This window comes from Phocoena phocoena, chromosome 5, assembly GCF_963924675.1.
Source record: "Phocoena phocoena chromosome 5, mPhoPho1.1, whole genome shotgun sequence".
Lineage (NCBI taxonomy): Eukaryota > Metazoa > Chordata > Mammalia > Artiodactyla > Phocoenidae > Phocoena > Phocoena phocoena.
In genome coordinates, this window is record NC_089223.1 from 46,996,743 (window position 1) to 47,068,331 (window position 71,589).

The 71,589-nt window shown below is 39.3% G+C and overlaps 3 protein-coding genes across 7 annotated transcripts; 1 reads left to right on the top strand and 2 right to left on the bottom strand.

The window, feature by feature from the left end:
• Positions 1-10,387: 10,387 nt before the first annotated feature.
• Positions 10,388-16,819, bottom strand: ODAPH (odontogenesis associated phosphoprotein). The gene is made up of 3 exons (XM_065877215.1): positions 16,753-16,819; positions 10,613-10,752; positions 10,388-10,471 (listed from the first exon to the last, which is right to left on the bottom strand). The coding sequence occupies exons 1-3, from the start codon at positions 16,817-16,819 to the stop codon at positions 10,388-10,390; spliced, it is 291 nt and encodes a 96-aa protein (XP_065733287.1).
• A 9,725-nt stretch (positions 16,820-26,544) lies between these two features.
• Positions 26,545-43,160, bottom strand: THAP6 (THAP domain containing 6). 2 transcript variants are annotated; one of them, XM_065878253.1, is made up of 4 exons: positions 43,081-43,160; positions 41,655-41,862; positions 38,212-38,337; positions 26,545-26,799 (listed from the first exon to the last, which is right to left on the bottom strand). In XM_065878253.1, the coding sequence occupies exons 1-4, from the start codon at positions 43,158-43,160 to the stop codon at positions 26,545-26,547; spliced, it is 669 nt and encodes a 222-aa protein (XP_065734325.1). The 2 variants fall into 2 exon arrangements, with proteins under 2 accessions (XP_065734325.1, XP_065734326.1); XM_065878254.1 differs by lacking the exon at positions 38,212-38,337.
• Positions 43,161-44,193: 1,033 nt separating this feature from the next.
• Positions 44,194-60,024, top strand: RCHY1 (ring finger and CHY zinc finger domain containing 1). Of its 4 annotated transcripts, XM_065877163.1 has the most exons (9): positions 44,194-44,416; positions 49,162-49,281; positions 49,528-49,643; positions 54,397-54,475; positions 56,133-56,177; positions 56,288-56,346; positions 56,435-56,461; positions 57,433-57,553; positions 59,368-60,024. In XM_065877163.1, exons 1-9 carry the CDS (start codon positions 44,327-44,329, stop codon positions 59,494-59,496), a joined length of 786 nt encoding a protein of 261 aa, XP_065733235.1. In that variant the 5' UTR covers positions 44,194-44,326; the 3' UTR covers positions 59,497-60,024. The 4 variants fall into 4 exon arrangements, with proteins under 4 accessions (XP_065733235.1, XP_065733236.1, XP_065733237.1 ...); XM_065877164.1 differs by lacking the exon at positions 56,435-56,461 and having other exon boundaries at positions 44,327-44,416; positions 59,368-59,496; XM_065877165.1 differs by lacking the exon at positions 49,162-49,281 and having other exon boundaries at positions 44,327-44,416; positions 59,368-59,496.
• Positions 60,025-71,589: the final 11,565 nt, after the last annotated feature.

The following is a 71,589-nucleotide window of genomic DNA, read 5'->3' on the forward strand; positions in this document are numbered from 1 at the left end:
GTGCTAAGGATTGCGTAATCTATTTGAACCGCAGGGGTGGCAAGGAAGAGCTGTAATCGACGGGCCATCAGATGGTGCCGGCCGTGGAGGGGCGCGCCCTGGTGGACATTGATAGTTAAACTCTCTGTTAAAGGTTTAGGAAGCATAGTGGGAGCAGAGGAGACCCAACGCACGTGGCGTTTGTCTCTCTGATTGGATCAGGGCTCCCCTACTGTCAGCAGGTGGCTGGTGACTCAGAGGTCAGCAAGGCAGAACCAGTGGCTGGAGGAGAGCTAGGCTGGTGGGAGCGTGGGGGCAATGAGGAGGAGCTGTGGACTTCACTGAGAATCCAGAGCAAAAGAAAAAAACCCTGAAGAGTTATGAAAGTAAATTTGCCTCACAACGATGAAATGGGAGCGGATGGGCAAATGCAGAGTGCCAGGAAGGCTGCTCAGGCTACTTCCAAGAGAGCTAATCCAACAAAAGGGCGCTGAACATCTTTGGAATGAGTTGGAAATACGGTTTTCAAGCGTGATTTACAAGCAGCAGCAAAATGTAAGTTGATGCTCACAATGAATGGAAATTGGAAAATTAGTCCACACTGTGGCTCTGGCCACTTTTCTCGATTATATTGTTATGCAGCATAGGGAGTCCGCATGGTACAGCCTGAGGCACATTTCCAACCTCGGTATCAGTCAGCTAAGATGTATGTTAAGTCAGCAGTCAGTCCACTGGAGTTCTGAATTTACAAAAGTGTAGGGCATGTTGTTTAGGGGAAACAACTTATCTATTTTGTGTCTAAAAATAAAGTCCTCAATATACCTCTCAACATGTTGATTTGAAAAAATAAATCACCAATGAAAACTGAAAAGAGGCTATAGAAAAAGAGAAATACTTTGCCAGCATGGAAACAGAAACTTAAGACACATTTTACACACAATTCTATGACTATATGAAATCTACCTCTATTCTGAGTGATGGTGGGCATCTAATTCCCCAAGTGAAGGAACATGGTGAAAGATTTTTCCAAAAAAAGGTAAAGTGTTTACTATGTGCAGAACATGTAACAAATCACCTATTTAGAACATAAGCCAAGATATCTATAAATTTTGTTGTCAGAAAATCAGTTTCTCCTTGCTTGTTGAACAGATATTTAAAGAATAACAGTTTGAAGAGGCATCTCAGATAATAGCTTTCCCAGGAAATCTGTATGTCTTGACCCAGCCTGGAGAGATTTTACAAAGAGGATTGGACTCAGATTTTGAAAAAAGTGATAGATTCTACTAATAAAAGCCTGAAAAAATTACAAAATTAAGTGAGCAATTAAATTGGAGCATTCTCTGTCTCTGGTTACCATTCTGACCTATTTTCTAACGAACTACTGAAAGGGAAAAAAGTTTATCAGCACTGAAAAGAGAAAGACTCATGTTAAAATTCTTCAAAGAAGTTTGAAAGCATGCACCAGTGGCCAGTGACTGTTTTATTTGAGAGAGATGTTTATACCTTATCTTTCTCTCCTCAATAGAAGTTCTTTTTTTGCTGGAGAAGATTTTAAAATCCTGAGACATCCTCTGACATGTGGGAATTGATTTGGAAGCAAATAGGGTTAAAATACCAGGAGCCTTAAAAGTTCATTTATTTAACAAATATTTATTGAATCCCTACTGTATGCAAGGATTGTTTTAAGTCCTGGAGATAAAGGAATGAACACAATAGATACAAATCACTGCTTTTAAAGAGCTTACTTTCTGATGTGAAAGACAAATAATAAAAGAGGTAACTATGAATACATATAGAATGATTGAATGTGATTCATGCTAGGGATAAAAATAAAGCCAGGAATGGGAAGAGGAAGTAGGTCTGTGCATGCACATTTAATTCGGGTGGCCAGGAACTGAGAGGTGGCATTTTATGAAGGTCCTGAAAGGAGTGAGAGGAGGAACCCTATGGATAACCTGGATTATCTGGGTCAAAGGAACTGTAGCCAGAGGGACCGCCAGGGCACAGGTCCTCAGAAGGGAGTGTGTTTGGTGTGAGGACCAGCAAGGAGGGCAGTGTGTCTGGAGTGGAGTGAGAAGGGAAAAGAGTAGTGTGAGATGAGGTCAGAGAGGAAGAGGCTGGGGATGAGGCGTAGGGAGGCCAAGTCATGCGGCCACTGTTAAGGACCTGGACATCTGTGTCAAGAGGTTTCAGATGTATTAGTATAGATGGCCCCTTCTACACAAATCATTGAACTGCTACTGTCCAATTCATGCTTATCATAAATTTCCAATGTCAACATTGTGGGAGATATCTTCTGTTCAGAATGTGTGTTTCTCTCTTCTTCTGGTTCTTTTCATAGCCAACTATAGGGTTATATTTGAGGCTATTAAAAATTTTCTGGTTTAAATTTGCCTTAGTTGGGAAAGACAAATACATATTGCTTCATGCTAAAAAATATGCAAAGTCTTCTGCTTACTGTTTTTTTTTTTTTTTTTAGTACTTATTTATTTGGTGGTGCTGGGTCTTAGTTGCGGCGCGCAGGTTCCTTAGTTGCGGCGCGCAGTTTCCTTAGTTGCGGCGCGCAGGTTCCTTAGTTGTGGCATGTGAACTCTTAGTCGCAGCATGTGGGATCTAATTCCCTGACCATGGATCAGAACCTGAGTCCCCTGCATTGGAAGCATGGAGTCTTATCCACTGTGCCACCAGGGAAGTCCCTTCTGCTTACTGTTATGAGGTGATATTTCAGTGAAATAGTGCCTCCCCCTCCCCGCTTTATTAAGATATAATTGACATATCACATTGTGTAAGTTTAAGGTGTACAACATGTTGATTTTGTAACACTTACCTGTTGCAAGACGGTCACCACCAAAGCATTAGCTACCACCTCCATCCCGTTACACAATTACCATTTCTTTTTTGTGATGAGAACATTTAGGATCTACTCTTTTAGCAACTTTTAAATATATAATAGAGTATTATTAGCTATAATCACCGCACTGTACATTAGATCCCTAGGACTTGTTAATCTTAGAAGTGGAAGTTTGTGCCTTTTGACCAATATCTCCCCATTTCTCCACCTCTCCCAGTCACTCTACCCTCTGTGAATTTGGCTTTTTTAGATTCCACATATAAGTGATATTATACAGTATTTGTCTTTCTATGTCTGACTTATCAGTGAAATATTACTTAATATAACCTTGCTAACTACCAGTCAATGAAATATTTGAAAGCTTGTTTGACAAATTACATCTACAGTTATAATTAGCATACCTTTACTGATTTCCTCTGCACTGCAGCATTTAAAACATTTTCAATTGATAGATAATTTACATATTGTAAAATACATAAATCTTAAACATACAGCTTGATGAATTTTTAGAAATGTGTACACCTTGTGTAACCATCACCCAGATTAAGAAATGGAATATTTTCAGCTCCCAGCAGGCTCCCTCTTGCCCTTACTCAGCCAATATCCCCTCAGAAGTCATCACTATTCTGACCTCTATCACATCACCATGGGTTGGTTTTGCTTGTTCCTGAATTTCATATAAATGGAATCTTACTGTATGTATTCTTTTGTGTTTGGCTTCTTTCACTCAACACAAAATTGTGAGATTCACTTACGTTGTTGTGTGAAGCAGCAATCTGCTGTTTTTCGTGGCTGTGTTGTATTCTAGGATATGAGATGATCATTATTTACCCTTTCTACTGTTGGTGGACATTCATGCTGTTTCCAGTTTAGAGCTGTTTTATGATGACTCAGTGCTTTTACTTGGTGATAACTCTAGGAGTTGCTCAGGTATATAGAATTTATTGCCCCAAATACACTGCTTCAGTTGTGTCTGCTCGTTTGTACCTCCCACTCCTCAATGCTTTGGTCCTTCTGCCGTTTAGAACAAGGAAGTTCCTATTGGAACCTGATATTTACTTACATTTTATTATAAAAATTAGTCAAATATGCTCTGTGCTTGAAAAAGGAAAGAAGTGGTTTTCTTTATTTTTTTCTTATGTATAAAAGTACCTGAGCATTCATACAATTCAACATCAAAAAAACAAACAACTTGATTAAAAAATGGGCAGGACTGAATAGACATTTTTCCAAAGAAGACATGCAGATGGCCAACAGGCACATGAAAAGGCTCAACATCACTAATCATCAGGGAAATGCAGATCAAAACCACAATGAGATGTCACCTCACACCTGTCAGAATGGCTATCACCAAAAAGAACACAAGTAACAAGTGTTGATGAGGGTGTGGAGAAAAGGGAACCCTCCTACACTGTTGGTGGGAATGTAAATTGGTACAGCTACTATGGAAAACAGTATGGAGGTTCCTTAAAAAACTGAAAATAAAGCTACCAGATGTTCCATCAATCCAACTCCTGGGTATATATCTGAAAAAAACAAAAACACCAATTTGAAAAGATACATGTACCCCAATGTTCATAGCAGCATTATTTACAATTGCCAAGATATGGAAGCAGCCTAAAGTGTCCATCAACAGATAAATGGAGAAAGATGTGGTGGGACTTCTCTGGTGGCCCAGTGGTTAAGAATCTGCCTGCCAATACAGGGGACACGGGTGCGAGCCCTGGTCCAGGAAGATCTCACACGCCGCACAGCAACTAAGCCCGTGCACCACAAGTACTGAGCCTGTGCTCTAGACCCCGCAAACCACAACTACTGAGCCCGCATGCCACAACTACTGAAGCCCATGTGCCCTAGAGCCTGTGCTCCGCAACAAGAGAAGCCACTGCAATGAGAGGCCCACTTACCACAATGAAGAATAGTACCCCTTCGCCGCAACTAGAGAAAAGCCCGCGCGCAGCGATGAAGACCCAACACAGCCAAAAATTAATAAATAAATAAAAAAGATGTGGTATACATATATACAATGGAATACTATTCAGCCATAAAAAAGAATGAAATTTTGCCATTTGCAGCAACATGGATGGACTTGGAGAGCATTATGCTAAGTGAAATAAGTCAGACAGGAAAGACAAATACTGTATGATATTACTTATATGTGGAATCTAAAAAATACAACAAACTAGTGACTGTAACAAAAATGAAGCTGACACACAGATATAGAGAATGAACTAGTGGTTACCAGTGGGGAGAGGGAGTGGGGGAGGGGCAATATAGGGGGAGGGGAATGAGAGGTACAAACTATTAGGTATAAAGTAAGCTACAAGGATATATTGTACAACACGGGGAATATAGCCAATGTTTTATAATAACTATAAATGGAGTATAACCTTTAAAAAGTGTGAATCACTGTATCGTACGCCTATAATTTATATAATATTGTACAGCAACTATAGTTCAATAAAAAAAGTACCTGAGCATTGTAACCCCTGTTTTCTTTAGAATCAGAGGCAGCTCTCTCTAGATTATGCAGCTCTTCCGAGAGTTTGTAATTACTGTTATCAAAATTGGATACCTGCTGTTATGGGCTGAATTTATCCCCTTCAAATTCACATGCTGAAATCCTAACCAGGGCTTCCCTGGTGGCGCAGTGGTTGAGAGTCCGCCTGCCGTTGCAGGGGACACGGGTTCGTGCCCCAGTCCGGGAAGATCCCACATGCCGCGGAGCGGCTGGGCCCGTGAGCCATGGCCGCTGAGCCTGCTCATCCGGAGCCTGTGCTCCGCAACGGGAGAGGCCACAACAGTGAGAGGCCCGCGTACCGCAAAAAAAAAAAAAAGAAATCCTAACCACCAGTACTTCAGGATGTGATATATTTGGAGATAGTACCTTTGAAAAGGTGATTCAGGCCCATTATGGTGGGCCCTAATCCAATCTGACTGATGTCCTTATTAAGACGAGAATATTTGGACACACAAGAGAGACGCCAGGGGCACACAGGCACAGAGAAAAGGCCATGTGAAGAGGCAGCAAGAGGGTGGCCATCTGCAAGCCAAGGAGAGAGTCCACAGGGGAAACTCATCCTGCTGATGTCTGGATCTTAGACTTTCAGCCTTCAGAACTGTGAGGAGATACATTTCTATTGTTTAAGCCACCCAGTCTGTGGTATTTTGTAAAAGCAGTCCAAGCAAGCTAACACACCTCTTCAAATAATTTTCCAAACACCATAGAGTAACATTTACAAAATAAGATGGCTCTTTCTTCATTTTTCATTTTTAATCAGGAACTTAGCAAACCCCAGTGTGTGAATGTGCTACAAACCAATCATTCAGTAGCAGATCCATGCAGCCTGCATAGCCTTCCTTTCTGATTTGGCTGTCCCTTGTCGACACCTGCTGCCCGCAAAGCCCCAAAAGGCACTTCATCACTGCTGAGGTGGACAGCACACCACCCTGCCCCCCAACCGTGATGAAACCACCACCTAGTATGAGAATGCTACTGTCTCCTGACTTTTCAAAAGTAGCAGCTATCTTCCAGAGAAGGAGTGAGTTCTATGCAGAGGTGGGGAGAAGGGCCCCCTTCTCAAATCTGTGTGACACTTTGTCACGTTGGCCCCAAAGCAGCTCTGCTATGTTCAGAGGCTCCTAAAGTTTCTTTTAAACACATTTTGTTCAGCTTCTGCTGCTGACTCTGACTACTCGGCTCCAGTTCAATCCAAGTGGTAGTTGTGGAAGTATGTGCCATCTTACACCTTTTATTTCTCCCATTGAGACCCAAAGTTCCAAACAAACTCTCCCTCCTTCCCCAATTAAAATCTACCCTCCACAAATATCAGGGAACATGAGTCCCAGCTCAACCAGTCTACACGCCCTGTAACTCTTATAACCAATGTGTGAATCATTACAAGGTTGGTGGTATTGTGGGCTGTAGGAATAGGATTATATTTTTTAAATTTTATTTATTTATTTGTTTTTTGGCTGCATGGGGTCTTAGTTGCAGCACGCGGGATCTTTCATTGCGGTGCACGGGGCTCTTCCTTGCGGTGTGTGGGCTTCTCTCCAGCTGTGGCGTGCGGGCTCAGTAGTTGCGGCGCACGGGCTGAGTTGCCCTGAGGCATGTGGGATCTTAGTGCCCCGACCAGGGCCTGAACCAGCGTCCCCTGCATTGCAAGATGGATTCTTAACCACTGGACCACCAGGGAAGTCCTGTAGAATTTTATTTTTAACTTATCTTTAAGGCATGGATAAATTCAAGATTAATTTTTTGTGTTTTATTCTGGGGGTGGTTTAGAACTCAAATGTTTATTTATGCTGTCAAAGGGAAGAAAATGATTAGTAATTACGTTGAAAGAAGCACTTTCAACGCAGCTTTTCCCAGGATATTTCCCCCAAGATCTAGTCTTCTTTTTAACCTTCCTTCTCTTTGTCCTCCACCCCCCAGTCTCTTCTAACTCTGTCACCTCCCCGTCTGTCCCCTGAGGTCCTGAACTGGCCACTTCCTTCTCCACAACTAAGCCCCTGTTGCTGAATCCTGTATTGTTTTTAATAATGTCTTTTTATTTTCATTTTGAAATAATTTCAAACTACAGAAGAGTTGCAAGAATGGTACAAAGAAAGGCCATATGCCTTTCACCCAAATACATCAATTGTAAAAACATCTTGCCACTTTTTGTACTTTCCCTCCCTCCCTCCCTCTCTCTCTCTCTCTCTCTCTCTCTCTTTCTCTCTCTCTCTCTCTCTCTCTCTCACACACACACACACACACAGGTGTTTTTTTCCTGAATAATTTAAGACAGTTGCAGAAATCATATTCCTTTACCTCCAAATACTACAGATTTTTATATAAGGATCTTCTCTGACATAATTATCAAAAAATTTAACACTGATATAAGACTATTACCTAAAACATGGTTCACATAAAAAATTTGCTAGTTGTCCCAATAATATCCTTTATGGCGATCCCTTTCCTCCTTACCTCCAGGACCATGTTACATTTAGTTGTCACGTCTCTTTAATCGCCTTTAAACTTTGTCTACCATGAAATCTACATTTTTTGGAGATTACAGGGTAGTTGTTTTATAAATGTTTTCAATTTGGGTTTGCCGGATGATTCTATTCAGGTTATGCCTTTTTAGCATAATTAAAACTTCAGACTTACATTTTGCCACAAAGCAAAAGATGCATTTAAGCGTGTATAAAAGATCATAAAAGATGCATAAAAAAATCACACACTCCCAACAGGCTGCCATTCCTTCAAAAGCAGACAATCCCACCTATATGCTAAGAGGAACACATGTGATAAACTAGTTCACTTTGACATATTAGTGCTTGAAAACTTTCCCCCCAAGTCAATAAACCTTCTAGGTACCACTGTATTTTAAAAGAAAAATTTACTAACCCAAAGTCACAAAGGCATACGCTTTTCATTGCAGTTTTGGGCTGCTTTTCATGTTGGCAACTCTCTGCATGTTCAAGGGCGGGAATTATGTAATTTTACCTGGAGTTATTTTGAAAAAGGCCCTCACTAGGAAACATGCCAGGAGTAGCCCACTTTCTATAATAGATGCACCGAAGCTGTTACTCCCTCTTTAGTTTGTCTTGGTTTTCCTGAGGTTTATATATCACCTAGCCAGATCTTTAGGGACTGGACTGCAGAGCAGTTAAATTTTGGGTTGCAAAAGTTCAAAGGTCTGGGGAGAGAAAGCCCAGCCAGAGCTGGGCTGGTTTTTGGCAGTGGAGAGCCGTGAACTCACTGAACAGCTGTGAGGGGCGAGCCTGTCATAATGAAGGAGAGGGTCCAGGGAGGGAGGTGAGGTTCAAACACAGCCCTGAGCTGTCTTCAAGTTTGCCCAAGGTTGGCCCTTTTCTGATTACGCCCCATGAACCAAAACGAAAGCAAGTTTATTACAAAATATAGCATTTTATACTTAGTGAGGATTTCAAATACAGGTTTTATTTAAGCCTGGCTGTTCTTAGAATGAAAATTTGCTATGAAGTGAGTAAAGGAAATATTGTTTTACTTTTTATCTTTTAATATAGTGAAGAAACAGAGCATGACGTTTTCTCTCTCTCCATTTCCCAGGCAACGTTCCCAGCGTCTTCATGTCTTTATGTCCCCTCCCTCCCTTTTTTCTCCTTTGTAGAAGCAGCAGCAGCAACTTTGCACACAGATTTTTGGGAACAACAGGTGTAAGCCACTGATTGCATATGAGAAACCGAAGTTCCTATGTTACAGGCAAGGTGAGTAGCACAAACAGGAGGCAGTATTGTACAGAATGGCTAAAGAAATAACCAGTGAATGCAGCCTGTGGGATTTGTTACTTATATTGCATCCTCAGAACACGAGGTTCCTATAGCTGAGTGAACTTGTGTCTGTGGAGTTCTAGAGTTATAGGAACATCCTGTAAACTTTTAATTGGAATTTTGAGCCTGGAATCATGTTGAAAGTTTTAGGGGAAGCACATCATTTAAACTAGTATCTATATGATGATAACGGGAGAAACAGTGAGATACTTATCAAACTAATTTTCATCGGTTGCTGAAGTACATATTACAGTTAAAAAAGAGTTTTTTGGTTAGGTAATTTAGCTTATAATACCTTTAAAGTATTACCTATAGTCAGACTCCCCATAACTTTGTTTTGTTTTAATCTTTATAATTTCTTTTGTTGTTGTTGTTGTTAGAAAGCTGAGTGGATCGTGAAAGTTCTCATCAAAAGAAAAAAGTTTTGTAACTATGTGAGGTGATGGATGTTAACTGAACTTACTGTGGTGATCATTTTGCAATATATACAAATATCGAGTCATTATGTTATATAACCTGAAACTAATATAATGTCAATTATATCTCCTTTAAAAATGAATAAATAACCACTGCCAGAGAATAAAATAAAGCTTTCAGTTTTTTTTTTTTTTTTTTTTTTTTTGTGGTACGCGGGCCTCTCACTGTTGTGGCCTCTCCCGCCGCGGAGCACAGGCTCCGGACGCGCAGGCTCAGCGGCCATGGCTCACGGGCCCAGCTGCTCCGTGGCATGTGGGATCTTTCCGGACCGGGGCACGAACCCGCGTCCCCTGCATCGGCAGGCGGACTCTCAACCACTGCGCCACCAGGGAAACCCCTCAGTTTTTTATAATTTCTTTTAAAGTTCACTTTGTAAATGCGCCTTGCTTTGTAAGTTTTCCAGTGAGTATAAAAGGGGTCATTAATGTCTCCATTTGGTTTATAACAATCTCAACTTATTTAAATGCTCTTCACTGTAATTTAGAAGATGGAGCTGATTCTTCTGGTATTGCAGTATGATAGGTATTATTGGAACAACCTATTTTAGAACTTTTCTTGCGTAAGTATCCTGTGATCATAAAAACTAAGAGGTAAGAATAATGTAGTTATTGATTGTATTTTGCAAACATGAATAACCTATAAACCAATGTTAACTGCTGACAAGGAGAACAATTTCTAGTCGGTGGAGTTTAAGATGCTTAATTTTCCAGTCCAATAGTTTTAGTTCAGTCACTGAAAACAGAAATCTTTTTCTAGTCTTTCCTGAGGCCTTGGCTTCTTTTACTTCAGCACGTTTGGGGCTTCTCTCTTTTCTCTGCTTTCCTCAGAGGAGCTTCCTCTCCAGAGTCTTCTTCTGGGGAAATAATAATAAGGAGGAAGGCGACTGTGCGGCCGAAAAAATGGATGGAACTGAAAATGGTGGTAGCATATCGGAGGGAGGAAAGGTCTGTATGGGAACCTAATGTGGATTCTGGGCCTTTGTGGTGGGAAAAAATGGAAGGGACACCTGGGTGTCCTGGTGATGGGCTGGATCCTCGTCACTGGGTTCCTTGTGGTGGGAGGAGGGGTAAGTGTAAAGATCTGGCAGTCTGTAGGCTCTGCATTATTTTGTGAGTCTCCAGGAGGGGTGAATACCTCTTCCTGTCCTGTGGGGAGAAAAGCGCAAGTCAGGAAACAGGCCTGATGACAGGAGCAGAGGGGAGAGTCTTCAGGTGGAAGCAGGGGAGAAAGAGCAGAAGAGAGAATTCTAGAGTCTCAAAGCATGTTTGAGAGAACTGCCCAGGCCAGTAAAATGAGACACGGACACTCCTTATGACCCAGAAATTCCACTCGGAATTTACCCAAGAGAAATGAGTGCTTATATCTACAAAAGACTAGTTCAAGAACGTTCCCAACAGTCTTATTAACATTAACCCAAATCTGCTAACAATGCCAGTGTCCATCAATAGGAGAATGGATTAAAAAACTGTGTATTCATACAATGAAAGAATACTCAGCAATGAAAAGGAAGAATTACTAATATGACAACATGGATATGTCCTATGATGTTATGTTGGGCAAAGAAGTTAGACACAAAAGAATACATACTGTAAGATTCCATTTTTATGAAGTTCAAGAACAAGCAAAACTAATCTATGGTAAAAAAAAAAAAAAAGTCAAAAATAGTTAGCTTAGGGTTAGCGTAGGTGTTATTTAGCGGAAAAAGTGACCAGTGAATTCTTTAGATCTCGATCTGGGTGGTTGTTACATGAATATGGAGATAGATATACACACACACACATTTCTATTTACACATACATACCTATATACACAAAAATACAAATGTACACACATAGGTATACACACACACATATCTAAAATGTGATCAATATATACCCTTAAGATTTGTGCATTTTATTGTGCATAAAGAAAGAAAATTTGATGGAAAAAAAGTAATGTAAAGAAAAGGCCTGCTTCACTTCCCCAGCAGTGAAATCATTCCCTGAAGAGGAAGGGAGGGAACATCTATTTGCTCCAGGGGAATGAGCACTGAGGACCAGGATGACATTAACTTCTGAGAAGAAATTTGGATCAACCTCCAGTGTCAAGGTCTTCCCTCTAGCTGTATCATACAATCAAACTGGCTGCGAAAAAGCAAGCTTTCCTTTAGGAAATTATTTCTTCACTCCCTTAGAGACTTACCAAAACAGACCTGGAAAGAGTTGCTGAGTGTGAATGATGGAAAAATGAATTCCTCACAGTAAGTTGAGAGCTAGATTCCCCTCACCTTTAAAACAGCTGAATTCAGGTTTCTTGGTTGTACTGGGTATGCTTATTCATAGCCCCTTCTAGAGATTCTGTTTCACCCATAATACCTGGAAAGGTCAGTACTACACTCCTTTGGCTATGGCTGATTGGACTGTTGTTAGACACTCAACTCATTCATTGGCTGGCCAGTGACCAATCAGATTCTCACTCAAAAATTTCAACAGAGACACAGCTAGTGGAAGATGTTACTGGCAGTGGTAGGGCGGGCGCTGGAGTGTCAGGTATTGGCCAGTTGAATGTTGAATAAACAGAGAAACCAATATTTCCATAGCTGTAAAATGGAGAAAGCCTCTCAAAGAGAAAAAGAGACAAGTGCCTCTGTGGTAACAGAGTGATGATGAGAGTAACCTTGACTCTTGACTTTCTCAGGGCTGGTCTTTTTGAGGGCTGGCTGTACTTAAGGTCCTTGGAAATATCTTTATAATAATCACCCCACCTCCAGCTCTATTCATTTTCTTTTAAGCAAGCTTGAATGGGTGTCTGTTTCTTGAATTAAATACTGACCCTTTCTCCCATACCCACCCAGGCTACTGAGTATTAAAATCTTATGGCTGAAACTAGATTAAGACATTTCAAACTACAGAAGATGATTAAATCCCATATTGCTCATTCTTTCCTCTACACAATCAGATCAATTCTGAACCTTTGTAACATGAAAACTTTCTGCTGAGAACCCAGTCACTAGGGGAGAAGCTAGCCTTATTCTTAAATTTAAAAAAAAATTTATACATTATTAGCTGCGTTGGGTCTTCGTTGCTATGCACGGGCTTTCTCTAGTTGCGGCGAGCAGGGGCTACTCTTCGTTGTGGTGCGCGGGATTCTCATCGCGGTGGCTTCTTTTGTTGCAGAGCACGGGCTCTAGGCATGCGGGCTTCAGTAGTTGTGGATCGCGGGCTCTAGAGCGCAGGCTCAGTAGTTGTGGCGCACGGGCTTAGTTGCTCCGCGGAATGTGGGATCTTCCCGGGCCAGGGCTCGAACCTGTGTCCCATACATTGGCAGGAGGATTCTTAACCACTGTGCCACCAGGGAAGTCTGAAGCTAGCCTTATTCTTAAGCTCCATCTTGACATTTTGCTATCATTTCAGGCTTAGCTAGGTCTTGGGCTCTGCCACTCAGTAAGCTGGGCTCCAGTTTTTAAAATCACCCACCCCTTGTGCTTTTTTCTACTTCTTAAAACTGAGGCTATTCTCCAAATCCTCCTGACAATGGTGCTCTAGGCATCTGGAACCAGATTTTTAAAAGCCCAGAGCCACGGATGATTTTTTTGAAGTAGTTTTTGTGGAATGGAGGAAACCGAGTCAGATTCCAGTGGCTTAAATAGGTGGGAAAAAAAGAGACTCAGAAGCGTGTAGAGTTCTCTTTGAAGTGAGAGAAGTAGAACCAAAGAAGTTTCTGGTGGATCATGTCTCATTTCCTCAGGGAGGCCTTCCCTCCCTTGAGGCTGGCTTAAGGCCCCTGGCAACACGCTTCCCTAGCACCCTGTGAGTCCCTTTGTATTATGTTCATCAGTCATGGGATTACTATTCAGCAGCTGTATTCCTCCTGCACTGAAGTATCTGTCTGATCATTCTGTACACCTGGTCTCCTCGCTAGCCCAGTGCCTACAGTGGACTTGAACAGACTGAGAGAAATCTCAGTTTCCGTAATTTCAAACGTTACCACATTCCTACCCCTCAGGGATAATGTGATCATTAATAAGCAAATATTTCTCATTATGTAACATACTGACATGACACCAGAGATACTGAATATCAAACACAAAGAGCTCTTTTGCAACTATAATTAGACCAAAGTAGGTCAAATATTTAAGCGCAGATTGGAAACATTTTGAGAGGCAGAACGGCACAGGATCCCTGAGCTCTGCCGTTTAATAATCGTGTGACCATCGACAGCTTCCTTGACTTCTCCCAGTCTTCTTTTCCTTATTTGTAAAATGGAGAAAATAATACTACCTATCTCACTGGCTTGTTGTAGTGTCTAAACTAAGGTATGTAAAGTGCTGAGAACATGCCTGACATATGCATTTGGTAGGTCTTAGCTGTTGTTATTGGGCCTCCATCAAGGCGAGGCCTGTTGACTCTGTTGGTCATTGATTGCTATGTCCCTAGTACCCAGAACAGTCCCTGGCTTGGCCTCATACCCAGTACATAGCTGATTAATTGAATGAGGCAGATGTTGAGTGTAGATGCTGAGTTCCTCTCTGTAGATTTTTGTGAAGCTCAGTATTTCATTCCAGTCCCAGAAAAAAATTCAAAAAAAAATTTTTTTGGCCTCGCTGCCCGGCATGCAGGATCTTAGTTCCCCCACCAGGGGTTGAACCTGTGCCCCCTGACGTGGGAGTGTAGAGTCTTACCCACTGGACCGCCGGGGAAGTCCCTCCAGTCCCAGGAAAATTGCAATAATAACTTACATTCAAAATTAGAGGATAGGGCTTCCCGGGTGGCGCAGTGGTTAAGAATCCACCTGCCAATGCAGGGGACATGGGTTCCAGCCCTGGTCTGGGAAGATCCCACGTGCCGTGGAGCAACTAAGCCCATGTGCCACAACTCCTGAGCCTGTGCTCTAGAGCCAACAAGCCACAATTACTGAAGCCCGTGCACCTAGAACCTGTGCTCCACAACAAGAGAATCCACTGCAAAGAGAAGCCTGCGCACCGCAACGAAGAGTAGCCCCCGCTTGCTGCAACTAAAGAAAGCCCTCACTCAGCAACGAAGACCCAACGCAGCCAAAAATAAAATAAAATAAATTTAAAAGATAATAAAATAATCAAGACCCAAAATATTGCTTGGAGTTTGGACATCAATTTTAAGTGGGTTTACTATAGTCTAGACATGAAATTCATCGTATGCTAACAACTAGTACTTTAAAAAAAAAAAGTAAGGGTGAGATGACCTTTTTTAAAAATATATAATTATCTGTACTGTGTGGTTATTTGGGCAGACAATAGCTGGTTTGTAGTGAACTACCCTGATTTCTAAGAGAAGTAAGTTTTATACTTGATGTATAAGTATGCAGTTCTTCTTTTACACTTGGAGTATCACAAAAATTCTCAGGTGCCTTTAGAGTCGAACCAAAAAGAAATATAAGTCCTGTGATTAATTTGCTCACAGTAACTGCAACTTAATTCATTTTGTAGACTCACAGAATAATTGGCTATTTTAGCCAAATCTCTAATTTTACAGGTAAAGACATTGGAGCCCAGTTCATACAAGTTCACACAGGCCTCTTTCAATCCTATGCTATAAGTCTAGTAGTTTCAGCAGTGCTGTGACAAATGCAGAGATGAGAAAGACATGGGGCCTGCCCTCGAGAGGTGGGGAGACGCTACAAATACATGGATCTATAATGCAGAGCAGAATGCAGTGTGGACCATGGGTGATATACAAATCGCTCTAAGAATTCAAAGGTGTCAGAGAGAGAGAGATTGCAATTTTAAAGCTATGTGTCTTAAGAAAGCCTTATGTGAAGGTAATACTATAGTGACATTAAACGTCACCATGTGAAGCAGAATTGCAATAAACAGAGGTGAAATCAGGAGCGGGGGCAACCATAGCTGCTGCTGTGGAGGACAGAGAGAACAGGGTGGGTTTGGAGACCCGCACATGACCCCGTCTGGCAGAGCCAGGGCATGTGTAAGTGGGTGATGGCCTGGAGCCAGGGCTGCCTGGAGACAGTGAAGCTGCATTTGAAGGTCTTTGAGGCTAGTCTGAGGGATGGTGGGGCAGAGTGAGCCTAAATCAGAAATCACATTTTAATGGTGTTTAAAAAAAAAATGTGAATAAACCTCTAATCTCATTATAACTTATTTAGCTACGTATTTACAAGGTTTCCTGAAGAGTGGTTGACTTTCTGGAAAGGTGTCCGGTGTCAGGTTTTGTTTTATGGTGCCACTTTCAGATGTCACTTTTAGCGGGTGATGTTTGCAGGTCTTGTCTTGGGAATCGGGCAGGTGTTCTTTGTAATCTGTCTCCTTGCCCTCTGATTGCCTGAGTTCATGCAGAGATTGGACAAGGTGATCTCTGGTGGCCTCACCACCACCTCTGATGTCCCTGCCCCTTTCTGTTCTGTTGTGAGCTTTGGTGGATGGGTGCAGGGAACTTGCTAGGGGATGACTAGGGTCTGACTGAACTCCTGCAAAGCCCCAGGCCACGTGAAAGTGGTGGAGGACTCAGTTTGACTCCTGGGGCTCTCCCCCTTTTCTTTTCTGTCCCCAGGGTTTGTAAACCAATGCTCTGGCTCAGGCCACCTGGAAATTTTGTAGTGGGGGAAAAGGAAAGAGAAAGGAGTAGGGGAGAAATTGAATCTAATAGAATCTTAAAGAAAGAAGTCTAGGCTAACCTCCGCAGCACCAAGACACGACTGACTAGATGTGATTAATTAAAGCAGTTAATAAACAGAGACTGAACACCCACCATGGGCAAAATACCATGCTGTTGGGCATATAAAGAGGTGGACATTGCTGTAATTCGGGGTGGAAATTGTTAGCTCTATATCAATAATAACTAGTATTCATATAGTGCTTGAAGGATGAAGAGCTTTTCTTGCATGATAGCTCATTTGGTCCTCACGACCCCCATAATAATGGACATCATTAATGCTGTCACTTCACACTTGAGGAAACGGATATCAGAACAGTTAAGTGTGTCTAAAGTCACATAGCTAGGGCTGAGACTAGGACCTTCCGATGATAAAATGCAGCCTCTTTAACCACACAGGCTGATGAAAGCTGACGTAAATAGTTCCAGTTCACGATATGCATAATCATGGAGCCAAACTTTGTCTTTTCACACAACTTATTAATTACTGGACCCACAGTAGAATAAAAACGAAACCCTTACCTTCTGCCACAGTTACCACCAACCAGCAGACCAGTAGCCAGTAGGAGAAGCAGAGTCTGTGAGCCATGGCTTCTACCCCAAGCAGTCACTGCCTTGAACCCAACGTGGCTTAAAAGGGGTTGGTGAGTCACCCGCAGACTGATTCAGGGAGTTTTCATTTGCATAGTGGACCACGGGGATTAGGGCCTGTGGTGTGAGGGTAAGAAATCAGCAAGGAAATACCAGACAGTATTTGTCAACCAGAGCTTCTTGTAATGACAGCCAAACGTCATTCATCTGTCCTTGGTTGGAGTTGGATTGTGGACAACCACACCCGCACTATCCTTTTAATTCCTTCAAATTTTCCCCGTTAGTGCCTTCTCATTACTTGTGTATATAGGTCTCCCTCAGCAAGAGAAAGAATCTGTCCAGGAAATGTTCAGCACCGCTTCCCTCTGTGTAGCTTACTTACTTAACAACCAAACCAAACAGGACAGGGAGGACATTCTCTAAAGGCTTTGTGACCCCGGAAGTTTGAAGAGGCTGTTCACAGATCTCGGATCAGGGATTACGACTTCTTCTCTGCTTTTGTCAAGGAGCCAAGAGCAGCAGAGTCAGAAAACGATCTTCTCTAGTAGCCATCATGGTCACTGTCTAAACAAACATGAACATTTTGGGAGATTAACTTAGTGATTTGTCCTTCCAAGGCCCCCTCTGATTCATCAAACTGCCCGTAAGATGCCTGGTTTGTTTCCTGTCAGCTGCTGGAGGAATGGGAGTGGGCGGTCACGAGTGCTTAAAAGCACGGACATTGGAGTTAGAGATGATCATACTAAGTGAAGTAGGTCAGAAAGAGAAAGACACGGGCTTCCCTGGTGGCGCAGTGGTTGCGAGTCCGCCTGCCAATGCAGGGGACACGGGTTCGTGCCCCGGTCCGGGAAGATCCCACATGCCGCGGAGCGGCTGGGCCCGTGAGCCATGGCCGCTGAGCCTGCGGGTCCGGAGCCTGTGCTCCGCAACGGGAGAGGCCACAGCAGTGAGAGGCCCGCGTACCGCAAAAAAAAAAAAAAAAGAAAAGAAAGAAAGAAAAAAAAAAAAAACTAGTCCTGGGTCTTTTGTATAAGTGATTGGGAAAAAGGCACACATTTTGCCTTTGGACTTGAAGTTGGGAAGAGACATGAAGAGAGAGTCTGCTCAATAAAACAGAGTGGAGAGATATCAGATTCTGACAACATCATTTGAACCTCTGAATCCAGCTACACCTGAAGCCGTACACAGTGCACGGCATGTGGTATGGTAAAATGGATTTTAAAGTATTCCCGACATAGACTTATAGAAACAGATCACATAGAGAATAAAGATTCTAAGTCTAGTGCTGCTTGCCAAATGGAAAGAAGAGCTATTAACTTTTATATTCTTGTATTTGATTACAAACTATAGAAGTAGACAAGGAGTAGAAAATTATGTCAGTTCCAGTGGCTGGGTAAGGCATTTGCAGAGATTAAGACCGATCTTTTTCTCATTCCATGCATTCTTCCTGAGAGCTGAGAGAAACCCGGTGACTAGACAGACTCCCGAGCAGGTGGAAGCCGTGGATACCTGAATGTCTTGGCTATATATGCGGTAAGGTGGCTTCACCCTGCGTGCTCAGCCACCCTGTTTATGCTCGGCAGTGGCATCAGACAGATCCGGATTGTGGCGATGAGTCACTATGGGCTTTCCCCAGCCTCAGACATAGGGTGAGTTCACATTTTATCCTTCAGCCTCTAACTGCCCCCGTAGGAGCCCCTGAATGGAATGATTGAAGTCTGGCCTTCAGGTGTTTTGAATGTTCAACAGTAATTCAGCATTCAGTGAATCGAAATCTCTGGGTCTGGCGTTGTAGATCAGGGTCGACAACATGTCTCTGTATAACAGCGAGAAAATGTGTCATTATACCAGCTGTTGAGACCATGAGCAAGTTACCTGACTTTTCTAATTTCCTCATCTATAAAATGAGAATAATAAGAGTACCTACCTCATAGGTTTGTTGGGAGGTTAAATGAGTTAATACCATTCAAGCACTTTCAGTGGAGATTGGTGCCATGTAAATGTTAGCTATCATGACTACTGAAAAATAATATAACTTTCTGTCTTGGACAAACATCTCCTCTAGAACCTGGATATCTGAAACAAAACAAAGGCAGAATGTGAGGATTTATGAAGATTGTGAAAAGTTCTATGAGAGTGTGCAATACTTCTCAGGTAGCAGTACTCGGAAGTCCTGTTTTTTAGTTTTTTGAGGTATTGAGTCAGTTGGAAAGCTGAGTGGGAAATTTCTCAACAGGAAATGAAGGGGTTTTTCTTTGGGGTTCTGCTAGGTGATCAGTCACAAGCAAGCTAACTAAAATCTTGTCATCATACCTTCCCAGACAGTGGTTTCTGTAACTTGCAATAGTAAAGCTGGCGGGGGATTGAGAGAGTTCTTGGAAATATCCAGGAGTTACAGGAAATGGTAGTAATTTAAGACTTGGATCCAACTTTAGCCAATGTCTCCAGGAGATGATGAGGGTAATGGTAACAAGCAACTACTAGTTTTTCAGAAATGGCATAGTTTTGATTTAAATTTGTAGAATGCTGTTAACATTTTATTTTCTCTCCCGCCCTCCCTGCCTGCCTTTTCCCTTCCTCTCCTTCCTTTCTCTCTCTCACACCGCCCCCTGCCCCCCCGCCGGAAGTATATGCTCCCTTCTCTAGAACTAGGCACTTTTAACAGTTTGCCATATATCCTTCCATACCTTTTGCTATGTATTTACATACATGCACACTCAGAAACTGTTCTGTAGGTGGCTTTAAAAAATTGTTATATAAATGGGATATTTTGTGTCGCCTTCTAAATTATTTCTTTTTCACTTAAAATATGTCTTTTCTTTCCATGCCAATCCATATAGATTGATCTCTTTCTTTTGAATTGTTGCTTGTTATTGCCTTTATGCGTGCACCATAGTTTTATTTATTGATTCACCACTTGGTGGAATTTGGGTTGCTTTCCATTTTCTGCTCTTACAAACAATCCTCCCATAGCCCTCTCTGGGCACATGCAGAGTGCCTTTGCTATAAGGTACATTTAAAAATAACTTGCTGAAACTCTTTTTAGATTTAAATTATAGAATACGTTTTCATTTCACTCTAAAATTTTCCAGTCCCTGTGGGCCTTGGTGAGTTTGATCTTTTGGATAGCCACATTTCATTGCTGGCTCAAACCATCTCCTATCTTTTCAACAAAATATGTCCAGATAATGGTGACAGCCACAGAAAGGTGAAATGCACATCTCAATAAGGCATTCCGTCCTTTTTTTTTTTTTTTTTTTTTTTGTGGTACGTGGGCCTCTCACTGCTGTGGCCTCTCCCGTTGCGGAGCACAGGCTCCGGACGCGCAGGCCCAGCGGCCATGGCTCACGGGCCCAGCCGCTCCGCGGCACGTGGGATCCTCCCGGACCGGGGCACGAACCCGTGTCCCCTGCATCGGCAGGCGGACTCTCAACCACTGCGCCACCAGGGAAGCCCCATTCCGTCCTTTTAAGACCCACCCACAAGTCATAGTCACTCATAGAGTGGCAGCCAAAACATTTTTTTAAATCGTCAGGATTTCAGAGGTCATTCCCTTCAGCTGTAAAGCCTGGTAGCACGTTGTACCATTATAAAGTCTACCTCTTTTATAAGCACCAGTACCCGTCGTTTCTAATTAAATTCTATGTTGAGTACACTTTGCTGGCAAGTCTGCAACTGACGCCCATCTCCACAAGGTGCTCACCTGTAGAATTTGTGGTTAGCATTCTGCACAGCCCGTATGCTTCATTATCTTTGTTTGATAAAACACTTCGCTTTTAAAAAGCATGAGGCCAGATTTGCTGAGTCATAGGTGATGTTATTTTTTTAACTGCACAAGCTCTACCACAAGGATTTGGGAAATTTATCATCTGACACAAATCTGTCGGGGACTCCTCGGCTAAGGTTAGTTCAAAGACTGTCTATTTAGTAAGTGACTGGGTACTCTGAGACAGTGCTACTCAAAGTAGCTAGTCCGGAATGAGATAAGGTGCTCCTCCTTCTACAATGTAAATCAACACATTGTTTCATTCAGGGAGAAAATCTTGCTGTGAAAAAATGTTGACTAGATAGTGGGCTTGGTGATGTAGTTGATTTACTTTCTGGTGCCAGCTCCTTCACTTGGACACTGGTTTCCGAACCACATGTGAGTAGCACTGTTTAAAGTGAAATCGAATGAATAAATGAATGAATGAGACATATCTAAGATAAATGACTTTTCAGGGTTGACGTGGGAGGATATGATTAAATACAATTTTCCCTTTCAGTGGGACAATGTTCCTTGCCTGCTTTTGAAATGCCACAGAGAGGGAAAGTTTATTTAAGGCACAAATAGCTCAACTGGCCACTGTTGCCCGTACTACTATTATTCCCTATCTCCCTACCAAGTTCATTTTCCCCTTCTTGTGTTTTGCCCTTCTTCCTGTTCTTATCTCCTTTTCCCATGCTCCTGCCATGGCATTTAAAGAGAGAAAAATAATGTATGGAAAGCTCATTGTACGGTCTATGTTTTACAACCAGTTAAATATAATTCTCACTACAACGGAGTGAGGAAGGTATTACTGTCCACTTTGTAAATAGAGAAGCTCAGTAACTTGGCCCAGGTCCCATAATGTAATAAACTGACAGGCTTGAGAATCGAACCCAGGTTTGTTTGGTTCTCCCCAGGGGGTTGGGTCTCCTACTCTCACATCTAAGGAGGGTGCTAACAGAATCCAGGCTCTGGGACAGAACCTTTTAAGGTGCCCACACTGACACACTTAAGTTCCATTTTGGAACTTGGAGGTTCCATTCATTTCAGTCACCTACTTTAATTGCCATGGTCCTGCCATGTTGCCCACTTCTCTGTGCTTGTGTTACGTACCTGTGCGTCCCTGTAGGCTGTGAATTCCTTCATCTAATCATCTTTGTATCCCTCGCAACAGTGTACGGGGCTTTGAAAGCGGCACACTCGATGGGTTACGATGTTAAATATGCTAGTCTATAAACTTCTTTATGTGCCTAAGATAAAGATTAAATGAATGAGACTGAGACTGAAGCACTTAGACTTTAAGATGTTGCGGTATGAGTTCTATTGCACAGGTGTGTGTACTAATAAAGCAGGGCACAGCGAGGAGAAAGGCATCAGGCAGCCCATCCTCCTGAAATGCACTCCATGGTGTCCCTGGATTATGACTTTTGGAACGTCTTACTAGTCTCTAACTTCCTTGAGGGTAGGAACTGGTCTTTTCTTTATCGGTTCCCTAGTGCCTACATTTTCTGGCATACAGTTCCTGAAACTTGAAAAATACTTGTGAAATTGTTGAATGTCCTAAGTTCTCAGCATTTCCTCTTAAACTGCTGTTACTGGTGCTTACTATGGACCCCCACGTGGCTCTTAAATGACAGATTGTATCTGGCTTCTGCTTCTGAGGTTTCCTTGTACTGGCCCGACATTTTCTTCTCCCAACGCCATCTCTTCCAGCTCCTGCTTTGCATCAGGCATAATTCTATGAGCAGAAGTACAGCTGGGAGGAAGGTGAGGGACGTGGGAGCATGGGTACCCCGGTTTCTCCTGAGCAAATCTCCAAAAGGGAGATGTGACAGTTCTTAGAAGTATGGTGAAATGCAGTTTGAGGAATCAAAGTCTATCAGGTGTAAGCTTCCAGGAGTCCTCTCTTAGTGCAGTACTTAATGCCCGTAGCATGGAATTGTGACAACACATGGGAAATGCCGCCTACCAGGGAAGCTCATGAAAGATTCAGTGTCCAAGTTTTCCTGGGGGCTGCTCATGTAGGTACTCTTTGCCTAAGATATTCCCCAATATCGGCACATTATCAAATGTGCTCGACATAAACCACACTGTTTCTACAAACTGTTGAGGCACAGAGAGCCCCTCTTATCAGTTAGGGAATGGTGGAAACCCTTCTGAAATCCAAATTCCCAGATGCCAGCCAACCTTGCAATCAGGTCTTTCTACGGACAGCAGTCTCAGGCCTGCTATGCTAATTCCTTTTTTTCAGACCCCTCAGCTTCAGATTTGTGTGTGGGGTGTGCCACCTTTACAGATCTTACGGGATGTAGGAGCAGTGGCCCCCATCATATCTCCATTTAATTCACCACTCTGGCTCCTGCAAATTTAGATAGATGCTGCAGGATGACAGCAGACTAAAGCAAATTCAGCCAAGTGGTAGCCCTGACTACGGCTGTGTGCCAGATGTGACATCTTGCTAGAGTCAATTAACATGGCTCTGGGTACATGGTATGCGATCAGTGATCGGTTGGGTGCATGCTTTCCCATCCCTATTAAAAAACAAGATCAGAAACTATTCACTTTCACGTGGGATTAATAAAAAGCGATGTTAACAGCCTACGCTGTAACTCTCCTGCTTCTGTTATAATTGAAAGAGACCCAATCCAGGTAGATATTCCACAGAAAATCACTTAGTTCACTATATTGATGGATTATGTTAATCAAATGGGATGAGCAAGATGTGACTAGTAAATCTGACGCCTTGATGAAGTACATATGCTCTAGAGGGTGAGATAAAACCCATGAAATTCAGGGGCCTACCACATGAGTAAGATTTTGGGGGAGGAGTGTCCAGTGACCAGGGGCACGCTAGGACATGCCCTCTGAAGTAAAAGGCAAATTAGTACAACTTGCATCTCCCACTGTGAATAAGGAAGCACAATGCCTAATAAGCCTCTCTGGGTTCTGATGGCAGTGTATTACAAATCTGAGAATACCGCTCTCAGTTATATACTGGTGACATGAGGCTGCCAGTTTCGAGCGAGGCTGAAAGGAAAGACGTCTATGGCAGATTCATATTGTGGTGGAAGCAGGCCTGCTACTTGGGTCACCTAACCTAGCAGACCCTAAGAAAGATATTACAGTTATTGGTGGAGGAAAAAATGTAGCAGAAGTTAAAGCAAAACCACTGTATACATACTCTTGATTTTTCTCTGCTCATTTTATTGAATAACTGAATGTATAAAAACCACATAGAGAACATTACTGGAACAAAATTTTTATTCTTCAAATATATAATGGATTCTTCACCACTCAAATTATTTCTATAATAATTTTATCTTTTTATTAATATATATATATATATTTTTTTTTTTCGGTACGCGGGCCTCTCACTGTTGTGGCCTCTCCTGTTGCGGAGCACAGGCTGCGGATGCGCAGGCTCAGCAGCCATGGCTCACGGGCCCAGCCGCTCTACAGCATGTGGGATCCTCCAGGACCGGGGCATGAACCCGTGTCCCCTGCATTGGCAGGCGGACTCTCAACCACTGCGCCACCAGGGAAGCCCCGTAAATATATATTTTTAATACACTTCATCTTTTCTCAAATGAATGACTGTGGTATGATTGTGATTATCTTTAGCAACCAAAATCTATTTCCAGAAATTTAAACTTGATATGGAGAAAAATGCCATATCAAGTCCTTTATACCTGATTTGGTGCTGAGGTTGAACTGGTGTATTGGTTTGTTCCAGGATCCAGAGGCTATTCCAAGCTTGAAAGCAAAGTGATATCCTTAGGTTGGCCTTGGCTGCTTAAGGAACCTCTGGATGCGGGATGACTGGCTCTGCTCTGCACAGGACAGTTCCTTCTCAGGCTAGGCTGGAATCTCTGGGAACAGTGGACTGAGGTATGCACCGTGTTCAGGCATTTGTTTGGGTGGCAGGTGGAGAGGACCCTATCTCTTATGTCAGATTTCTATCTATTGGTAATCATTTCTCCATAAAAATAAGTGGCAAGTGGAAAGCTCTGGGTTCTTGATGATACCAATACTTTGCCCACAGTTCTCTCTCTCTTGATGATACTAAGACCAACGAAAAAGAAGACAAAAGCTGAGTTCACTGTGAACACTAGTAGTAGAAGTGACTGCGGCAACTGTGACGATAGTGGCAGAAACTGGGGACTGATTTTTGGATAGGTCTTCTGGGCGTGATTTATTCTAAGCAGCCAGCAGAGATCTAGGATTTGGACATACTGTGCTTGGATCTATCCTCTTAGTTTTCTCCACTGTCCATTGACTTTAATTTTTTTTTTTGCTCAAAAACAGGTTGAGGGAAAGAGTCTCCATCTCTATCACAGAATCTCCATAAAACTTAAGATCATACCCAAACTTCCCATTAGAGTGTCCACTATGAATTCAAAATTAAATAACTCAAATAAATAATGGGTAGGTAATGAGTTTTTTTTTAAGGCAGTAAAACGATAGGACCTCCATGACTTCTTCTTAGCATAATGCTAATCTTTCAAATGTGGGTAAAATCCTATTTAGAGGGAAGGTTTGGAATCCTACATAAAAATGTACCCTGCGTTAAAACAGAAAATTCTTAAATATAAAAAAATTCAAGTGACCATATCCTTACTGATATTAATGTAACACAAATAAAATTACAATGAACATTAGCAAAAAATGTAGCTCATTTCTAGTTAACACATTGAAATAACTGATATTCAAACTGTAACTATTATAGCATGGACGTGTGAATGAAGTTCATGAATGTACACACGCTTCAAAGTAGAATTTGGCTTTGGGCTAGTAATGTTATTCTGATCTACAGTGTTTAAGACTCTTCATTTCAGTTGTTTTTACTAAGAAATTAGGAGATAAACCTAAATTTCTGACCCTTGGATTAATTAGAAAATAACTAAGAGTTATTCTTTTGTAAATTCAGTAAGAAGCTATTCTAAAATTGCTGTTTACTTATCCAATTCTCTAAATAAAAGCTCTCGGATAGTAATCTACTCTCCTAATTAAAGGAAAATATTATAACTCTCTCTCCAATTCCTATTTTAACTAGAAGAGCCACATCATTGTTCTTAATGGTTTCTTCTGCATTTCGTATTTTAAAAAACGTTAGTAACACTACTTTCTGTAAAATACAAAACAGCATTGAAAGTATCCAGTTACTACTGGCATTCAGATTTTGAAGATACACCTTTATGATGAAATAACAGTCATGAAACAAACTGTTCAGAACTGTCAGAGTAACCATTTGAAAATCAGATTTATGACCCTCTTTAAAAATTTGTTAAAGCTATGCTGGTTTACATCAAAGTACTCCTAGTGAGGAGAAATGATGTACTGTACCGAAAAAACAAGACCTCATCAGGGGTCTTCTTAACTTGGCTCTGAACAACTTTAAAAGCCAAAAGATCTGCACCATATGTTGTTCTCAAGGTCAGTACCATGGGATGCCCTGTAAAAAGATCTTTTGGTATTACTGACAACAAAAGCACCTTGGATTGGATCCAAGATGGACATGTGTTATAAATGAATTCTGCTTTGTGGTAAAATACAGTTAAAGTACAATTCAACGTACTTACCGTAAAGCCTACATAAGCAAAGGTACTCCTTTGAAGCCAAAAATCTGATGCTGCTAAAGTGTCCAGTTTCTACTATTACAGCTTAATGTGGCTGATTTGAAATCATTTCCTTAGTCCTACAGAATCTTCTTGATTTTTAACATCTTACAATACTGACCTGGCACTAGTTTAGGTCTATAAAAACATAATTGTCACAAGTCACCCAATAACATGACAACCAGCACAAATTTCTGCACATCTTAAAAAAAAAAAGCCTTTGGATAATAACACTAATGCGTAATGCTGCGGAGGATCCAAAGAAGCACTCTAAATGACAGATATTATTTAATGATGGTAATCATTTTCTGAAAAGCTGTACCAATAACAATTTTAGGTAGAACATAACATGAAATTATTTCATGAAATATAGTCTTGTTCTATGCTCTCCTGACACCACTCCCAAGAGAAAGCTTCCAGTCTATTTGCTGTTTCTTTGCTGATGAGACATTCATCCTTTAATTCCCTGATTGTCTTCCTCAATGATTTTTGTAAACGTCTTTCTCGGCCTAAAACATTCCGCAGACTTTTCTTGGTATCCTCTAGCTCGCTGATCACTTGATCTAATTTATGCTTAAGTTTCTTTGGACTGTCCATCACACTGTAGCTATGTTCCTAAAAATATAAACACCAAGTTATTAAACCAGACAGACAAGCAGTGAGATAAAAAATTATAACTAGGCCTCAGCTATTTCTCCACTTACTATATTTAGAGAAGATCTTTAAGTTGGTGATACTAAGAGGTTTAAAGAATACAGGAAGAGGATGGGGGTAGAACAGTATTTTTGGCGCCTAGGGCCTCCCTCTTTGTCCAAGGCCAGGCATACACGAGGAGTACAGAATCCTGTGGATGGGAAGTACTTCTCACCTGGAGGTAGGTATCTGCTTATGAACAGCGAGACATTCACAATGACTATACAGCTTTTGGTCCCTAAGTGTGGAGCTGCTAAGTTTAAGTTTTACCTATCACAAAAACTTACATTTTTAAACTTTTAACTGAATTGCTTTATTTTGATGAATATTTCACTTTATAAGGTATGACAGAAAAGGAGCACTGAAGCAGGTCCTCAGGCTGGGTGTTATGGATTTAGAGATGACTCTGGTCTTGGGGTTTTAAAGAGATAATTTAAGTTCTCAGTATTTACTGTGGTCATGTTTATGTCTGCTGGGTAGACTTTTCTTCATCCAAAAACAACACTGACATATCTTATAAATGTAACATAAAATAATTTTGAAAAGCTGTTACTTAAAATTAGTGAAGAGGACTTTGCCTTCAGCCAAGATGCGGTAACATAGACTGGATTGACTCCTATCTAAAAAAACCCCAACACATGGCCAAAAGATGTAAAAATGTTTGAAGATAAACAGACATCAGGCAACGAAGGCAGATACTGCAGAGAGATGGGAAACAAAGAGGTGAGTCCTAAGATTGCCCAGCTTACTGCCTTGAGAGAGTTCTAGGCCTCAGTGCAAGGGGAGGAAACCCAGGTAGAGCTTGGTAGATAGAGTTGAGGAGTCAGTGCAAAGTATCCAGGGAGACCAAGGTGGCTACAGTTCATAGGGCAAAGTATTAGACAGGAAAGAGCTACACAGAGAGAGAACACTGGAGATCTTCAGAGGCTCCCCCTCAAGTATTTCCTTGTAGGAAACTGCTCGAGGTTGAGGAAAGAGCGACCAGAACAGGTCAGGAGTGCCCTGAGCTCACAGGGCATAGACACTACTCCCACCAGGCAGACCAGATTCATGGGGCACCGGGCAGAGTATACAAAAGTCTTGCCTCAGTGGTGGAGAATAAATAGCCTGGGACTGAGCACTGTTCTAGTCCTACCTAACAAAGCAAAACCTGAAAGGATCAAATTGTTTCCAAATAACCAAACTCCATAACCAAGCTCAAGAAAACAGGACAAAAAACTATCCAACATCCAGCAAAGTAAAATCCGGCACTCAAAATTTACCAGGCACACAAAGCAGCAGGAAAATACGTGCCATAATAAGAGATAAACCAATCAATAGAAACCAACCCAGAACTGACAAATGTTAGAATCAGCAGACAAGGGAATTAACAAAGTTATTAAAACTGTATTATATATGTTTAAAAGTTAAGCAGAGACGTGAAAGATATTAAAAAAGAATCAAATAGGATACCTGTACATAAAACTTACAATTTAAATTTATTTATAATAAATTTAATAGATTTGTTATCATAATAAATAATATATAACAGATTTACTATTATTTAAATCTCTTTAAAAGATAATTTATTGTTTAAACAAAAATAATAAAATGTAGTGTGGGGTTCATAGCATATGTAAAGTGAAATGTATGATAGCAGTAGCAAAAAAGGTTGGAGAGGAGAAATAAAGTATATTATGATAAGATTCATATACTATATGCTAAGTGGAATAATATCACTTATCATGTAGCCTGTGGTAAATTAAATATGGATGCTATAAACCCAAAAGCAACTATCAAAGCATTATGGCTGATGAGTGAAAAAAAGGAGATAAAATGGAATTGTAAAAAAATTCAGTTAATCCAAAAGAAGGCAAAAAAAGAAGAAAATGAGAACAAAGAACAAATGGAACAGGAAATAAGTAAGATGACAGATTTAAACCAAACCATATCACATTAAGTAATGTGATATAAAAAAATTTAAAGTAATGTAATAATAATCACATTAAGTATAGAGTTTAAATAATCCAATTAAAAGGCATAAATTATCAGGTTATATTAAAAAAAATCAAGACCCAAGAGTACATGCTGCCCAGAAAAAAAGCACTTTAAAGATAAAAAGACACAAACAGGTTGAAAGTAAAGGAGTTGAAAAAGATACACTACAATAACACTAATAAACAGAGAACTAGAGTGGATATGTTACTATCAGACAAAGTAGACTTCAGAGCAATGAATATGACCAGGGATAAAGAAGGCCATTTCTTAAAAATAAAGGGGTTAATTTATCAAGACATAAGAATACTAAATATTTAGTACCTAATAACAGCTGCAAAATGTAACAAGCAAAAACTGACAATTTAAGGAGAATTAGACAAATCCACAGGTATACTAGAAGATTAACAGCTCTCTCTCAATAAAAGATAGAACAAGTAGACAGAAATTAATTAAGAATGCAGATTTGAACATTATCAATTTGACCTAATTGACATTTCTAGAACATTCTGGTTAACATCAGCAAACTACACATTCTTTGCAAATGCATGCAGAACGTTTACCAAGACAGACCATACTGTGGGCTGTAAGTCTCAAAAAAATTAAAAGCATTCAAGTCACACAATGTATATTCTCTGACCACAACAGAATTAAGTTAGAAATTAATAATAGAAAGATATTGGGGAAATTCCCCAATATTTGCAAACTATATAGCACACTTCCAAACAACCCGTGGATCAAAGAACAAATCAAAATGGAATTTGGAAGTATTTTGAACTAAATGAAAATGAAAACACATTTAATTTGTGGAATGCTGCTAAAGCAATACTTAAGGAGAAATTAATATCACTAAATGCTAACGTTAGAAAGGAAGAAGCCTCAAATCTATGACCTCGGCTTCCATCTTAAGAAACTAGAAAGATGAGGGCTTCCCTGGTAGCACAGTGGTTGAGAGTCTGCCTGCCGATACAGCGGACACGGGTTCGTGCCCCAGTCCGGGAAGATCCCACATGCCGCAGAGCGGCTGGGCCTGTGAGCCATGGCTGCTGAGTCTGCACGTCCAGAGCCTGTGCTCCGCAACGGGAGAGGCCACGGCAGTGAGAGGCCCGCGTACTGCCAAAAGAAAAAAAAAAAGAAACTAGAAAGATGAGCACATTTTACTGAAATAAGTAAAAGGAAATAATAAAGATGAGTGGAAATCAGTGAAGTAGAAAATAAAAACAACAAAAAAAAGAGAAAAATCAGTGAAAGCTAGTTCTTGACAAGATCAATAAAACTGATAAATCTCTAGGCAGACTAATCAGCAATAAAAGAAAACAGAAACAAATCACTGACATCAGAAATGAGACAGACGGTATCACTACAGATTCTGTAGATATTGAAAAGATAGTAAGGAAATGTTTTGAATAATTTTAAGCTAATAAACTTGACAACTGAAATAAAATGGACAAATCCCTTGGAAGGTAACAAGCTCCTTAAAAAACTTTCCCACAAAGAAAATTACAGTCCCAGATTGTTTTACTGGGGAATTCTACCAAATATTTACAGAAGAAATAACTGCAAATCTATACAAACTTTTCTAGAAAACTAAAAAATAAGGCAACATTTTCTAACTCTTTCTTTGAGGTTAGCATTATTCTGATACTGAAACCAGACAAAGATATTCAAAGGAAAGAAAACTATAGGCCAATATTCTTTGTGAACATACAAGGAAAGATTCTAAACAAAATTTTAAATCTAATCCAACAATATATAAAAGGGATAACATCATGAAGTAGGGTGTATTCCAGAATGCAAGGCTGGTTTAACATTAAGAAATTAACTGGGGAATTCCCTGGTGGTCCAGTGGTTAGGACTCTGCTTTTACTGCCGAGGGCCCAGGTTCAAATCCCTGGTGGGGTAACTAAGATCCCACAAGCCATGTGGTGTGGCCAAAAATAAAAACAAATCAATGTAACTAATCATACTAACAAACTAAAAAATAAAACCCAAATGATCTCTCAGCAGACACAGAAAAAGCATTTGACAAAACTAACATTCCTTTCTGATCCAAATTCTCAGCAAAGTAGGAGTAGAAAGGCACTTCCTATGTAACAGTATGGATGGACCTAGAAGGTACTATGCTAAGTGAATTTAAGTCAGACAGAGAAGGACAAATACTGTATGATTTCACTTATACGTGGAATCTAAAAAACAAAACAAATGAACAAACAAGAAGCAGAAACAAAGTTGTAGATACAGAGAATAAACAGGTGATTGCTAGAGGGGGTGGGGAGGAAAGAAACAGGTGAGGAAGTAGGAGGAACAAACTTCCAGTTACAAAGTAAATGAGTCAAAGGTATGAAATGTACAAGTGTTGGGAATACAGTCAATAACTACGTAATATCTTTGGTGACATACTGTAACTATACTTATTGTGATCAGTTTGAAATGTATAGCAATATGGAATCACTGTGTTGTATAACAGGAAATAACATAATGTTGTAGGTCAATTATACTTCAAAAACAGACAAACAAACTCAGAAAAAGAGTTCATATTTGTGGTTACCAGAGGCAGGGGATAGGAGGAGGGAGAATTGGATGAAGGCAGTCAAAAGGTAAGAACTTCCAGTTATAAGAGAAATAAGTACTAGGGATATAATGTACAACATGACAAATATAATTAACACTGCTGTGTTATATATGAAAGTTGTTAAGAGAGTATATCCTAAGACTTCTCATCACAGGAAAAAAATTTTTTTCTATTTCTTTAACTTAGTTTATATGAGATAATGGATGTTCATTAAACTCACTGTGATAATCACTTCCTGATATGTATAAATCAAACCATTACTGTACACTCTAAACTTATACAGGGCTATATGTCAATTATATCTCAGTAAAACTGAAAGAAAAAAATTGAAAGGTACTTCCTCAATCTGATAAAGGGCAGTTATGAAATAACATATTTAATATCATATGAATATCTTTAATAGTGAAAGACTGAACAACTTCCTCCTAAAATCAGGAGCAAAGCATAAAGATCATTTCTCAGTACTTCTCTTCAGCGTAACCTTGGAGGTTCAAGGTACTGCAATAAAGCAAGTAAAAGAAATGAAAGGCACTCACATTGGAAAGGAAGAATTAACACTGTTTTTTTTTTTTTTTGGCCACGCTACGTGGCTTGTGGGATCTTAGTTCCCCAAGCAGGAACTGAACCTGGGCCCTCAGCAGTGCAAGCATGGAGTCCTAACCACTGGACCACAAGGGATACCATAAAACTGTTTTTAATGACAGACACCATGATTGTCTATGTAGAAAATCGGATAACCTCTAAAAAAAAAGCTTTGATAATTAATATGTGAGTTTAGCAAGTTTGACAGATACAAGATTGATATACAAGTCAATTTATTTAATAGAGAGAGGACAGCAGAAGCAAAGAAGAACTACAATCCTGCAGCCCGTGGAACAAAAACCACATTCACAGAAAGATAGACAAGATGAAAAGGCAGAGGGATACATACCAGATGAAGGAACAAGAGAAAACCCCAGAGAAACAACTAAATGAAGTGGAGATAGGCAACCTTCCAGAAAAAGAATTCAGAATAATGAAAGTGAAGATGATCCAGGACTGTGGAAAAAGAATGGAGGCAAAGATCGAGAAGATGCAAGAAATGTTTAACAAAGACCTAGAAGAATTAAAGGACAAACACCTAGAAGAATTAAAAAACAAACAAACAGAGATGGACAATACAACAACTGAAATCAAAAATACACTAGAAGGAATCAATAGCAGAATAACTGAGGCAGAAGAACAGATAAGTGACTTGGAAAACAAAATGGTGGAATTCACTGCCACGGAACAGAATAAAGAGAAAAGAATGAAAAGAAATGAAGACAGCCTAAGAGACCTCTGGGACATTAAATGCAACAACACTCGCATTATAGGGGTCCCAGAAGGAGAAGAGACAGAGAAAGGACCCGAGAAAATATTTGAATAGATTATAGTAGAAAACTTCCCTAACATGGGAAAGGAAATAGCTACCCAAGTCCAGGAAGCACAGAGAGTCCCATACAGGATAAACCAAAGGAGAAACACGCCGAGACACATAGTAATAAATTGGCAAAAATTAAAGACAAAGAAAAATTATTGAAAGCAGCAAGGGAAAAAGGACAAATAATGTACAAAGGAACTCCCATAAGGTTAACAGCTGATTTCTCAGCAGAAACTCTACAAGCCAGAAGGGAGTGGCATGATATACTTAAAGTGATGAAAGGGAAGAACCTACAGCCAAGATTACTCTACCAGGCAAGGACCTAATTCAGATTCTACGGAGAAATCAAAAGCTTTACAGACAAGCAAAAGCTAAGAGAATTAAGCACCACCAAACCAGCTCTACAACAAATGCTAAAGGAACTTCTCTAAGTGGGAAACACAAGAGAAGAAAAGGACCTACAAAAACAAACCCAAAACAATTCACAAAGTGGTCACAGGAACATACATATAGGTAATTACCTTAAACGTGAATGGATTAAGTGCCCAAACCAAAAGACACAGGCTTGCTGAATGGATACAGAAACAAACCCCATCTATATGCTGTCTAAAAGAGACCCACTTCAGACCTAGGGACACATACAGACTGAAAGTGAGGGGATGGAAAAAGATATTCCATGCAAATGGAAATCAAAAGAAACCTGGAGTAGCAATACTCATATCAGATAAAATAGACTCTAAAATAAAGAATGTTACAAGAGACAAGGAAGGACACTACATAATGATCAAGGGATCAAACCAAGAAGAAGATATAACAATTATAAATATATATGCACCCAACATAGGAGCGCCTCAGTACATAAGGCAACTGCTAACAGCTCTAAAAGAGGAAATCGACAGTAACACAATAATCGTGAGGGACTTTAACACCTCACTTACACCAATGGACAGATCATCCAAAATGAAAATAAATAAGGAAACAGAAGCTTTAAATGACACAATAGACCAGATAGATTTAATTGATATTTATAGGACATTCCATCCAAAAACAGCAGATTACACTTTCTTCTCAAGTGTGCACAGAACATTCTCCAGGATAGATCACATCTTGGGTCACAAATCAAGCCTCAGTAAATTTAAGAAAACTGAAATCATATCAAGCATCTTTTCTGACCACAATGCTATGAGATTAGAATGAATTACACAGAAAAAAACATAAAAAACACAAACACATGGAGGCTAAACAATACGTTACTAAATAACCAAGAGATCATTGAAGAAATCAAAGAGGAAATCAAAAAATACCTAGAGACAAATGACAATGCAAACAGGACGATCCAAAACCTATGGGATGCAGCAAAAGCAGTTCTAAGAGGGAAGTTTATAGCTATACAAGCCTACCTCAAGAAACACGAAAAATCTCAAATAAACCATCTAAACTTACACCTAAAGGAACTAGAGAAAGAAGAACAAACAAAACCCAAAGTTAGCAGAAGGAAAGAAATCATCAAGATAGAGCAGAAAAAAATGAAATAGAAACAAAGAAAACAATAGCAGAGATCAATAACACTAAAAGCTGGTTCTTTGAGAAGATAAACAAAATTGATAAACCCTTAGCCAGACTCCTCAAGAAAAAGAGGGAGAGGACTCAAATCAATAAAATTAGAAATGAAAAAGGAGAAGTTACGACACTGCAGAAATACAAAGCATCCAAAGAGATTACCACAAGCAACTCTATGCCAATAAAATGGACAACCTGGAAGAAATGAACAAATTCCTAGAAAGGTATAACCATCCAAGACAGAACCAGGAGGAAATAGATAATATGAACAGACCACTCACAAGTAATGAAATTGAAACTGTGATAAAAAATCTTCCAACAAACAAAAGTCCAGGACCAGATGGCTTCAGAGGTGAATTCTATCAAACATTTAGAGAAGAGCTAACACCCATCCTCTCTCAAACTCTTCCAAAAAATTGCTGAGGAAGGAACACTCCCAAACTCATTCTATGAGGCCACCATCACCCTGATACCAAAACCAGACAAAGATACTACAAAAAAAGAAAATTACAAACCAATATCACTGATGAATATAGACGCAAAAATCCTCAACAAAATACTAGCAATCAGAATCCAACAGCACATTAAAAGGATCATACACCATGATCAAGTGGGATTTATCCCAGGAATGCAAGGATTCTTTAATATACGCAAATCAATTAACGTGATACACCATATTAACAAATTGAAGAATAAAAACCATATGATCATCTCAATAGATGCAGAAAAAGCTTTTGACAAAATTCAACACCCATTTATGATAAAAACTCTCCAGAAAGTGGGCACAGAGGGAACCTACCTCAATATAATAAAGGCCATATACAACAAACCCATGGCAAACATCCTTCTCAATGGTGAAAAAGTGAAGCATTTCCTCTAAGATCAGGAACAAGAAAAGGATGTCCACTCTCACCACTATTATTCAACACAGTTTTGGAAGTCCTAGCCATGGCAATCAGAGAGGAAAAAGAAATAAAAGGAATACAAATCAGATAAGAAGAAGTAAAACTGTCACTGTTTGCAGATGAAATGATACTATACACAGAGAATCCTAAAGATGCCACCAGAAAACTACTAGAGCTAATCAATGAATTTGGTAAAGTTGCAGGATACAAAATTAATGCACAGAAATCTCTTGCATTCCTATACACTAATGATGAAAAATCTGAAAGAGAAATTAAGGAAACACTCCCATTTACCACTGCACGAAAAAGAATAAAATACCTAGTAGTAAACCCACCTAAAGAGACAAAAGACGTGTATGCAGAAAACTATAAGACACTGATGAAAGAAATTAAAGATGATACCAACAGATGGAGAGATATAACATCTCCATCAACAGATGGAGATTCTTGGATTGCAAGAATCAATATGGTGAAAATGACTATACTACCAAAAGCCATGTACAGATTCAATGCAATCCCTATGAAACTACCAATGGCATTTTTCCGGAACTAGAACAAAAAATCTTAAAATTTGTATGGAGACACAAAAGACCCCAAATAGCCAAAGCAGTCTTGAGGGAAAAAAACGGAGCTGGAGGAATCAGACTCCCTGACTTCAGACTATACTACAAAACTACAGTAATCAAGACAATATGGTACTGGTACAAAACAGAAACATAGATCAATGGAACAATATAGAAAGCCCAGAGATAAACCCACGCACCTAGGGTCAACTAATCTATGACAAAGGAGGCAAGGATATACAACGGAGAAAAGACAGTCTCTTCAATAAGTGGTGCTGGGAAAACTGGACAGTTACATGTAAAAGACTGAAATTAAAACACTCCTTAACACCATACACAAAAATAAACTCAAAATGGATTTGAGACCGAAATGTAAGACCAGACACTATAAAACTCTTAGAGGAAAACATAGGAAGAACACTCTTTGACATAAATCACAGCAATATCTTTTTGGATCCACCTCCTAGTATAGTGGAAATAAAAGCAAAAATAAACAAATGGGACCTAATGAAACTTCAAAGCTTTTGCACAGCTAAGGAAACCATAAACAAGATGAAAAGACAACCTTCAGAATGGGAGAAAATATTTGCTAACGAATCAACGGACAAAGGATTAATCTCCAAAATATATAAACAGCTCATGCAGCTCAATATTAAAAGAACAAACAACCCAATCCAAAAATGGGCAGAAGACCTAAATAGACATTTCTCCAAAGAAGATATACAGATGGCCAAGAAGCACATGAAAAGCTGCTCAACATCACTAATTATTAGAGAAATGCAAATCAAAACTACAATGAGGTATCACCTCACACCAATTAGAATGGGCATCATCAGAAAATCTACAAACAACAAATGCTGGAGAGGGTGTGGAGAAAAGGGAACCTTCTCGCACTGTTGGTGGGAAGGTAAATTGATACAGCCACTATGGAGAACAGTTATGGCGGTCCTTAAAAAACTAAAAATAGAATTAACATATGATCCAGCAATCCCACTACTGGACATATACCCAGAAAAAACCATAATTCAAGAAGACACATGCACCCCAATGTTCATTGCAACACTATTTACAATGGCCAGGTCATGGAAGCAACCTAAATGCCCATCGACAGACGAATGGATAAAGAAGATGTGGTATATATATACAATGGAATATTACTCAGCCATAAAAAGGAATGGAATTTGGTCATTTGTTGAGATGTGGATGGTTCTAGAGACTGTCATACAGAGTGAAGGAAGTCAGAAAGAGAAAAACAAATATCCTATATTAACGCAAATATGTGGAACCTAGAAAAATGGTACAGATGAACCGGTTTGCAGGGCAGAAATTGAGACACAGATGTAGAGAACAAACGTATGGACACCAAGCGGGGAAAGTGTAGGGGTGGTGGTGGTGTGATGAATTGGGAGATTGGGATTGACATGTATACACTGATGTGTATAAAATTGATGACTATTAAGAACCTACTGTATAAAAAAATAAAATAAAAAAGTAAAAAAAAAATTTATTTCCCCACTTCAACAGTAAATAAAACAACACTGTCTATAACAGCATCCAAATATATAAAATATTTAGGGATAAATCTGATAAAAGGAGTGAAAGACCTGTATACTGAAAACTACAAAACACTGCTGAGAGAATTTAAAGGTCAAAATAAATGATGTGATACAATGAATTCATGGGCTGGAAGACATAAAATAGTCTTATTAAGACGTCAGTTCTTCCCAAGTAGATCTGTAGGTTCAACATAATCCCAGTCAAAACTCCAGGAGGATTTTTGTAGAAATTTATAAAGTAATTCTAAAATTCATATGAACATGCAAAGGACTCAGAATATCCAAAACAACTTTGAAAAAGAACAAAGTTGGAAGATTAACACTGTCTTATTTCAAGAATTATTATAAAGCTATAGTAATCAAGACAGTAAAACAGAGCTGGATTCCAGGCCTGGTTCTAACATCAACAGGCAATGAGATGAATAAAGCTTCAATAATGTGTGTGTACGACTGTCCTTTAAGAAAACCTAAAGACATACTATTTTTTAAATTAGATATTTCCATATAGAAACTATAGTACCTATAGGGAGGAATTAATTATTGCATTTTATTGGTTGAAATATCCTTGTGAAAGCACTCTTTGAACTATGTAACAAAAGATTAACTACCTGTAGATCGTTATTGCAAATATGTAAATTATAATGCCCCTGGGAAGCAATATTTCTGGATATTACATATTAAAAAAAATCTCAAACACCTAAACTCCTAGTTTTTCAATAAGATTTTGAAAACTTAATCCTAAGAGAGAGGACATGGTCATCTTAATAATATTAACATTAGCCCAGTAAGTAATTTTACTTACAAAAATGAACTGGGACTGGAATTCTTCGATACACGAGGAAGCACCAACAAGCTGGTGATTGTGGTTTGTGACTGGAAGGGCTTTGAGGGTGAAGTTTTTCCTACAATGAAGATTTTCTCTTTTCCCCTGTTAAGAATAGTTAATAACAATCATTGTAGATTTTCTGTCCTTTTGAAAAATTTTAACCTTCTTAACTGTATGTAGTAAAATTAATATATTTCTTTTTCTGGAAATTGCTTTTAAAAGTCAGTAAAAGTTAGGGGCTTCCCTGGTGGCGCAGTGGTTGGGAGTCCACCTGTCGATGCAGGGGACACGGGTTTGTGCCCCAGTCCAGGAGGATCCCACATGCTGCGGAATGGCTGGGCCCGTGAGCCATGGCCGCTGAGCCTGCGCATTCGGAGCCTGTGCTCCGCTACGGGAGAGCCCACAACAGTGAGAGGCCTGTGTACTGCAAAAAAAAAAAAAAAAAAAAAAAAAGTCAGTACAATTTAAATTTACTGAGAGTACTTTAAAGGAACTTCCCCAAAGTAACTCTAAAGTTGATCTGGAAACATGAATTTTTCTGGGAAAAAAAAGGAAAAAGAGTGACAATGAGGGAAGATATACCCTACAAAGTATTAAAAATACCCTACTCAGTAACAATAGTTTAAAAAGTGTACTACTCTTAGAAAAATCTGAATATATCATGTAGATAAACGCCTTTAGGATAAAAAGTGTCATTCTAAATAAGTGGAGAAAGGCATGAAAAACAGTTATATCCTTTATGTATAAGTCAAAATGAAATTCTATATACTGAAAATTTATGTAAGAATGAAAACAATGAGGAAGTAGAAAAATACATGGGAAATATTTACATAATCTTAAAGGCTAAAGTCAGATAGCACAAGAGAAAATATAGGACTACTCAAAAAGAGTCTGAATTTCAAACAAAACAAAACAAAACAACCCCATAATGTGAGCTAAAGACAAATAACAAAAAGTAACTGCAACATAGATGGCAGTTAAATGATTCATAGCCTCAATACCTAGTGTTGTTCCAAAACAGCTTAGAAAAAGACGAAAATAGAAGAGGACCTGAATAAGTGATACACATAAGAAATAAAAACGTCTAATAAACATATGAAAAAATGCAGAAACACATTTTCTAATATTCATATTAGAAATAATCATTTTCTAATATTCAGAGATAAATTAAAACAATAAGATGCCATTTTTGCCTATCAATTTTACCAAAGATTAAAATCACAACTTACATTGAGGATTAGGGGGAACAGACACTTTTATGCATAACTAGTAGGTAAGCAGATTGGTATAAGCTTTATGGTGGGCCTTTATATATGTTGACTTCACTATAAAGTTTAGTTAAAAAATTGATGTTCCGTATAGGTTCCTCTTAAAAATGTGATCCCTTGAGCTGCAGCACAATCATGGGGGGTGCTTGTTAAAAAGTGCAGATTCCTAGACTCCAAACCAAACTTGCTGAATCAAATTCTTTGGGAGAGGGGCACAGGATTCTGCATTTTAAGCAAGCTCCCTGGATAATACTTATGTAGACTAAAGTTTGAAAGCCATTGTTGTGGAAAAAACATATATTTTTAGGAGGACATTTGTCACACTGTCCTTGTGTCTTTTTTTTTTTTTTCTTTTCGCCATGCCACATGGCTTGCGGGATCTGATCAGAGATCGAACCTGTGCCCCTGCAGTGGAAGCGTGGAGTCTTAACCAGTGGACCACCAGGGAAGTCTCCTTATGGAAAAATATTTAACATCATGGAAAACAGTAGTTAAGAGTGAACTTTGGAGCCAAAATGCCTGGGTTCAAATCCAGCCTCTACCATTTAACAGCAGTGCGACTTGGGGAATGTATTCCAGCTTTCTGAGCCTAAGTTTTCTCAAGTGGTTAAATGCGAATAATAATAGTATTTAACTCTTATGGTTGTTTTGAGGACTATAAGAGTTTATATGTAAAGTGCTTAGAATAGTGCCTGGCACACAGCCAGCACTATAAGAATGTTGAAAGAACGAAAGAGTGAAGCAAAAAATAAAAAGGATATACAGTATAATTCTATTTTGTAAGAATATATATAGATGAATTTATATACAAACATACACATACAAATGACTGGAAAGATACACATCAGAGTGTTAACAGTATTATTTCTGGATTACATGATTATTGTTAATTTTAATTTTCTTTTTGATTGTATCATCTAATTTCCTATAATAAAAAATTTACTTGTTATTAGGAAATAGTTTTTCAAAGTTAGTAATTTATGGTTTATTTGATTTAGTATGTCCATATTTCTTAAGGTCCTCCTAACAGTACAGATGACTCCCTGCTATAGGAAACAAACCCTTGAGAGCAAATTGCACAAGATACTGTACACTTATTAATATGGAAGAAAGTGAGGCAGTCTCCACCGGATAGCTCAGGTACTGCAATATGAACACCCGCAAACGTGACCCAGACCACCTGGTAGCAGGCACTCTTCTAGACTACTTTCCTCGTTTCCAGCTGTCAGGAAGGAGACACCTTTCAATGGAGGTTCACGATTATTGTTGTGGGAACCCACAGGCTCTCCCTGAATTCTCCACATTGGAATCAGTCAGTCTCTATAGTTTCTGGACACGAATACACTTTCAGGCATACGAAGTCAAGTGAGATAGCGAGGGTGAAGCAGCCCACCCACGGCACTAACATCATTGAGGAAAAAACACAGAATTCAACCAGAGTTTACTTCAACAATTGTTTGTCTTTTTCTGACCTCTCTTCTTTCCTTCTCCTGTTCTGGTTTTCTACCTTCTAGTCCTACCTAGGCTTTAAGCTTGAATGTGTGTGTGTGGCTCTAAAAGTATACTTTGGGGCTGTCAGAGGCTCTGCTCTTGACTTCTGCTGCAGTGTGAGGAGCACTGCCACCTTGGAACTCCAGTTCAACCCTCTCATGTTCCTCCAGTTTTCAGGCACGAATCTTGAGCTATACCAACTCCTAAGGTAGCCTGCTTCACCAAACCTTAATAATATACAGATATTTCTGAGTGGATTCTGGTAAAATTCTTCTACTACTCATTACAAAAGCTTAAGCAGTTTACAAACCTAAAAACTTAAAGAATGGGCTTCAAATTAATAAGCAAACAACAAAAATGGTAGCAAGTGTGGTGAAGTTTCTTAAATAGTACCATAAAAAGTGGGTAATGGGGCTTCCCTGGTGGCGCAGCGGTTGAGAGTCCGCCTGCCGATGCAGGGGACACGGGTTCGTGCCCCGGTCCGGGAGGATCCCACATGCCACGGAGCGGCTGGGCCCGTGAGCCATGGCTGCTGGGCCTGCGCGTCTGGAGCCTGCGCTCCGCAAAGGGAGAGGCCGCAACAGTGAGAGGCCCGCGTACCACAAAAAAAAAAAAAAAAAAAAGTGGGTAATGATGGTAAGCAGTATGTCATGAACAAACCTGTGAGTGAGATGGGGAATCAAAGATAGAAGGTATGACTCCAGGTTTCAGTTTAATATTTGGAGTACTTCTGTCAAAATCTGTCTTCTTAAAGTGCCTTGAACACAACACATCTCCTTTTTTAGGCTCCCAAATGTCTACAGCATTCACATCAAGTCTTTTCATTGCTAATACCCATTTTCTTTTGACGTTTTCATCTGTGGGGAATCTAGAAAAACATACAAGAAGTATTTTAAAATTCAGCACTATAGATATATACTTGAATTAAGGCTGTGCCTAAACTGATTCTTGCTATTACTCTTGGGAACTGGAATATTGAGGAAACCATCATGACTCATGCTTTCTTAACTTTCAGTTTTCATAGTCAGATTTTTCTACCCAACATGCTGCAGGCATATGGCCCTCATTGACATCTTTCTCACATTATAAAGAAGAAAAGTTTCAAAAGACATTTAACACCTTTTAGTAAGATCCACACCTGAAGGTTTTTCTTCATCTGTAGATGATAAAGAATATCACTTGGGCCTCTTCCTATCTGAGGAATTTATCCCAGATGAACAGAGACACTTGTACTTTCATTCTTCTGTCAGCATCAAAAAAATTGCTTAGTACAGATACAAAACAGGGGTATAAATGCTTAGTGAATGAATGCAGAGAACACCTGCAGAGTTTGGAATTCTGGAGATCAGAATTACTTTGAGATCTGGAGGCCAATAACCATGTCTTTTCCAATTTTTCCAGCTGGTTCAAATCCTTTTTGGAATACGGTAGGGTACACATACTCATTTTTGATTTCCTTATACCTAGCAAAGTAGTTAGCAGGTCTTTCTCTGGCACGCAGCACAGTGTCTGGCCCAAAAGCAGCAAAATAAACCTTTAGCAAATGCATAATTATTAAATCTTATCGCTCCTTCTTTCCTATTCTGTCAGAAGAACGACTAAAATTTTAAATTAGGACGATCTTGGTTGTAATTTGGTTCAGAACCATCCTGAACTTGTAATTTATATTTTTTCTCTACAACATAGGCTTGATCTATTTCTAAAGGACAGAATATATTTAGGCAAAGATCCTTCGTATTGTAAACTATACGTAAACAACACTGAACTTCTTAGGAGGTATGTTAAAATACAAGGTAATAATATTAGCAAAAATGAGGTTGATGATAGTTTTGATAATCAGCCTGTGATACCTTTGCAGGTATCTTAAGCTTCTAAAGGAAATGATAAAAGTGTAAAAGTATCACTGTCATTTCAAATTCAACTCAAAAGGCTATTTAAAAAGAACCTGAGAACTAAAGTTCAAAATTGAACTTCTAGGGCGTATAGCTCAGGGGTACAGCATTTGGCTGCAAAACTGATGATTTAAGTAGAACTATCTTTTGCTTTTTCGTCAGAAGTACTTGGCTTAACTACAGCAGAATCTTACACGTGAAATGTCAGTCCTTTTAGCTTGGAATTTGGTAAACAGCGAGAAGCACATCCAATGGCCGAGCAACATTTCACCATGGTTTTAGCAACTCATACCAGAACTGAAAGAAAATTAAAAGGGTTAGTTAACTCCAAAGCTAAGGGTAACACAGTTACCTTTCCCGGTACCTTCCAGTATGTTCTAGGTAACATGAAATCATGCTAGAAAGCCAAAGGGAAATATTTTCTTGCAAAACCTGCAGCTCTGCTCATACAATTTTCTAGGGGTTTGGCTTCTTTAATAAGGCAAGTCATATTTAGCGATGCACAGAGGCGCCCGATTTCCATTTAGGAGGCCGGTACATGTCCCTTCCACCGCTTCGTACAGGCACCATGTTCCCTCGCCACCACGCCTTGGCACACTGACTCCTCCTGGCACCCTAACCTAGGCTGAGCTCCCAGCTCAAGCGTTGCTTCCCCAGGGAAACCTTCCCTGACAGCCAGATTAAGTCAGATCCTCTCTAGGATTAGCTCTCGGGGAACACACACATCTCCTTCCTAGCACTTCTCAAAGCTGTAATCCTCCATTTATTTCAGAGTCCCCGATGCACGTCTTTCTCGGCACCAGTCTGTGAGCTCCCTGAGGGCACGGTGGGGCGTGTGTTTTTTCTCACTTTTGTCCCCACGGCGTGGCTGCTGACTGGCACAAAGTAAATGTTAGGATATATACTGAAGGAATGAAGAGGAAGTAAAGGAGAAGAGGAGCTCTGGGCGCTGAGAAGCGCCTGGGCGCCTACCTGCCGGCGGAGCACGCGCCGGACCCGCTCAGAGCCAGGAGGCCGGGCCGAGCTCGGCCCCTTTCTCGAGGCTTCGGCCGCCGCCGGGAGAGGGAGGGGCCGCCCTGTCACAAGTGCGGATGCGGCCGGAGAGCGGCCCTTCCTCAGGGGCTTTCCTGCTCGTCCCGAACCACGCCCAGGGTGTGGGCGGGTAGCGAAAGGGGGAAAAGGGGAGGCAACCTAAGAGTCATTACCATTTGCAGCGAAGGCAGCGACTAACGCAGACTACAGAGATTGCGCTTCCCCTCGCTTCCGTCCCGTCAGCTCGGGAACCGGAAATCCGGCTGCCCCGGGTCACGTGCCCAGCCGCCATCTTGGTTCCGGTGGGAGCTGTACCCGGCAGGGAGTTGGGTAGAGCTGAGATGCTTCTCAGGACGTAGCTTTCGTCCTGGGGGAAGGGTCCGTGGAATTTGAGGGGAGGTGGAGGAGATGGCGGCCTTGGCGCTGGAAGACGGCGCCCGCGGGCAAGCGCAAGGGCGGCGGGGCTGCGAGCACTATGACAGAGGATGTCTCCTGAAGGTGAGGACTTCTGTGGGCTCTTCCCCTACGAGCTTCCGCCGGGCTGGGCTGGGGGCGGGGTGGGCAGGCAGGGCGGTTTTAGGCTTTTGGGCTGAAGTTTGAGGTTAAGCTATTGTCAGGATACCTTCCCCTCTTACTGGGTTCCTGCTGTAGAGAACGTTTATGGCAAGGCGACCACAGGCCCCACTTACTCTCTTGTGTTGTGGTTTGCGAGCAAAGTTCGTCTTGCTTGGGAAGAGCCTGGCCTTGCACATTGGTTAGTTTATCGGTGGGTTCATTTCTTTAGTCTTTCGCTGCTGGAAGTAGACTGAGGCAGCCTCAGGCCTGTGCCGGCTTTTCTCCAGGATAACTTTCAGGTGTGTGATGAAATAAGAGAAGAGGGGTAAGCAGGTTTAGAATCCGAATACGATTTCATCTCCTGTCGTAAGTAAGTTTTACAGCTTGCCAGTTTCGTTTTAGAGTCAGTGAGTATGCCTAAGCCTGCCAAGGAGGAAACGTATGTGTGTAATAGGAAGACAGTTATGTAATTGCCACAAAATAGGGAATTATGTGTAGGAGAGTGTCTAGTATGCATATACTGTTACTTTAGCTGTTTGAGAAAAATTCCTAGTCAATCTAGAGTTTTAAAAATTCGCACCCGTCCAATTAAAGTTCATTAATTTTTCTTGCAAGAAGCGGTTTAAAGATTTTGCTTAGAAAGCTTGAGCTTTGGAGTCCCACAGCCCTACCCCCCAAATTTTAGCTCTGCTCTTTGATAACTCAGTACTTTTTTTTTTTTTTTTGCGGTACGCGGGCCTCGCACTGTTGTGGCGTCTCCCGTTGCGGAGCACAGGCTCCGGAGGTGCAGGCTCAGCGGCCATGGCTCACGGGCCCAGCCGCTCCGCGGGATGTGGGATCTTCCCGGACCGGGGCACGAACCCGTGTCCACTGCATTGGCAGGCGGACTCTCAACCACTGCGCCACCAGGGAAGCCCGATAACTCAGTACTTTTGAGAAAACTACTGGTTAATGCCCCACATATAAAATATGGGTGATAGAAGTTCCTGTTTCATAAAAAAGCATGAGGCCTGTAAGGATAACCTAAAGCCTTTTTTGTAGTCGGTGGTTTGGTGACCATTCCTCCACTGCACTGGATAAAGCTCTTTCAAAGGTGGTCATTCACCAGGTGTTGTTTAAGGAGAGTGAGTGCTATCCGTATGATTCCATTTCCATTGAGATGTGTTAGAGTTTCAAACTTCAGGTCTAAAACTGAATTCAACATCCTCCTCCTCCTCACCCCCCAAGAAGTCACACAAATACCTCCATGTTTCATAGCACTCAGGTAGTTGACCCTGAGTATCAAATGCTTTTTTGCCCCCCTCCCTTCCCTTAAATACCAGAGACCAAGTGAAAAGTTTTAAGGAGGAAGTAATCAACTAAATTAAAAGCTGCTGTTTGCCTTTAAATTTGGCAAGGAGGAGGTCACTGGTGATCTTGAGGAGAAAAGTTTCTGTGGAGAGGTTGGGACAGAGTGTGATTGGAGTGGATTCGAGAGAGAATGGGATTAGTGGAAATGGACATAGCCTTTATAGACAATTGTTGGAGTTTTGCTGTAAAAGAGAGCAAAAAAAAAAAAAAATTGAGGCTGTGGTTGTTGGGAGATGTGGGATCATGGGATTTTTTTTTCCCCCATGGGAGGGAAAGATGGGAGGTGTTGCAGCATGTATGTATATTCTTAGAGGTGACCCCCCAAAATGAGAACGTTTATCATGCAGGAGGAAGAGGGAAAACTGTAGGAGCCCTGTCTTTGAGTAACCAAACTGAAGATGGGATCCAGTGTACAAAGAGAGGAGTTGGCCTTAGATAAAAATGTGGACTGTAGACTGTAACAGAAGGACAGACGGTGTGAGGTACATTTGCAAGTAGGTTGACAGAGTTTGTGGGAGAATGTTCTCATTTGATTATTTCTGTTTTCATAGTGAAATAAGCAAGAGTGTAGCAGGAAGAAGAGGTTTTTGAGGTTTGAAGAGAGAGGAGAAGATATGAAATAATCATCTAGGTGTTCGGTCCTAGACCCTGGAAGAATGAAGAAGGAATTGACTAGGGAAACATGGTAGTAAGACCCCACTTTCTATTAGGGGTTATGACTTAAACGTGAGAACAGCCAGTGTGGTGGTGCTTTTGCTTGAGCCATATTTAGGTGTTCCTGTGCAGGTTGAGTAGGAGAGAATTGGATTTAACCAGAGTTGGGGCTCTGGGTAGGTGAGTATGTAAATAGAGAAGGAACGAACTAGGGTGTGTGCAAGGGAAGAAGTGGAATTAGTTGGAAAAGGAGGAGGTAGTGGTTAGAGAATTTAATGCTTGAAATTAAGATACAAACAGGATTCAGTTCTTGTTCTAAGCAGTGGTTCTTAAAGTGTGGGTGATTGGACCCCTGGGAATTCCTGAGGCCCATTAGAAGACTACTTTATACTGCTAAGACATTATTGTCTTTTTTAGCATGTGTGAAACTAATGACTAAAACTGCTAGCACCTTAACGTGAATCAAGGCAATGGCACCGAACTGTACTAAACCTATAGTTAAACAAAAAAAAATCCAGTTTCACTTAAGAATGTCATTGATAGAATTAAAGCAGTAAAATTATTAATTGTATAAAATACCAACCATTGAATACATGTCTTTTTGTATGTTTGAAATGGGATGTTTTCATCAGGCACTTTTGCAGACTTACATTAGGTGCTTGTTATGAGGAAAAGCTCTGTGCAATTGGATTATGAACTGAACGAGTTTCTTTTTTAATGGGACATTTTTTTACTTGAACTATGATTATTCAGACTTGAGTATTTGCTGGACATTTTCTCCACTAGGAGGGAAGTGAGACTGTCATTGCAAGGAAAACAATCAGCAGTGATAAAATTCAAGCTTTCATATAAAAATTAGAGTTTTGGAAAACCTGTGTTAGCCACTGTGAGCTTGAAAGCTTCACAATACTTATTTTTCTGTTAAGATGGTTAGTGATGTTAACAAATGTGATTTTTTGATATTGCATGTGAAATGTGGGAACATGGGGAAGAGCTACATAATTCAGTGAACTGATATTTTCCAAATGACCGGTGGGTGGATAAAAGGTCCATTCACAATGCAAGATAGATCAATGGAAGGGAGAAAAGTTCACTGATTAGTTTCAGATTTCATGTTGTGACTACCTGTTCTTAAGATTTGTTGAGTTTTGGTGTCGTATCAGAAGAATATCCATAATTTTCTAAGAAGGGTATTAAAATACCCCTCCCTTTTCCAACTACATATTTGTGTGAGCCCAAAATTTCTTCATATACTTCAGCCAAAACTGTGTGAATGCAGAAGCACATATGAGAAGCTACCTATTTTGGGGGGAAATATAGCTGTTTTTCATTAAAATGTGTTATTTATGTTAACATGTAATTGGTTTGTTGCTATCATTTAAAAAATAAGTAATGTTTTTAAAACCTGTAAGTTTTAATTTATAATATGGTAGGTGTCAATAGATATAATTTCACAGAAACAAAAGCTCTTTGGGATCCAACATAATTTTTAAGACTATATGTAAGGGGTTGAGACCACAATGTTTGAGAACCGCTGTTTTGTGGCATGACTGAGAATATGGAGGCTGAGGAGGGTTGGAGGACAAGGCCATTGGAAGTGAGAAAGGGAACTGAGAGTTCAGGGTATTGGAGGGATTATCACTGTTGGATGTGCAGATAACTAAGATTTAGGACAAGAGTAATATTGGAAAGAAAAGGAGCCAGTTGAGTGTTAAAATAAGAAAAGAATGAGCTATGTTATGGGAAGTCATGGCACAGGAAGTCTTCAGAAATGAGAGGATATGAAAGGTCACAGTGTACTGGAAAGTATCAGGTTAGCTTACTGGCCTGCAGACTTCTCCATGTACTAGTTAGGGTAAGGTCTACAAAAAGACCCAGTAGTAATGTGAGTTAAAGAATAAAGAGTCTATTTCTTCTCACCTAACAATTCAAGGTGAATGATCCAGTTTGGTAATGAGGCTCTGTTTCACATGATTATCCTAGGGACAGGTTTTTTCCATTGTATTATTTTGCTATGGAGGAGGAGGCATGCCCAGTTTCTTAATACGCAGGCCCAGGAGTGGCACTGATTTCTTCCGTGTGTATTCTGTTTGTAAGAACTTAGTCATTTGGTCACAGGTAACAGCAAGGAAACTGTAGTATAGCTGGGCAGTCATGTGCCCGGGAAGAAGGAGACAGTAGATTTTGTTGGACAACTGGCAGTGTTTGCTTCTCTTGAAAACAAGGACTGTCTTTTACGTTTATTGCATCTTCTAAAGTATCAGATACATAGCTGATGGTTAGTTAACTTAAGAGGACTAAAATATAATCTTTATAGTATTTAATGCTTCGGGTTTGAAGTTGGTAAATGAATTTATCTGGAATGTCTTAAGTAGAAATTGCCTGCGTGCCATTTAGGCTGAGAATGAGTTTAGGGTATTGTGGGATTAGTTTTGCAATCTAGGGACTTCCATCCTTCACAGTTCTTCTGTCTTTAACTACAAGGTTGTGTTCAGCTTGACACAGAAGTGTAGATGTTGAAGGAAAAACAGTGAAATGTCATGTTTAGTGTCAGTTTACCAAATGATCTATTGGTTGTAATCTTTTGACCTTGTTCCAAGGAGGAGGAGGAAGGAAATTTCTTTTTGCATTGCAAACTTGTCTTTTCTTGCTTCTTATAACTGTTTTTCTCCCTTGGGGATTAGGCACCATGCTGTGACAAGCTTTATTCTTGCCGGTTGTGTCATGATAACAACGAAGATCATCTGCTAGATCGCTTTAAAGTAAAGGAAGTGCAGTGCATAAACTGTGAAAAAATCCAACGTGTAAGATTTTATCACAAATTTCTATTTTCTTTCTTTTAAAAAAAATTATCCTAAGGTGGTTTTAAAAATTTAATCAAGAGTATTGCCAGTATGCCTTCTTTAGCTCTTAAAGCCTTATCTTGGATTTCAGTGTATAAAAACTTGTAAAGATAAAACTGCGTGTACATTAATAAAAATTCTGGATATTTAGTAATTCAAAATGTTTTGGTAAACTCTAATTTTTTAGTTACATGTGTTTTTTTTTAGGCACAACAGACTTGTGAAGAATGTAGCACATTGTTTGGAGAATATTATTGCAGTATGTGCCATCTGTTTGACAAAGACAAGAAACAGTATCATTGTGAAAACTGTGGAATTTGTAGGTACTGTATGTAAAGTATTCTTTTCTAATTGCTTCTGATATATCTGAGTAATAGTAGTTTTTAAAATCAACTTAGTTGGAATATAATTATTGATACATCTTATAAAATGCATTCATTTTAAGTGTCTAGTTCAGTAACTTTTGACAAATATATATACTGTGTTACTACCAACACAAATCAAGATAAAAAATATTTCCATTCTAAAGTTTCTTCATGCCTTCATCATTTAACTAGGCCATCAACAATTGTGTGCCTATTTAAATTTTAACTTTGGGGTAGAAAATATGCTTTTATATGAAGTGTTTTGTAGGCAACGAAGGTAAAAATAAGGGTAGATTTTTTTTCCTTTTTGAAGATTAGTTTAAAAAAAATTGTCAAAAGTTTTGATAAAATCACTACAGACTTAAAAATTGGAAAATACAGAAAAGTAGAAAGAATGAAAGTATTGATAAAACAGCCTGAAGTCCAATCACCCACTGACAAGGTACTAGTGACATGTTGGTATATAGGAATTTTTTTCTTTCTAAAAATCCTGAAGTGTTAGATGTATACATAAGCATATATGTAACATGTGTATGTTTTAAAGTATACTAATACAGCAAGCCACTCATTTTAAGAAATAGAATGTTACCAATACTGCTGGAGCTCATAAGTATTCTATGTTAATCCTTTCTCCTTGATCCCACTGGAGAATTTTAAATCGCTTTCTTTTCTTTTATGTAGTTGTTTTTAAGGAAGGATAACAAACATACCAAAAGATGTACCAGTCATAAGCAAACAACCTTTTCTAGTTTTTAACTCTAGAAGTTTGATTTGGGTCTTTTTTATATCTTTCATGTCTATACTCTTTGAACGTGTGGAATATAGTAATAATAATTGGTTTAATGTTCTCTGCTAATTCTAACATCTTTGTCAGGTCTGGATTGATTCTGATTGATGGATTATTATTTTTTGGTTGGGTTTTCCTGCTGCTTTGTGTTACTGGTCATTGTTGGATACCAGACATTGTGATTTTTACCTTGTTGGGATATTTTCATATTCCTACAAATCTTCGTGAGCTTTATTTTGAGATGCAGTTAAGTTACTTGGAAACAGTTTGGTACTTCTGGGACTTGCTTTTTTAATTTGTTAGATGGATCTGGAGATGTGCTTATCCTAGGAATAATTATTCCTCACTACTGAGGTATTACTCAGTACCTTCCTGAGTACTCTACCCAGTATCCCATGAGTTCTAAGGTTTTCCAGTCTGGCTGATGGGAGTAAACACTGATCCTGGCCATGTCTGAGTGCTGAGCACTGTTCCTTCTAGTTCTCTTGGATGGTTCTCTCTCTGGCCTTGGGTAGATTCCTCACATGGATGCACTGATGTGTATCCTGCTAAATACCTGAGGGGGCTCCCCTGTGCAGCTCTGTCCTCTCTGGTACTCTGTCCTGTGAACTCCAGCCATCTTCTCAGTCAGGAAGTCTTTTTGACTCTGCCCTACTTCCTTCAACTTGTTTGGCCTGGAAGTGCTCTAAGCAGTAAACTGGGGCAATTGTAGGGCTCACTTAATTTGCTTCCTGTATCTCACAGATCACTGTCCTTCATTGCCTGATGTTCAGTGAAACTTGTTTCATATATTTTGTTTGGGTTTTGTGGTGGTGGTTTTAGGCAGGAGGGTAGATCCAGTCTCTCTTATTCTGTCTCGGGCAGTAGTGGAAGCCTCCCTGCAGGGTTTTACCTGTGGAATTTGACAGGCTGATTCTAAATTTCACCTGGAAGAGAAAATTCACGTGGCTAAGCAGATTTTGAAAAGGAAGAATAACAAGGAGGGGGTTGCCTTTCCACATAATCAAAACATGATAAAGTTAGAGTAATTCAAATGGTGTGTTCTTTGTACAGGAATAGACAAATAGATAAAGGGAAGAACAGTGTGTTTGTGAGTGTGTGTGTGTGTGTGTGTACATTCACATATTTATACATATGAATTTATAACAAAAGTGGCATTTCAGATCAGGGGAAAGGGAATTAGGAAAATTGTTTATCCATTTGCGAACAAAAAATTGATTACTAAAACTGTGCATTCATTAGAATATGGTTTTAGCATGTTGTGACAGAAACTCTAAATAACAAGTGCTTCAAAAAAGGTAGACGTTTATGTTTCTTATGGAAAAGTCTGAACCATGTAGTTAATTAAACAGAAGTCCAGGTTCCTCTTATTTTTTTGCCATCATAAGATATTTTCTTGCCTACATAGTTTAGAAGAGTCCATATTCTGATATATCAGTGGAAAGGGGGAAATAGGTGAATGGAAGGTATACCCTTTTCTCCTAAGGGCATGAGACAGAATTTTCATTTGTCTTTTCTGTTCATACCTTCAGAGAAGTTAGAAAATAGTTTTTATTCTGGCAGCCCTGTGCCTAGCTAAATGTTCTGTTGTTGTGCAAGAAGAGGTATAAGAGAAATTTGGGGACAACTAGCAATCTCACCTTTACCATACCTAGTACATTTCAAATGGATGAAAGAAAAATATAAAAATTATAAGCCATAGTATTAGAAGTATATAGAGGAATATGTTCATGACCTATAGGTTTCAAAAGTCTTTTCAAGCAGAGGCAGAAGCATAAAGCATAAAGGGAAATACGTCATAAGAATTAAAATGACTGTATAATAAAAGATGTAAAAAAAAGATGACATACCAGAAAAATAATTGTAACATATGCAAGTGAAAAAGATTAATACCCAAGATATGTGAAGAGCTCCTTTAAATAAGGTTCCTCAAAAAAAGTAAAAGTAGAACTACCATATGATACTATATGCAATTCCACTCTTGGGTACATATTCGATAAAAATGAAAACACTAATTTAAAAAGGTACATGCACCCCAAGTGGTACTGTTCATAACAGTATCTCTCTCTCACGCACGCGCGCACACACACACACACACACACACAGAGGAATACTACTCAGCCACAGAAAAAGAATGAAATTCTGCCATTTGCAATGCCATGGGTGGACCTAGAGTATTATGCTTAGTGAAAAGCCGGACAAAGACAAATGCTGTATGTTATCACTTATATGTAGAATCTAAAAAATAAAACAATGAATGTATATAACAAAACAGAAACAGACTCACAGATATAGAAAACAAACTAGTGGATACCAGTGGGAAGAGAGAAGGGGGGAGGGGCAAGATACAGGGGTAAGGGATTAAGAGATGCAAACTACTATGTATAAAATAGATAAGGAACAAGGATATATTGTATAGCACGGGGAAATAATAGCCATTATTTTGTAATAACTTTAAATGGAGTATAATCTATGAAAAATTTTTATTTATTTTTGGCTGCTTTGGGTCTTCATTGCTATACACGGGCTTTCTCTAGTTGCGGTGAGTGGGGGCTACTCTTCTCTGCGGTGTGTGGGCTTCTCACTGTGGCTTCTCTTGTTGCGGAGCACGGGCTCTAGGTGAGCAGGCTTCAGTACTTGCAGCATGCGAGCTCAGTAGTTGTGGCTCGCAAGCTCTAGAGCTCAGGCTCAGTAGTTGTGGCGCACAGGCTTAGTTGCTCCACGGTATGTGGGATCTTCCCGGACCAGGGATCGAACCCGTGTCCCCTGCATTGGCCAGCAGATCCTCAACCACTGTGCCACCAGGGAAGTCTTCTATGAAAATATTGAATCACTATGCTGTATATTTGAAACTAATATAATATTGTAAATCAAGTATATACTTCAGTTAAAAAAAAGAGCTTTTTAAAAAATATTTATGTATTTGCTGTGCTGGGCCCTAGTTGCGGCACACAGGATCTTTATTGCCGTGTGTGGGATCTTTGTTGTGGCATGTGGGATCTAGTTCCCTGACCAGGGATTGAACCTGGGCCCCCTGCACTGGGAGCATGGAGCCTTAACCACTGGACCACCATGGGAGTCCCAAAAAGACCTCTTTAAAATTGATGAAAGACAAATACCCTAGTAGAAAAATGAACCAAGCACATGAACAGGCAATCCACGGGAGAAATCCAAATGGTTCATAAACATTAAAATATGCTCCCTGTCTCATCATTTGAGAAATGCAAATTAAAAAGACTTTTCAAATTTGTCTGTCATATAAGTAACCAGTGTTGGCTAGGGTGTGGGGAACATGGGTGCTGTCACACATTGTTGGTGGGAGTATAAACTGTACTGTCTTTGGAGGTCAGTTTGGCAGCATCAGAACTGATGATGCGATGCCCTCTGACCCCATAGTTTCACTTTTAGGAATCTTATAAAAAGTCATCAACATGTAGGTTGAGTGATGTCTGTATACAGATATTTATTGTATCATTGTATTAACTAAAGATGGTAAATTATATCAATAAAAGAATATTTAAAAATTATGATATATCCATACCATGTAATATTATGAAACTGTAGAGAGGAATAAAGTGGTTCTATGTATTCATACATAGAATACTCTTCAGGAAATAATTGTTTTCTTCAGAAAGTTGCAGAACAGGATATATAGAAAGAATCCATCTATGTAAAAAAACAAAACCCAAAGTGTGTGTGTCTGTATATATATATGGGCAATTTTATAGGAGAAAAAGACATGGAAGAGTAGGTACCATTCTGCTTATACTGCTTTTACATTTGGGGAATGCTGTTGGGGAGGTAGGGGTTTACCTCATTTCTTCAGTGTGGTTTGAACTTTCTTTACAGTGAAACTAAACTTATATATGATGAACAGATTATCACTGTAGTAAAAGATGTGTTTGTTTTTCATGCTGTTTTTAGGATTGGTCCAAAGGAAGATTTTTTCCACTGTCTGAAATGTAACTTATGCCTCACAGTAAATCTCCAAGGAAAGCACAAGGTATATAATTCAGTTTGCATGATTTAAAGAGTATTACAGTGTTTTTGAAAACAGCTCAAATCCTAATTTGTTTAAAAGCATGCTCATTTTCAGGTATTACCGAGTACAATCATGTCGCTTTTTATTTTTCAGCAGTATTAAGTAGATATTCTAAAGTATACACCTTAGAATATCTGATCTACAATTCCGTTTCTTCTCTATGGTGTGTAAGAATACTTCCTCCATCAGTTATTAGTAAAATGTAGACAACTTCTAAATTGACTTATGGATTCTTATCGATACTGGTATTAAGAATAGCTTTTAAAAAGCGTGTTACAGGAGGGCTTCCCTGGTGGTGCAGTGGTTGAGAGTCCGCCTGCTGATGCAGGGGACGCGGGTTCGTGTCCCGGTCCGGGAAGATCCCACATGCCGCAGAGCGGCTGGGCCTGTGAGCCATGGGCGCTGAGCCTGCACGTCCGGAGCCTGTGCTCCGCAATGGGAGAGGCCACAGTGGTGAGAGGCCCGCGTACCGCAAAAAAAAAAAAAAAAAAAAAATGTGGTACAGGAGAAATACAGAGCAGTGTAACCTTTTGTTAACACAGCATTCCAAGAAAATTCAGTATTCCTTTCATAATTAGACACATATTTTTCATTTGGATGTAGAAATTTTGTGTCATGATCCTAGGCCTGTTAAAAATTATTTTTCATTACTTAGGAGAAAATCTAATAAACTATCGTTTATAGTACAGATTCTATCCAAGAATTTAGAGAATGGAGAGACTAACGAGGGTGTTTTAAAAATAGATACTAGATAATAACTGGCCTAAAATACTGAGGTGGTGAGATGAATAATGAACATAGGGGATATTGTGACGAGTATAAGGAAGAAACAATGGGGCTGAATAAAGATGACATCCAAGGTTTTTAGTGCTGGCTTAAAGTAGTTGATTAATAGACTGTGAATTTGTAGGAGATAAAAGATTGGGTTTGGTTTTACCGACTTGAGTTTAGGGTGATAGCAAGATATGCTTGCTGTGTTGTCTTTAGAAAACTGTATACTCATTTTCTCTTGTGGTATTTTTATTTTGTTTCTCAGTTATTTTTTATTGTTTATATTAGTAAATGGTGTATCATCTACTCAGGTGCTTAGTTAAAAAACCTGGGCATCATCCATGGCTTGGTGCTATTTGTCTTACCTCCTCACACCTAATCAGACACTGTCTTGTCCAGTTAAGAACTCTGGCCCTGTGGGCACCGTGTTGGAGCTCAAATATATTTCCACCTCTTGCTACCATATAATTTTGGGAGTTCTTTAGCTTCTCTAGGCCTCAAATACATCATCTGTAAAATGGGGTAATAATTGTACCTGTTTGATTTAGTGTTGTGGGAATTAATTGAGGTAATACAGGTAATGAACTTGGCATATGGCATGTAGTACAATCTCTGTAATATGAACTGTTATTATTTATAAAATGAAGATAATTTGAATAATTAAGACATATTCATAGTTCTGAGAGTTAACTGTTCAATTTTTGTCTGACATATAAGAAACGTGTATTAATGTTCATTATTATCTTTAATAAGTTGGTATGGTTTCCTTTGTTTTTATTATTAATACTATGGTTATATCATTTCCATCTAGTTAAGCTTTGGTAATTTTAGTTTTGCTTTTGAACAGTGTATTGAAAATGTTTCCCGGCAGAATTGTCCAATATGTTTGGAGGTAAGCTTAAAATACTTTTTGTTTTGGAAATATCCCCTCTTGAATTTAAAATACTGGGTATTTATATTGTCTTCATGTAGTTAAGCACTAACATTTATTTCCTTTTACAGGACATTCACACATCCCGTATTGTTGCTCGTGTCTTGCCATGTGGACATCTTTTACACAGGTAAAGTAACTTTGGTTTTTTTCCTAAAAAATGTTTGGAAATAGTGGAGGTACTTTTTGCTTTATTAAAATAATGTTATATTTTTCAGAACGTGTTATGAAGAAATGTTGAAAGAGTGAGTGTTTCATGGGATTTAAAAAAACTGTAATTGTAAGACCTCTGTTTTCTTTTCTTTCCTTTTTTTTTGTTTTTTTGAGGGGAGGGGGAAATGGGCAAACCTTGCAGTTACTTGCACCATATTGGACATGGTAGATATTTCTCTCGAGATGGGTTGGGTAGATGTGTAGTGTTAAATTGAGCAAAAAGCATGGTGGGGGCATAGGACTATACCTTTGTCCTTTTGTTTCTGTTATGCCTTATCTCATCCCGCAACTTGAGACAGATAACTCTCATTTTCTGGCTGTACTTGTTGGGGAGCTCAGTTCTCTACCAGAGGCAGTCATAGCGTTGTAAAAAATAAAAATACTGAGGCATGTTGCTCAAAATTCTTAGTTGTTTTATCGGCCCAGTATAATGACCTGCCAAAAAAAGCTGCTAACTAGATTTATCTAATGCTGATTTTGTTGTGGGGAAAGGATGCTAAAGTGAGATGCAAATAGTTAGGAAAGAGGAGACTGTGTAAATGTATTTTGGTCTTGCAAATTAATGAGTAGAAACTTTAAGAGCCAGATAGAAGGGAACTTTTTCAGAATTTTTAGAAAGGAAATAATACGATCTGAATAACTTTTAAGGAATACAATCTCTCCTTTGCTTGAATAGGTTAAGAAATTGAGGCTGTTTAGCTAAAAAGCAGTTTAATTGGTTTTTAAAATATATTGAGTATATTCTACAGAGAATATTGAGTAATTCCTCTTCATTTTAGAGAACTGAGGAAAAAGAATTAGGTTTAAAAAACACCCTATGGCACAGGATTTAATTGAAAACTTTAACATTATGAAAGTTTCCAGATTTGTAAGATGATCTTGAAATATAAAATAATACCTATCTTAGATGGTTTATGTACCAGTTAGCATGCATCTTCTTGTACACCTGAGTTGATATACTCCCCATTTAATGTTTGGGAAATAACTCTTTTATCTCTCCTAGAGGCTACAGGTGTCCATTATGTATGCGCTCTGCTTTAGATATGACTAGTTACTGGAGACACCTGGATGATGAGGTAGCACAGACTCCTATGCCATCAGAATATCAGAACATGACTGTGGATGTGAGTAGAATCAATGCTTAAAAAAACTTTTCAGGTTCCTTGTTGATGTTCATGTTTATTTTTGCCCTTTTGCTCAGATCTGTCTAAAAAATACTATTTGGGCATACATGCCAATGTGATGATTAATGGGAAGAACAGAATAATCTTTAAATTTTAGTTACTCTGAACTCAAAAGGCCAGGAAAAAAAATCCAAGAATATCTTTGTGAAATTCTTTCCAACACTAGATGGCAGGCAAAAACTTTATTCTGAATAATTTACATATTACTTAACAGAGTCAGTTGGTAATGTAACTGAGTAGAGGTGGATTACTGGTTTGATGTTTTATTTTAATTATGTTTTAATTTTAATTATTTTAAATTTTATTTCAGGCAAACATGTTTACTGATTTTTTTTTTTAAGATTACTTCTTGGTTTTTAATGTTTATTACCCTTTTTAGTCTAAGACTTTATTTGGTCTTAGCCTGTATTCTAAAATATAAGAGGTATTTCTGTGCCTTTTGCCTTGTGGAGAATGATCATCTTTTCTCCATTAATTGAGATGTGCTGCTATCTAGTCTCAGTATAGTACATTCAGTTACAGGTTAGAATTGGAAAGTACATAGCTTTCTGGTGCTTTAATAATTTTTTGACATATGAATTTTCAAAACATCTTCATTTCAAATACTTCTACACAAAAAGATAAAAACCACTTAACAAAGACAGATAAAAATTATTTTCTGTTTTATTCACACTGGAGCATTTCATAATTCATGTGGATAATTGAATTGTTACTAAGATCAATGAAAGATCACTTTTGTAATACTGATAGTTGTGTCATGTTTTATTAGAGGCTATAATAATGTGCTATGTCCTATTTAGATAATTTTTTAAAGTAACAGCCTTATTGAGATATAATTCACATATCATACAACTCATCCATTTAAAATATCCAGTTCAGTGCTTTTTAGTGTATTCTTGGAGTTGTGCAAACATAACCACCATCAAATTTAGAATATTTTCATCACCCCAAAAGGAAACCCCATAGCCATTAGCAGTCATTCCTTAATCCTCTAGCTCTAGGCAACGAGTAATCTACTTTCTACATTTAGATCATATTCTTAAAAGAATTACTTTCCAAATTATAATTTAGAGAAAATTTGGATGTTTTCTACTTATTATGGTGTGGCTCTTCTAAAGCTAATGCTTTTCTCACATAGTAATTTATTGATCTTTTTTCAGGTTAACACCTTTTTTATTTTTCAGGATCTCAGTACTAGAAGAGATTAATTCCTAAGTGGCATCTTATTGTCATTTTAGGGACGAGCCAAAAGCTTTTCTTTGTTCAACTTTAGAAAGTATTCTTTTGGACTTTAATTCATTTTTGAGGCATGGAAGGCTAGGAACTTAGCATATTAAAGAATAAGCAAAAATATTATAAGTATGTAAAAATTTGTTTTGTTAACTAAGATAATATTCTAAGTGTCAATGAAAAATAATGAAATTGTGTGTTGTTTTGAATTAGTATAGGTGTTGATCTGATTATGATGCCTATGTTAATTTTTGTGCTACTACTATTTATACTATTTGGGAACTATTTTAAAATAAGACTTCTTAGCTCAAATCCACATTTTCATTTTCTAAATTCACAGCTAGTCTCTTATTAGAGATTTTAGTGAACAAATAAAAGGTATTTCTATTTATGGAAACGTTTAGACTTAACATATGTATGTTTTCATATCTTTAGTATGATTTTCGAGGAATTGTTTTGAGCAGACAGTGCCACTTTCTATCTATAAGGTTCAGTATACTTAATTTTAATTCATCTCTTTTCAGATTCTCTGCCATGATTGCAATGGAAAATCTACAGTCCAGTTCCATATATTAGGCATGAAATGTAATTTTTGTGAGTCCTACAATACTGCTCAGTCTGGAGGATGTAGAATTTCAGTAGATCAGCAATGACCAGCCTATACTGCACTGGACAACTGAGCATTTTCTGATATAGAAAAAGGCTATCTTTTTATCATGGTGCGTCAGAATCTGTGCATTAGAGTTGATGTGTTTTGTTTTAGTGTCACAGGGTAAAATCATATTACAGGACTTAAGAATTCAGGGTCTATTTGTAGAATTATCACAGCTCTACGTTGAATGACAGCCACCATGCTTGTGTTTTGATTGGAAATTCCTTTGTTGTCAGTTGTTTGGAAGTTAATGTTTGCCACTGAAATTCACATCCATAGATGTATTATACTTACATGGAACTTTGTTTTAAGTGACACTATGCACACAGAATTCATTTCTAGTTCTTGATAGAACTGTACTTAATTCTCAGTATTATTCTTGACTTTTTAAGGGGTGTGCTATGAGAATATGTTCTATCTTACTGTTAAAATCTAATTACATATACTTTAGAATTTTCTAAGACGGTCCTTTGGATCCTGTAAATGTGAATTATGATGTAATAACTGCTAATAAAACTATATTGAAACAGTATTTTATAGAAAGTTTTTTTCCAAGGCTATCTATTTTTGGCTCAGAGCAATCCTCTTTTCTTTATTTTGAAGTATTCTTCTATAAGAGTAATTGGGAAAAAGGTAAAATAATAGAACTCTTCTAAGCCTTAAGAAAGCCATCAACATTGAAAATAATCGTTTTGGTTGTCCAGAATTATTTTTTCAAAGAATAATTTATTCATTCAGTCAGCAGTTATTTAGTGAGCAACTGTTATGTGCTGGCTATGGTTCTAGATGCTATAGAGATAACAGTGAACAATACAGACCAAAGTCCCTGCCTTCATGGTGTTACATTTTAGTGTTCTTCACACTTGACTAGCTTTTTCCTTGTTTTTCTTTATGTATGCAGTGGTTGTCTTTGTTGTGAATCGGGTGGGTTCTTTCTTCTCTAAATGCTTGAAAGTAGGTATGGATGAGTAGAAGGGACATGAAATGTAACGTTTTCAGGGACTCGTGATGGAATTAAATATACCTCTTAATTCAGGAACATGGTACACAAAAATGTTTGATGACCTGAACTTTTTTACAGCAGTATCCCAGTATCCAACTTAGTCTGTTTATAAAAAGCTTTAGGTTAGGACGTAAAATGTGTACATATCAGTCGACAGGTATTTATTAAAGACCAATTATGTTTCCAGCTTTGAGTTAGTTGAATCTCCTGTGAATAAGGAAGATAGGCTTTTAACTAAAAATCCTCACATTTCTGGTACATTTATTTCTTTGTTGAAATCTCTACCTGGACAAAGATAGCAATATTTGTTTGTCTGTTTTGGCAACTCTTTGTGGCCTGCGGGAATCTTAGTTCCCCGACCAGGGATCGAACCTGCATGCCCTGCAGTGGAAGCACAGAATCTTGACCACTGGGCTGGCAGGGAAGTCAAGGCAGCAGTATTGATTTCCAGTTTTGGGCCCAGATCTTCTTTATTGTATCCTGTCTTCCTGTCTTCCATGTTCTGCTCTTGTGTTCTCTCCCTTTGTCTGTTTCCTCCGCCTGGGCAGAGCACTTGTGCTGATCTTGATTTGGGGAAGGAATGGGATATTTTGCTAGGTATTACCAGTCAGTATACAGATAAGGAAAGACTAGTTTTCCAGTTGTATTACTTTTTATTTCTGTTATCTAATCCTGCTAAACTGATTTAAATCATACTGTTGCTTTTAATCAGAATCATTGGCTCTTTGAGTAGGAGTGAGTATTGTAATAGTAACAAAGTTCTGATTTGAGCATCTACTGTTTGCCAGGTTTAGTGATTAGCATTAATCACTACCATAATTCTGTAGGGTAGGTGCTGTCATTTCATAGATGAGAAGGCTGAAGTTCAGAGGTTAAATGAGCTTGAGTTAGTGACAGGCACTCAGTATTGGAGCTGGGAATCAGATCCAGGTCTATGACCCCAAACCCACTATACCATGCTGCCTTTAACTCAAACTTCCATTTTGCTAAACTACCCTTGATAGCTAAGTCATCTGTCACGGAGGAGCTTGTGATTTGATAGACCTTCCATTTTTAGTTGCCTTCTTTTATCTCTAAATCTGATTAGTTACATCTTCAATTCAGGATGCAAATCTGTCCAAAATAATGCAGAATTGGTAATGTAAAAGCTTGTTTATCATATCATGTGCTTGTGTTTATGATATCAGTCATGTGCTTGAAGCAGTTTTCAAATGCCCTTGAAGTTTATGTACCAAGGGTTTCTTCAAGGGTTTGTCCATGACATGTCAATTCTATGCTTAAAATCCTTCAACAGTTGTCATTCACAGTGAGAAGTTCCTTAGCATTCAATACATAATACTTAAAATGGAAAACCTTAAAAATTGTTTTGGCTTGTCCTAATTCAAAAATATCTTTATTGTAGGAAAGAGATAGGAAAAGAAGGTTAAAAAAACCTCATCTTTCAGAGATGACTACTGTTAATATTTTTTAATGGATAACTTCGTTCTTTTCTTGTTCATAGAGACTTTTAAAAAAGCTTAGGAATGTTAAATGCTTAGTCTGATCTTTGGTATGGTGGTATGGTAGAATTGTCTGTCCCTGAAATAAGGTAGAGCAGAATTGTCTGTCCCTAAAATAAGTCAGATTGCCTTGCCACAGAATTTGTATGTACAGTGTACCTACAGTGTGAAAACCAGTAACACAATGTGTTTATGAATTTCTTGATGCATGGAAGCCTGTTGGCCCCTTTTATCATTAATGAAGTGTGTATATCAAGTTGTTCACTTTTTTTTTTTTTTTTTTTTTTATGCGTTACGCGGGCCTCTCACTGCTGTGGCCTCTCCCGTTGCGGAGGACAGGCTCCGGACGCGCAGGCTCAGCGGCCATGGCTCACGGGCCCAGCCGCTCCGCGGCACGTGGGATCTTCCCAGACCGGGGCACGAACCCGTGTCCCCTGCATCGGCAGGCGGACTCTCAACCACTGCGCCACCAGGGAAGCCCCAAGTTGTTCACTTTTTACCTCTTGTAGTTTCTAGAGTCTTCTTAACCAGATTGTGGAGTTGTGTATGATATTGACTTTATCTCATGTTTGAAGTAGTAGTATGTTTATGGTGTCATAGATTTTTAAACTCATTCTTGGTTTTTTTCCACTAAAACCTATTTTCATATTGTACACATATTTAATTTTCTTTTAATTAAAACAATTTTGGTCATGAATCACAACAAATGTGAGTAGTAAGGAGCCAACATCCTATCTTATACGTGCTTGACACCTGTAGGTGTTCAGTAGTGAATACATTAATTTGAAGTGAATTAATTAACTTGAAATGGATGTTCAAAAGTCTGTGCCATTTCTTTAATCATCTCTAAGTTCTCTGACAGTTTTTGCCATTTGTATTATTTCACTGAATTTATTTCTTACTAAGTGGACTTATTTCTTATTGTCATTTTCATGTCGATTTTCTCCCCTTGTGCTTGTCCAGTTAATCCTTTGTATTACATGCCACCTTTAGGCAGGTCTGCTTTTGTAATTTGTCCTTACACATCCGTTTTCATTCCCATAATAGTTTCATACCTACTTGGTTGTCTTCCATCTGATTTCACTTTCTGTCTCCCTCACGTCCATCTTGCCAGATTACTTTTCCTAAACTTACTTGTTATAATTTTAGTCAAAATAATGTACAGGTTCCCTACCGTATATTTGATTAAGCCCAGATTCCACACATTGACGTCCTTACAGTATTGTTCCAGTTTTTTTTTTGATAATCTTTATTAATTCAGTTAGCATTTTATTTTTTTATACAGCAGGTTCTTATTAGTGATCAATTTTATACACATCAGTGTACACATGTCAATCCCAATCGCCCAATTCCTCACACCACCATCCCCACGCTCCGTGGCTTTCACGCTCCGTGGCTTTCCCCCCTCGGTGTCCATACGTTTGTTCTCTATGTCTGTGTCTCAGTTTCTGCCCTGCAAACTGGTTCATCTCTACCATTTTCTAGTTTCCACATATATGCGTTAATATATGGTATTTGTTTTCCTCTTTCTGACTTACTTCACTCTGACAGTCTCTAGATCCAACCACGTCTCAACAAATGACCCAGTTTCGTTCGCTTTTATTGCTGAGTAATATTCCATTGCATATATGTACCACATCTTCTTTATCCATTCGTCTGTCGATGGGCATTTAGGTTGCTTCCATGACCTGGCCATTGTAAATAGTGTTGCAATGGACATTGGGGTGCATGTGTCTTCTTGAATTATGGTTTTTTCTGGGTATTTGCCCAGTAGTGGGATTGCTGGATCATATGGTAGTTCCATTTTTAGTGTTTTAAGGGACCTCCATACTGTTCTCCATAGTGGCTGTATCAATTTACATTCCCACCAGCAGTGCAAGAGGGTTCCCTTTTCTCCACACCCTCTCCAGCATTTGTTGTTTGTAGATTTTCTGATGATGCCCATTCTGAATGGTATGCCATTCTTGTATACCTCATTGTAGTTTTGATTTGCATTTCTCTAATAATTAGTGATGTTGAGCAGCTTTTCGTGTGCTTCTGGGCCATCTGTATGTCTTCTTTGGAGAAATGTCTATTTAGGTCTTCAGCCCATTTTTGAATTGGGTTGTTTGTTTCTTTAATATTGACCTGCATGAGCTGTTTATATATTTTGGAGATTAATCCTTTGTCCGTTGATTCGTTAGCAAATATTTTCTCCCATTCTGAGGGCTGTCTTTTTGCCTTGTTTATGGTTTCCTTTGCTGTCCAAAAGCTTTGAAGTTTCATTAGGTCCCATTTGTTTATTTTTGTTTTTATTTCCATTACTCTAGGAGGTGGAACAAAAAAGATCTTGCTGTGATTTATGTCAAAGAGTGTTCTTCCTGTGTTTTCCTCTAAGAGTTTTATAGTGTCCGGTCTTACATTTAGGTCTTTAATCCATTTTGAGTTTATTTTTGTGTATGGTGTTAGGGAGGGTTCTAATTTCATTCTTTTACATGTAGCTGTCCAGTTTTCCCAGCACCCCTTATTGAAGAGACTGTCTTTTCTCCATTGTATATCCTTGCCTCCTTTGTCATAGATTAGTTGACCATAGGTGCGTGGGTTTATCTTGGGGCTTTCTATCTTGTTCCATTGATCTATGTTTCTGTTTTTGTGCCAGTACCATATTGTCTTGATTACTGTAGCTTTGTAGTATAGTCTGAAGTCAGGGAGTCTGATTCCTCCAGCTCCGTTTTTTTCCCTCAAGTCTGCTTTGGCTATTCGGGGTCTTTTGTGTCTCCATACAAATTTTAAGGTTTTTGTGCTAGTCCGTAAAAAACGTCATGGGTAGTTTGATAGGGATTGCATTGAATCTGTAGATTGCTTTGGGTAGTATAGTCATTTTCACAATGTTGATTCTTCCAATCCAGGAATATGGTATATCTCTCCATCTGTTGATATCATCTTTAATTTCTTTCATCAGTGTCTTATACTTTTCTGCATAAAGGTCTTTTGTCTCCCTAGGTAGGTTTATTCCTAGGTATTTTATTCTTTTTGTTGCAGTGGTAAATGGGAGTGTTTCCTTAATTTCTCTTTCAGATTTTTCATCATTAGTGTATAGGAATGCAAGAGATTTCTGTGCATTAATTTTGTATCCTGCAACTTTACGAAATTCATTGATTAGCTCTAGTAGTTTTCTGGGGGCATCTTTAGGATTCTCTATGTATAGTATCGTGTCATCTGCAACAGTGACAGTTTTACATCTTCTTTTCCAATTTGTATTCCTTTTATTTCTTTTTCCTCTCTGATTGCCATGGCTAGGCCTTCCAGAACTGTGTTGAATAATAGTGGTGAGAGTGGACATCCTTGTCTTGTTCCTGATCTTAGAGGAAATGCTTTCAGTTTTTCACCATTGAGAATGATGTTTGCTGTGAGTTTGCCGTATATGCCCTTTATGATGTTGAGGTAGGTTCCCTCTGTGCCCACTTTCTGGAGAGTTTTTATCATAAATGGGTTTTGAGTTTTGTCAAAAGTTTTTCTGCATCTATGGAGATGATCATATGGTTTTTATTCTTCAGTTTGTTAATATGGTGTATCAACATTGATTGATTTGCGTATATTGAAGAATTCTTGTATCCCTGGGATAAATCCCACTCGATCATGGTGTATGATCCTTTTAATGTGTTGTTGGATTCTGTCTGCTAGTATTTTGTTGAGGATTTTTGCATCTGTATTCATCAGTGATATTGGTCTGTAATTTTCTTTTTTTATAATATCTCTGTCTGGTTTGTTATCAGGGTGATGGTGGCCTTATACAATGAGTTTGGGAGTGTTCCTTCCTCCGCAATTTTTTGGAAGAGTTTGAGAAGGATGGGTGTTTGCTCTCTTGTAAATGTTTGATAGAATTCACCTGTGAAGCCATCCGGTCCTGGACTTTTGTTTGTTGGAAGATTTTTTTTTTTTTTTTTGCAGTTCACGGGCCTTTCACTGTTGTGGCCTCTCCCGTTGCGGAGCACAGGCTCCAGACGCGCAGGCTCAGCGGCCATGGCTCATGGGCCCAGCTGCTCCGAGGCATGTGGAATCTTCCTGGACCAGGGCACGAACCCGTGTCCCCTGCATCGGCAGGCAGACTCTCAACCACTGCGCCACCAGAGAAGCCCTGTTGGAAGATTTTAGTCACAGTTTCAGTTTCATTACTTGTGATTGGTCTGTTCATGTATTCTATTGCTTCCTGGTTCAGTAGATTTTGGATCGTCGTGTTTGCATTGTCATTTGTCTCTAGGTATTTTTTGATTTCCTCTTTGATTTCTTCAGTGATCTCTTGGTTATTTAGTAACATTGTTTAGCCTCCATGTGTTTGTGTTCTTTATGTTTTTTTCTGTGTAATTCATTTCTAATCTCATAGCATTGTGGTCAGAAAAGATGCTTGATACGATTTCAATTTTCTTAAATTTACTGAGGCTTGATTTGTGAGTCAAGATGTGAACTATCCTGGTGAATGTTCTGTGCACACTTGAGAAGAAAGTGTAATCTGTTTTTTTGGATGGAATGTCCTATAAATATCAATTAAATCTGTCTGGTCTATTGTGTCATTTAAAGCTTATGTTTCCTTATTAACTTTCTGTTTGGATGATCTGTCCATTGGTGTAAGTGAGGTGTTAAAGTCCCCCACTATTATTGTGTTACTGTCGATTTCCACTTTTAGAGCTGTTAGCAAATGCCTTATGTATTGAGGTGCTTCTATGTTGGGTGCATTTATATTTATAATTGTTATATCTTCTTCTTGGATTGATCCCTTGATCATTATATAGTGTCCTTCCTTGTCTCTTGTAACATTCTTTATTTTAGAGTCTATTTTATCTGATATGAGTATTGCTACTCCAGGTTTCTTGTGATTTCCATTTGCATGGAATATCTTTTTCCAACCCCTCACTTTCAGTCTGTATGTGTCCCTAGGTCTGAAGTGGCTCTCTTGTAGACAGTATATATATGGGTCTTGTTTTTGTATCCATTCAGCAAGCGTGTGCCTTTTGTTTGGAGCACTTGGTCCATTCACATTTAAGGTGATTATCGATATGTATGTTCCTATGACTATTTTCTTAATTGTTTTGTGTTTGTTTTTGTAGGTCCTTTTCTTCTCTTGTGTTTCCCACTTAGAGAAGTTCCTTTAGCAGTTGTTGTAGAGCTGGTTTGGTGGTGCTGAATTCTCTTAGCTTTTGCTTGTCTGTAAATCTTTTGATTTCTCCATCGAATTTGAATGAGATCCTTGCCAGGTAGAGTAATCTTGGTTGTAGGTTCTTCCTTTTCATCACTTAAAGTATATCATGCCACTCCCTTCTGGTTTGTAGAGTTTCTGCTGAGAAATCAGCTGTTAACCTTATTGGAGTTCCCTTGTATGTTATTTGTCGTTTTTCCCTTGCTGCTTTCAATAATTTTTCTTTGTCTTTAATTTTTGCCAATTTGATTACTATGTGGCTTGGCATGTTTCTCCTTGTGTTTATCCTGTATGGGACTTGATGTGCTTCGTGGACTTGGGTGGCTGTTTCCTTTCCCATTTTAGGGAAGTTTTCGTCTATAATCTCTTCAAATGTTTTCTCTGGTCCTTCTTTCTCTCTTCTCCTTCTGGGACCCCTATAATGTGAACGTTGTTGCGTTTAATGTTGTCCCAGAGGTCTCTTAGGCTGTCTTCATTTCTTTTCATTCTTTTTTCTTTATTCTGTTTTTCACTATCATTCTGAATCCTTTTTCTGGAATGTTGCCTATCTCCTCTTCATTTAGTTGTTTTTTTGGGGTTTTATCTTGTTCCTTCATTTGGTACATAGCCGTCTGCCTTTTCATCTTGTCTATCTTTCTGTGTGGTTTTTGTTCCACAGGCTGCTGGATTGTAGTTCTTGCTTCTGCTGTCTGCCCTCTCTATTGTTCTAGTTTTATCTTTTCAGTTTTATTGTTCATTTTTCATTTACATATATTTCTTAAACACACCTTTGGATTTTTGCTCTTTGCATTTTTGCTCTTTGCCTTTGCACACGTGGTTCCTTCAGGAATGATCATTCTCCGAAAAATGTAGTTGTCAGAGGCCTGCCTCTTGCTAGTCCAGCTCAGAGTTTGCCTTCTGCATGACTGCTGATTAGCATCCAAAACTTTTTTAACCTCTCCTTTTTCTAAACTATAGCACACTGTATGAGCCTTAAAAGGATTTAGCATTTCCTTTATTATCATTCAATTTTTGTCTTTCCCCTTCTCATTTCAGCGTTGTATATGAGAAAATATGTATATGAAGCTTCTCAAGGACAAAGCTGGGGTAGGGGTACAGCTAAAGCTACTGAAAGCCCAGCTGCGTTGCAGAGGGCAGGCGAGGTGGAGGTAAGCAAGGTGGGCTGTGGCAGACACTAACCCCATGGGCTTTGGGGGTGAGAAAAGCCTGTATTGCTTTCTGAGGATAGTGACGGAGCTTTTCATCTCTTCCAACACCTAGTTCATAAGAATTTGTTGAATTTCTATTGACATTAAAAAAAAAAAGTTTCCAAATGTAACTGTATGTAAGAATTTGATACAAGTTTGTGTGTGTACATGTATGTGCAAAACTTCTTGGAAAAGACAAAGTGGTTAGTACTAGGATATATTGATTGAAGTATGGTGGGATCACATCTTTCTCAAACTAGAAGACAGGAATCAAGTCATGCTGGAATCTGATTGATAGGTTCATCTACTCATTTATCGCATTTACCAGGCATTTACTTTGCACCAAGTGTGTGCCAGGCACAATATCTAGAGCTGGATTATTAAAAAAATGAGTAACACAGTAAATGACCTCAAGTTGTTTCTGGCATAGGAGAGGTGGGTATGTGGCTGATAATGTTCCAGGAGTGCTTTTGCTGGTTTCTAACAGACTCAAGTGGCTCAGTAAGTTGTGAGCCCTTTAGAAATAGCCTCTTCGGGACAACTTTTTGGCTTGGTTCTGCCACACAGGGACCACAAAATTATAGTCTTTGGGAGGTTTGTAAGCCTGTGACTTACGTGTTCTCTATTTTAGAATAAGCAGTTAAGCTTAAATTCCTGTGGATGGAAACTAACAGGCCCACTCTGTGATAGGTGATACACAGGGTCCCTGGTGTAATGCTTGCCATTCCCCAGTTCATTAAGGATTGTCCTTGTCCAGATTTTGTTGCTTAGGCATGTCAAACATCTACTCTTGTAAACCTCTGATCAGGATCAAAGCATCAGGCTGGTTTCACTCCCCCCGCTCCCCCAGAGGCAAACAATATGATACTCAAATTGGAGTCAAAGCTTCCCTTAATCACCCACCTGCTTTCAACTATTCTGTCCCGTTTTCACTCTGTCCTTATTACCATGTTGCATATTCTATTTTTCTAGAGTCAGAATTCAGAATGATCTAAGTAGGATAAACATTGCTTTAGCCTCTTTACGGGCTGCTGTGATTTCAGCCATTGCTCCCCATCCTCTTACGTGCTGGGGACCCTGAGGAACTGAGCCTGCCTGAGCCTGGAGAACCTTGAAAAGACAGTTCTGGACATTCTCCCCCGGTCTGGTCACAATATCAAGAAGATTTCTTTTGGACACCCATCCACAATTGCCCTGCACTGTTGTCCCCCGCCCCCTTCTCACCACCTCCCCCTGGGCATCACAACAGCATTTACTTGAAATCTCTGATTGGCATTTGTTACAGTCTGCATTGCTTAGATTATTTATACTTTAATCTCCTTGTTGAATTCTAATTTCCTTTAGAGCAAATTGTACATTGCCTGATATTGAACTTAATATGATCTGTGCCTTCTCTTAAAGTATTCCCTTGAAGTATTAGAGTTACATGCCTCCAGAGTTCTGAATCAAGTTCTGAATCAATTGGAAAGTAAATATGGGAGTGAGATATTGCTGCTAAAGCTGGAAAGGAGATTGAGGCTTGGAACCAAGGCCAAATTGAGTTTTCTCTTCCTTATTCTAAGTTGAATTTACCTACACAGTCACTGGTGGCAGGCTTTACTCCATAGGGGGGTCTCTGCCCTGAGGAGGGGACCAGTGAGTCCTAAACACTGCAGCTGCCGGGGGCAAGGCTAGAGCCAATAAAGGGCTTAGACCACGCATGTGCAATGGCTTTTCCCAAATCTCACCATGCATGTGCAATGACTCCCAAATCTCACCACTATCAGGTAACTCCCTCTGATGGGGTAGGGTGAATGGGGAAGCCATGGGGAGAAGGATGGAGGCTTTCTTAATACTTCCAAAGAGGGCAGGATTGATTACCTGAGGAAAGAATATGGAGAAGCCCTGTTGTCCTGGCATCCACTGGATGGAAGGTAATCTGAATCTGGTCAGACCCTGTGGGCCAAATGAAACTTGTAGAGGATGAGATAAATAACCTCTTCCTGTTATAGACTCTAAATTTGGCCTGACCTCCAGGGATGGTGGGCTGTGACAGCAGGCAAAGCCAGTCTGTCATCTTGAGGGTGAAGCAGTGCTGACTGGAGTAAGTCTGGGCACTTTTCAAAAAAATTAAATCATGTTGATATTCTAGGCAAAGAGCAGTATTTATTAGAATTAATCTATCTCCTTTTGACCTTTTTCTTTGTGAGTTGATGTATTTGCAGCTATTTCATTGTGAAGATTAACAGATTTTTAAAAAAATAATGGAATCATAGACTTTAGACCTGGAAGACCATATAGTGCAGCCCACTCTGGTTTTGCTTGATCAAACTGAAGCCCAGCAAACTTCAATTTACTTGCCCAAGCTTTCTGTGAAGCCCTGCAAAGGGCAAGTTTCGTGTTATTTTCTGCACCATTATCTCCTCTGAGGCTCTGTATAATGCACATGCATTGGAGGCCGGAATAAATAGTGTTGTCCCCTTTGATAAACACCAACCCAAGACATACAGACCAAGAGAGATGATCTAGGTTGGGAGAAGGGAGACATGAGGAATATGGGAGAAAGATGGGAAACATGGAGGAGTAAATAGAAGAAGTATCTTGTCTATGCTGTACTTCCCAATGTCATAGCGAGCATTGCAATCTAGGTATATTTGTATATCCAAACATTTGGACTCTTAGGCTAGTCTAAAATTTGGGGGGAAGGGCCAGAAACAACTCTGAGTTGCCCAATGTCATGAATTGTATGTTGTTGTGAGCAGCCTGATATAATAGAAATGGCTTGGACTTGGAAAGCAGAGAGACAGAAGTTCAAATTCTGTCAGTCGAATCTAACACATACTGGCATGTGACCTTGGTCAGTTCTTAACTTCCCAGACATATTACTCTTTGTGAAATAAGGGTGGTAGTGACAGCCTCATAGGGTTTGTGTGGTGAGGTTTAAATAAGATAAAGTCTAAAGCACTAAAAACAGTGCGTGTGTGTACTGGGCCCTTGACATCAAGGCTCATATCCTTCTTGTTTGCAGTATTGAGGTGATCTCCAGAATGTGCTCCCAGTGAACTGTAGCAATATCCCCAAGTCTCCAGTGACTGGAACTGAGTCTGGGCCCTACCGTTATCACCTGAGTTCTGGCTGCAGAGGGCTTGGGAGTCTGCCCAGGGACAAATGGCCTCAAGTGGATTGGGCCTTGCTCCTTGCTCTGCCTGGAGGGCCTCACAGCCATGAGGTTCTTCTAGCACCAGGAATGTGG

Bases quoted from the DNA above. Each gene is read 5' to 3' on its own strand.
- THAP6 (XM_065878253.1), bottom strand. From the start codon at position 43,160: ATGGTGAAATGTTGCTCGGCCATTGGATGTGCTTCTCGCTGTTTACCA. The intron at 41,863-43,080 runs GTAAGATTCTGC...ATGTTTTTCTAG, and splicing joins AAAGGACTGACATTTCACGT to ATTCCCCACAGATGAAAACG. The intron at 26,800-38,211 runs GTAAGTAAAATT...TTATATTTTTAG, and splicing joins TCCAGTCCCAGTTCATTTTT to GAACATAGCTACAGTGTGAT.
- ODAPH (XM_065877215.1), bottom strand. From the start codon at position 16,819: ATGGCTCACAGACTCTGCTTCTCCTACTGGCTACTGGTCTGCTGGTTG. The intron at 10,753-16,752 runs GTAAGGGTTTCG...TTCTCCCCACAG, and splicing joins GGTGGTAACTGTGGCAGAAG to GACAGGAAGAGGTATTCACC. The intron at 10,472-10,612 runs TGTCCCTTCCAT...CCTCCTTATTAT, and splicing joins CCATCACCAGGACACCCAGG to TATTTCCCCAGAAGAAGACT.
- RCHY1 (XM_065877163.1), top strand. From the start codon at position 44,327: ATGGCGGCCTTGGCGCTGGAAGACGGCGCCCGCGGGCAAGCGCAAGGG. The intron at 54,476-56,132 runs GTATATAATTCA...GCTTTTGAACAG, and splicing joins ATCTCCAAGGAAAGCACAAG to TGTATTGAAAATGTTTCCCG. The intron at 56,462-57,432 runs GTGAGTGTTTCA...TATCTCTCCTAG, and splicing joins TATGAAGAAATGTTGAAAGA to AGGCTACAGGTGTCCATTAT.